Raw genomic sequence first — 72,089 nt, 5'->3', positions numbered from 1 at the left:
AAGATGAAAGAGTACCTTAAGTGTAAAGCTTGCATACACACAAGAGAAAAAAACAGTTTTAATGCACTTCATTAAATTGATGGTGTCCTTATCAATCGTGCATAAACTGTACATAGCAGAGGATGGTTTCGATCCATCGACCTCTGGGTTATGGGCCCAGCACGCTTCCGCTGCGCCACTCTGCTGACAGCTGTTATGGGGTGATTCAACACAACTGCTCTATCTTTGCTTTCTAAAAGTGCGCCCAAGATGAAAAGTCTAAACGGTAAACGCAGACGTCACTTTGAGCACTTGGTCTTTTATAGTACAAAACATCACCCGCTGCTCTACATGGGCGTGTCTTCAATATCGTTGAGAACCAAACCTTCTGCTTTCCGAGGCAACTGATTCTTTCGTCGTTAATTCCCAAATCTTCAATGAGAATCAGTGAAACGAAAATCAATCACATGTACACACTCGCGTCCTAACCTGAAAGAAAAATCTACACCCACTTTATAATACTGAAAATGATTCAGGAAGTACAGCAAAGTACTAAAACCAGCGAATGCATCTGCATACATAAAATGTCAATTTTTCAAAAGTAAAATCTTCAGCTTTGAAAGATTGTCATCCATATATTTTCGTTTTTCTCTTTTTTTACATAACACGCTTTCGAGAAACAAACTGTCTTTTAATTAAGGCTTCATTAGAAAATGTGTATCTTGGTTTGCTAAGTTAAAATCGGCACATCCCAGTGGGCAAAAGATGTAGAATATACGACTATTAAACGCTTACCTTAGACGTGTAAATGTGCTCCGTAACTGGTCTAGAATGAAATTCTAATATACGTATATCGTTATACGTCAATTAGACATCTATGATTATATGTTTATTATACATAAATGGTTGGAGTTCTATTATACGGATAAATTTAGAAGACTATAATACATATATAGTTAAAGGTCTATTATACATCAAAGAAAGATTTTTATAGGTGTAGAAACTAGTAAAATAAAGCCAATGATTTATTTTAGAAATGTATTCTTAAAATATACAATTATTCACACCTGAAAAATATGTAGTTCAAATTATAGATTATATACAATATTGTAATCAACAAATGTCTAATCATCATAAAAAACACAACTAGTAAACTTCAGTTACAAATTCTAGTAACATGGCAATATATATATAGTAATGACAAACACAAACTAATTACATGAACACGCTAATATTTAACTCAAAACCACATTTCGATTCAAATATAAATTTTAAAATTTACAACTTCTTTATTTCCACAAAAATATTATTAATGTAGCACAAACGCTACTTTATAATAAAGACAGAAAGAAACTGTTTGTTTTGTGGCTCATGGTGATCCTCCTCTCGATACTAATGAAATGTTTAATATGATCTCTCGAGAAAAAAAGGAGTCAATTTCCGCCTGGAATGATTGATGCCCCATCAAACATTTTGTAATATCCCTGGTAGTTTATACAGTAGAATCCTGGTTCGTGGCTTAAATTCAAGGTAAACAAGACTAAGGAAACGAGTTGGAAACTTGATGTCGGAGTGGGATTTAAATCACCCGGAACATTTCACTACATTCGGCAGCATGTGCCAGAGAGCGATATCTGACATTCCTTCGATAGCTCAGTTGGTATAGCAGAAGAGTGTAGTAGAATCAGTGGCAACCCTTAGGTTGCTGGTTCGATTCTGGTGCGAAGGAAGGTGCTTTTCTGTACCTTAACCAAAGAGATAAAAAAGTGAATCTGTTTCATTCAGACATTGATCAAAAGCTCAATAAACGACGAAGCAGAAGCTCCTGTTCCGAATTCAGCCCACGTTTGATTGTTTTGTTTTGGCCAAGATCTGATCTTTGAATTAAGGGACTACAGTGCATGCGTTGTAATTCAAAAATTCATACAAATGTCAAGTTTTTTTGTAGATATAAAGGTGTTCTCTGTTTTCAAAGGATAGTTACTTAATTGGCATAATGATTTGGTATTGATTTTGTATCGTTGTATTATAAAGTTTGTGCTTTCTGTGTTTTTATCGTATTGTGAACTTATTTTTTAAACAAATGCTTACAAAAGCAAACACGGCACACATCTGTTTATACCAGCGGTGAATTGTACATTTTTATTAAGTACAAGCTACTGTGCACTTCTGGGAGTATAACAGGTTCGATATAAAGTGGCAAAAATATAAAAGGGGAAAATACCCCACACTGCGTGTAAACCCTCGTTGTGACTGTTTTAGATAAAAATGGCGTACTGTGCACGAAATGTTGCAGAAACACAATCTGATATTTTGATAATTATTATTTTAATAATTTGATCAAATTGAGGCCCAGGATCCAAATCTTCAGTTCTGATTTTTTTAAGTGATATCTTTCCTTCCTGTCGTGGAAGTCACAAGATGTGAGCAATTGTTTTTTTACGTTACGATCCAAAGAGCCTCAGACGCACTGTAACCAAACCAGGATGGATTGTGCTGGGAGCCGGACTGAGCTCATTCTCACTCCCTGTGCTAAAAACAGAATTAGCTTTTCCCCGAACACCGTCTACAGCTGCTGGATGGTGCTCTGCGTCCTACTGCTCCGGCAATTACTTTGACGAAAGACAGCTCACTCGGGCGCTTTTAACCTTCTCGCAGCTACGGGCGAGATTGACGCTCGCGATATGAAGGCGCTGGTACACATTCTCTAACTTTCACAATCGCGACAGTCTTCGCTTTTTTAAAAAAAAAGTAGATATAGCCCTGAAAAAAGCATTAGCTTTATCAGTTTTTACATTAATCTATTTTGAATCAAAGTTTGATATTTTTTTTATTTTTTATTGCATTTTACATAATAATAATAATTATTATTATTATTGCTTACACTTATATAGCGCTGTTCTGGATACTCCACTCAATGCGCTTTACAGGTAATGGGGACTCCCCTCCACCATTCTCCTGAATGATCGCAGAGAGTCAGGACCTCGGTTTTACGTCTCAGCCGAAGGACGGCACCTGTTTACAGTTTAGTGTTCCCGTCATTGTACTGGCGTATCAGGACCCGCATGGACCGCAGGGTGTGCGCCCAGCGACAGAAACCAGACGTGTGTCGGGCTCGGCTGCGAGCAGGACAATGACGTCACGGGGACAAAGTAGAGGAAATCAAAACGGTTCTATAAAAGACCTGTGTCAGCTGTTGGTTTGCAGTCTGGACTCTAAATCCTCCGATCCGATTTTAAATCTCTCTAATACCTGAGCTGCGGCTTCTTTCGAGTATTTATTCGTATACTTATTATGTGTAAGTGTATAGATGAAACCTTTCATATATTGTTCAGTTTAAATCAAAATGCTTTACTAATACAAGAGAGAAGTATAGTATGAAGGATGTGACAAATTTATGATTTCTTGAAACAAAACGGTTTTTATTTGCATTCGAAATGAAGCGGAATTTTAGCGCGACACACAAACCCTTTGTCTTTTTTAGAGTGATTTTTAAACAGACATAAATGTAGAAAACGTGTTTTTTTTAGTACTACAATTGCAGGGTCAGTGGTGTAATGAATAACGCGTCAGGCCTCGCGTCAGAAAATTATAGGTTGGACTGCCGTCTGGCTTGTTGAGTTTATACCACTTACATTCTTTTATATAAATGAACTGCACCTGAAAGCTATAGAAAACACTTTGGGTAAGTTGTCTGCAGTCTCATGCGAATTTCGACAACTTACCCAAAACACTGTACTGTCTGGAGATCAGCTCCAGCTCTGAACTCAATTGCAATGAAAAAAACATGTGTAACAAAACTGGAGAACAGCTGAACTTGTGCTCAGTTCGGTGATGAGGGTTCAGAACTGTCATTGCTGTAATTAGCACGAGCTGCACAGGCTCTGAATCAGACCATGTCAATTAGTCTGATCAGTGTAGGACACGTTAATGTAGAATTATTAATACGTTTATTAGTTAGTTCAGGTTTACCCACCTGAACTAATGTAGAATTATTACTTGGTCTGTCTCTTGTTTGTATATAAATGAATGTCTCTGACAACTTAATGTTAGTTTTACGATGTAGGTCAGGCGTTGACATATGCACGAGTATACGAAATGGCTCACTCCTGATTCAACTCATGTTCTATAGGAGATTGGCGATTCCTCCTGTTTCTCGTACAACCATATCAGAACAGAAGCCCGTGTCACCCAGCTGTGATTCAAGATCGACTCGCATCTTTATCCCTTTTTTGTTCGTGATCATTATATTCTTTAGTTATGATCAATATTGAACTTTTTCGAAATGAAATGACAATAATCAAACATGCAGGCAGATTTTTGAAAAGTATTCGGAATTGACAGGGTGCACCTTTGGAATAGTCGTCAGAAAATGTGAGAAAAGGAAAGTTATGTAAGCTCTCACACAAAGCATTGAAGATTGGAATCTTGAGTGTAAAAAAGCTACCCGTCTCCCAATGATAGGCAGGGATACACACCATGACACTAACTAGGAGCGCTTGTCAGCTGTTAGGAGGCATTTCCTCTTAACACTACTATTGTTTCGGGTTTCGGCTTTTACAACAGAATAACAAAACGGCTTCAATTACGTCGATTAGACTCAGCGAAACTTTAACACCTATGATATTACGAGTGCTTTGCACATGTCGAACTTCAAGAAGGAACTACTACAACAGTTGTGGACATAATTCAATACCACCGGCAAAGTCCAATGCCGGCAACGTCTGAGAAAATAATGTTCACTCATGGAATTTGGTCTTTGAATGGCTGGCGGGAAAATTCATTTATACTCCTGTTGCACCCTCAGCAGATTTGTTGGAGAACCTGACAAGAATTATTGGGATAGCACTGTATGTATTCTGGTTTATTAACTTTAATTTTAATATAAATGTAAACATGCATGCTGTATAATCTATTGTAATTTTAAAATATGTTAGCTGAGGATGCGAGGGGGGCTATTACACCTTGTGAAACACAGAAGGAACTGTAAAAAAGGCTGGTGAATAAAATTGGCGATCACAAGAAAACCACAATTTATGTGGTATTATCATCAATATCCTTCAAAATCGACGTTCAAATGAAGGATTTGAAGAAACTATGAAAAAAGCAACAGTAGTAGCAAAGGATTTTGATTTTTGTTCTTGCATCACCGTAGAGTTGCACCCCTACAAACAGCACAAAGGATGAATCCCACCTCCTTTGTTATTGCTACGTTTGTGCCGGTGAAAGTAGCGTTTGTGCTATTGAAAGCATTTCGGAAGATGAAGGTGCAGTCACTTCCACATGTCATGATATCATTAGATCGGACGACAAGAGCTGATGCCCCCCAGTCCAAGCCAGCAATGTGAGAAAGATGAGGATGGAGGACAGTAGTGTGGCCGAGTGGTCTAAGGTGCTGGATTTTAGGTTCCAGTCTCTCTTGGGGTGTGGGTTTGAATCCCACTGCTGCCAAATGTTAGTATTTTAAGACCTGCAATACGATCAGTAAAAGCGCTTTTTGTTAGGCTGCGGGAGGTGCTTAGAGATAGACTTTCTAAAAGACAGGCTGTCAGCTTAACATCAAGGCAGAAGAAATATTTTGTTTTCTCAACAGAAATTCTCTTTGGCATGTTCAGCTTTATGTAGGGAACAACGTCTGCCGAGATCACTTTTGAGGCAGTGCACATGATAGTGTTCCGGCAAGCACATTTAATATTGGCTGTGGCGGTGAGCTGCTTTTGTCTGTGAAACTTTTAATTCTTAGCGCCGAATCGTTGGCAGGGGAAAAGCTTATTAAACCTTTTAACAAAGCGCTCCATCAGAAATACTTTGTTCATGATCAAAAGAGATCAGAGGATTAACTTCATGAATTCACATAGCATAATTTACAGGAAAGATTTAAAAGGGGAATTGATTGTGCTTCCTGATGTTGTTCCTGTGGTTTCTTTGGATACAAAGGTGAATGTTCTTTGACGTTCTGCTAGTGTATCCACTGGGTGGGCTTTATCAATTAGCTCGGATAGGTCATCAGTGCTCCATCTCCGGAAAATAATAAGCACTGTCGTTTTTTCCTGTGCTGTCTTTTAAAACATAAAAGATCACGAGTTTATAGATTTCTCCAAATAACAACTATACATTTTAACCCAGCAGTTAGCATTCCTTCAATCCAATAGTTTTACTCTGGGTAAAAAGCAGCGCAATATACAGAGAGATGATATTCAAATATTTCAACGTTCTTATTGGATTACCTGTATGGAGATATCGCTCAGAATTCCTAATATGATTTTGAGTTCAGTTTTGCTTTACTACTTTCAGAGTCTTTTATTGACCTTGCTGAAGCAGAGAAGTGACATAATCACAAATGCGACCTACCTGTGCTGCTGTTTCTGGTTAATAATGATTATTGCGAGGAAAAAAAAAACAGCTCCTTGCATTAAGAGCAAGAGCAACCAACGCGCTCGCTTGTTGAGTTGGGTTTTATTCCGTGGTGCTCTTCCTCAGATGCAAAGTTATTTGGCGAGCAAGGACCTCTGAGAAGGAGCCTGAATCCATCAAGAACTCAGAAATTCTAATATCGCACTGCCGTCTTGTGTACAGAGATCTGCTTCTTCCTTTTTGAGTGTTTTGGTGTTTAAGAGCATGCTTCCTACCTCGAATGTTTGTTTCAGGAGATGTGTTACCAGATCACAGATCATCTTGAAAAGATTTGGGATGCACTGGCTCAGTTATTTGAAGGAACCTATACCACCAACGCACTTCTGAGAAGCACCTGCACATTTTCGCAATCCTCTCTCTCACCTACAAAGTTATGAAGACACAGACGACCAACAAAAACTGATTTGATTCACTCAAGGCTTCACTCTTCTGTTGTGATGTCGTTTTAATTAGTGTTAGCTGTGATGAGGTGTTGTTTCCGCCTCTTAAAGTTTAAGAGTCTGCTCCTTTCTTCCTGGTATAGAAATAACATGTTCCATCTTTGTTTACAAACACCACTGTAAATTATTTGTCCATCTCTAAAGCCTGTGTGTATTGACAAGGCAATTCAAAAGCACATATTAAATAAGAACACGATCCTTCTTGTTACCATTCACGTGGTTGGAGCGTTGTTTCGCCCTTTAACGTTCTTCTACAATATTTACAGACAGGGCTTTATCACTGGAGTTGTGTGCATCGGTCCATGAACATCAACTGTACTGGTGTTTTTCTATGCGTAATTTAATCGCAAGCACTTAAAAGATGCAAAAAGGTTTCAAGGAAAACATAATTGAAAGACAATCGAGTAAGGAGGTAGAAAAACGCACCCCCCCCCCCCCCCCCCCCGTTGAAGAATCAACCACCGTCGCCCATGTGACTGGATATAAAAATAAATTATTCATTTTGCCCAGTCTCTGGAAGCTTCGATGCGATTATTTTCCCTTCCTTATTTCTTCATTCCCATTAATTTACTTTGTAGTAGAAGAAACGCGAAAGTGGGAAACTGCAAGCATTCTTCGTGAAGGGTGGATTGTGTTCAGTAAACATATGAACATCTTTACGTCAGTTCCATCATCGGTAGGCTAGGGGATGTAGCTCAGTGGTAGAGCGCATCCTTCGCATGTACAGATGCAGCCATTCAAAATGTGTGAGGTATTTCGCGGCATACCCCGGTGGGCGTGTCACAGTATCACGCGGTATGACGCAGTTAACGTGGTGTCACGTGGTTAACTATCCGGCGTCGCCTTGTAAAACCACCAGGGGGAGCTTAACCTCTCATGTACAGCATTTGAGCCTTTAATTTTGAACTGTGTATTACAGCATGTTAATCATCAGTCATTAAAATGTTGGTATATTTTATGAAAGCAAGATTGCTCAGTTGGACAAAAGTACACAGCCTACCTTTATCATAAATATTTATGCATCAAAGCCTTTACTGAAGATATTACTAATAGTATTAATAATGGATGACTTTAGACAAGCTGTATACTCAAAGTATAATTTCTTTAGCACATTTGTACAAGCACTTGGAATCTGTCCAAGCCATACTTTGTCAGGCATTTTGTTTTACTTCAACGGGCATAAAAACTTCCTTGCTTTTAACAGGGCGTTTCATAATTTCTAACTACGAAAATGATTTAAAATGCGACACTTATCATTCAACTAGAGCTTAAAATATCACAAGGATCCTCAAGAGCACAGCAAAGAGTGTATTAAAAGACACTTGTATTTATCAACGCTTTCTTTTCCGTATACCAGATTTTATGGAACCACTTCAGAGGGGTGTCAGCCAGTCAGATTCCAGGATTCGGCACTTTAAAGGAAAAATACACACCGGTATTCCATTTCTCCCTAACGATTTTAAGCATCGAAGTATTTAACTAGCATGTGAAATAGCGTGTGAAAAAGTGGTAGTTTTAAGCTTTTCTGCTAATATAATATGGAATCGATATTGATTTAAATCGTGTTCTGATTTAAATCGCAAACGCGTGTTTAATTATATGTGTTTTTTAATCATAATCAGGCTAATGCAACATAAATTGATACAGTATCTTTGTCTTCTAAGCATCTTAATAAACTTTCAGCATAGCTTTCTACCCGTCAAGATTTATATTTCTTGGGATTTTGGGATCAAACGTGGAAGGATTAGATTATAATCGTTTTTATTTGTCAAATACGTGATTGTATTTCTGAATGTTATGTGACACCTACAGTAGTTCACTGCTTTAAATACATCGAATTAAGAAAGTTATGTGTAGCACTTTAGATCTTTTTTCTGAACCAGGGAAAATCTGATCATGTTTCTCTATAACAATAATAAAAAAAACTTTATTTTACATATCGCCTTTAAAAGTGGCATCTCAAAGCAATACAGTAGATCGAAAAACAGTTAAAAGGGACCAGATTAAATACCAGACAATCGCAAACGCATTTTCAATAAAATTATTTTATTCATTCAGCAGTTTGTGAGAGGAACATCCAGCAGGGAGAGACACACACACCGGTTTTCATTGACAAAATTGTTTTTTTTCAATTCCTTTTGTCTAACAGGAATGTTTTGTTTGTGGACAAACTGTTAGACAAGAGGAAAAGACCGCCTCCTCCTACGAAGCATTAATCGCGTATCTAAGGAAAATTGCAGTATACCTTTGTTCATGCACATCATTATACAGTACAGTATCTCAATTTGTATTTCGATAAAAAAAATCGTTTGCCCAGCCACTACTGTTGTTATTGTTTTTATCCTGTAAAGCGTTTTCTTTTTCTGCGTTTTCCATTTCCTTTTTCTGATCACTCGCTTTCTGGATACACATCTCACCTGTCCTGTTCTTTGTTTTCCTGGTTTGCTGATTATGCCTGCTGCGGTCCACTCCTACCCTCACACCTAAAGAATACTATTTTAAATTTCTTGGCGCAGTTCATTAACCCTTGTATGTGCTGTCCGCGCCCAAAATGCAATTAAAAAAAAGTAAAAAACCGCGCTCAAAATGCAATTTAGAGCTTAATAAGATACACTCCACAGGCAAAATTAAAGACAAAATTAAAGACGATTAAAATCTGTAATCTTTCCACTTGTACTGTGAGTCATCGGACAGTTTCTGCTTTGTGTAAGGATGGTGAGAAAGCTGTGTTCAATGTATTTAAGGGACTCAGAAGTAAAAGAAGATGCTTCATATTGCGTGACTAATTTTAAAAACCAAGTTATAAATGCAGACGCTCCCTCGGTGCCGCGCCGGGTGTAAATATCAAAGTATACATTCCCAACAAGAATTGTACCCATCTGTCAAACAAATAAAACACCTTGAATTGAATTGAGGGAGAGATGGGGGTAGTGGGACAGAGATACTGTAGACAGACTCAAGGCAAATAAGATACTTATGGGTACGCAGGCATTCACGACAGCAACATACGAAACGTTTGCACGTACTGTATAGTTAAGTTATTACTTGGTTTTCAAAGTGCAACGAAATACAATATTGTTGTTGCTGCTGTTCTGGTTGTTTTTATCCCGTAAAGCGTTTTGAGAAGCCACCTTTAAAGGCGATATATACTGTAAAACCACTGATTCTTATGGAATGTGCTCCGCAGGAGATTCAAATTTTTATTTATTTATTTTTTAATCGCGTATCTTAGGAAATCTCAGTATAACTTTGTTCATGAACAGTGGCATGTTACATTATCATTCGTTTTTTTAACAAGGCTCGCCAGCTAATGTGAATCGAAACCTGTCTTGCTAGCTTTTAAAGTCGTGCATGTGTAAACTGTACTAGAGGGCATGCAAGTTACTCTGCCCCTTTCAGCGGCAGGGAGTCCCTCTGCTGCAACACACAGCAGACAGAACGGGAGACTATTGCCTTTCATATCTGACACCAGTGAAGTAAAAGGGGTGTCTAAAGGGGTGATTTTAGACCACATTTTAGTTACTTTATTTTGTTTACTTTTAACATTTCTGTAATTTACAGTAGATGTCACAATAGAAGCCCGAAGCCTATTATACTCAGTCTAGCCTTGGATCCTCTGAGTCCCTTGACTCAGTTATTGCATATTAATTTCTTGAGATACGCGATTCCATATTATATTCCCTTTTAATCAAATTCTAAAAGTATGCTTGTTGACTCCGGTATCGCGTTACTTAAAGACTTCGATGCTTAAAATGTTTAGGGAGAAATGGAATACTGGTGTGTATGTTTTCTTTAAAGTACCGAGACCAGCCATATACTGAACGTTTAAGTTCCAAAATTAATATCGTTTATGGACTTCACACGCGTTGCAGTATGCTCCTATTCTTTTTATGCTCAGGCACTAAAATCTCCCTTCTGCTTTGTGTAAGGATGGTATCAAGAGCAATCTTAAGTGGTGAGAAAGCTGTGTTCAATGTATTTAAGGGACTCAAAAGTAAAAGAAGATGCTTCAAATTGCTTGACTAATTTTAAAAACCAAGTTATAAATGCAGACGCTCCCTCGGTGCCGCGCCGGGTGTAAATATCAAAGTATACATTCCCAACAAGAATTGTACCCATCTGTCATGCAAATAAAACACCTTGAATTGAATTGAGGGAGAGATGGGGGTAGTGGGACAGAGATACTGTAGACAGACTCAAGGCAAATAAGATACTTATGGGTACGCAGACATTCACGACAGCAACATACGAAACGTTTGCACGTACTGTATAGTTAAGTTATTACTTGGTTTTCAAAGTGCAACGAAATACAATATTGTTGTTGCTGCTGTTCTGGTTGTTTTTATCCCGTAAAGCGTTTTGAGAAGCCACCTTTAAAGGCGATATATACTGTAAAACCACTGATTCTTATGGAATGTGTTCCGCGGGAGATTCAAATTTTTATTTATTTATTTTTTAATCGCGTATCTTAGGAAATCTCAGTATAACTTTGTTCATGAACAGTGGCATGTTACATTATCATTCGTTTTTTTAACAAGGCTCGCCAGCTAATGTGAATCGAAACCTGTCTTGCTAGCTTTTAAAGTCGTGCATGTGTAAACTGTACTAGAGGGCATGCAAGTTACTCTGCCCCTTTCAGCGGCAGGGAGTCCCTCTGCTGCAACACACAGCAGACAGAACGGGAGACTATTGCCTTTCATATCTGACACCAGTGAAGTAAAAGGGGTGTCTAAAGGGGTGATTTTAGACCACATTTTAGTTACTTTATTTTGTTTACTTTTAACATTTCTGTAATTTACAGTAGATGTCACAATAGAAGCCCGAAGCCTATTATACTCAGTCTAGCCTTGGATCCTCTGAGTCCCTTGACTCAGTTATTGCATATTAATTTCTTGAGATACGCGATTCCATATTATATTCCCTTTTAATCAAATTCTAAAAGTATGCTTGTTGACTCCGGTATCGCGTTACTTAAAGACTTCGATGCTTAAAATGTTTAGGGAGAAATGGAATACTGGTGTGTATGTTTTCTTTAAAGTACCGAGACCAGCCATATACTGAACGTTTAAGTTCCAAAATTAATATCGTTTATGGACTTCACACGCGTTGCAGTATGCTCCTATTCTTTTTATGCTCAGGCACTAAAATCTCCCTTCTGCTTTGTGTAAGGATGGTATCAAGAGCAATCTTAAGTGGTGAGAAAGCTGTGTTCAATGTATTTAAGGGACTCAAAAGTAAAAGAAGATGCTTCATATTGCTTGACTAATTTTAAAAACCAAGTTATAAATGCAGACGCTCCCTCGGTGCGCTGCTCTGGTGCGCCGGCTGTTACACAGTGCCTGTCTGCCGTAAGCGTTACAATATACATACCCAACACTGCTTGTACCCATCTGTCATGCAAATAAAACACCTTGAATTGAATTGAATTGAGGGGAGAGGGGGGGAATACTAAAGCCAATACTGGCTCAATACCCTCAATGGGCTTTGACGTGCTAATGCGTTGGTTTAACAGTCCGGGTGTGGCAGGCTTCCAATGTCAACTCGACTCGATTGGAAGACAATGAACGTATTTTAGCCCTAAATGAATTAATAGCAAACATGGTTTACATAAAATACATTTTTCCAAGAAAGTTTATAATAATACGATCTATAGTTGAAATCTGAGCCTACTTTAAAAATAAAGGAAAAGCATTTTCAGAGAGTAATCATGCTGTGTTTATGTAGAAAAAGCGATTAGGTTTACGAGCAATCTAATTACCTATTCGCTTAAAACGCTATTAAAAATTTACTCTGTTGCACACACACACACAATAGAAGCAGGCACCGCTGTCAGAAGGGAAGATATGTTCAAAATATCGCAAATATCGATCATGTTGCGATATTTTGAAATATAAAAGTCAATTGATTGTCCATAATATCGCTATTCTATTTTTTCGAAGAAATGTTTGTTAAAAGAAAAGACCAGCACCAGCTGGATTCGAAAACACAACCTGTCAGCTGGTAGTCACGTCTACAAGACAGCTCACATGAACAGGCAGGCGAAACAGCCCTACACAGCCCTGTCGCAGCACACGAATACCATTATTAAATTCTTTAGATACGCGATTCCATATTATATTCCCTTTTAATCAAATTCTAAAAGTATGCTTGTTGACTCCGGTATCGCGTTAGTTAAAGACTTCGAAGCTTAAAATGTTTAGGGAGAAATGGAATACTGGTGTGTATTTTTTTCTTTAAAGTACCAAGACCAGCTATACACTGTATGTTTATGTTCCAAAATTAATATCGTTTATGACCTTCACACGCGTTACAGTATGCTCCTATTCTTTTTATGCTCAGCTACTAAGATTTCCCTTCAGTGGTAAAATTCAATACCTACAACGGGCACAGCAAAGACGTTTACTGTCTTTCTACGACAGACCAACGGACCACGAGTGCCCCTGTCGGTCAACCAATCACGTACTGCGGTGCCCCGCGTCATCTTGCGTCATACTGAGCGACGTCACCTGCGGTACGTGTCTGTAACGCGCACTTTGAATGGCTGCATCTGTATGAGGTCCCGGGTTTAATCCCCGGCATCTCCAGGTGTCTTATGTTACTGTGCTCACATCGCAATCTTCTGGTGAGTGAGAACTCTTTGCTCGTGTTCATAGAGAGCCAGGTTTACACAATTAATTTCAGTCACACACGAAGTGCTACAGTGTTGCTCTGCTGTTTTAAATGTACCTCCAAAGCATTTCGTTCTGTTAACTACCAAATGATTTGAACTAATTTAACGTCATATTCAGAAAATCCAGAGAAGGTCATCAGACTTTTAGTGGCTGTTGAAGAAAACACCTGTTGAATCTTACCAGGGATTTCTTGAGAGATCATTCAGCGAGCGAGTCCTCCCTCTGGACTCCAAATATTTTTAGTTAAACTGTTATTCACATACTCTAACGAAGAGAAACGTTAGTGTCTTCCGGTGTGTGAGCCCATTTCTCAAAAAAAAGTTATATAAATTTAATTGTTCTACTTTTTAGGCTTGCATAGTCTTATTAATATTTCAGTTAAATTTTAACTGTAGTTTTTTTCTGTAGTAACATCAGTTGATATTAATATTAGTCCTGATTTATATGTTTTTGTCATGGTTGATCTTAAGTAATTTTGTAATTAGTTTCAGTTTTGAAAAATCGCGCAGAGAAGCTACCAAACCTGGTAATGTTCATATAATGTGTAATGCAATAGCAGCATTTTGGGTTGAAAACAAAAAGTATATCTTGGTATGAATCCTAACACATCATAGGCAGTGTTCTAGGACTTCTCGCTTCAGATAAAGTTGTCAATACATCATAGATTTCTACTCAATCAATATCAGCAGTTTTATCGGTACCGAACGCTAGATATAGATCCTGGCAATACTTCGTGAGATCATTGTAAGAAAATCCAAAATACTACGGAAGGAATCAAATTTATACGTTTCTTTGGATCGAGAATATGATCATTATGAGACTCAAAACATGCCTGTCTTTTCTTTTTTCGAGGACAAATGGATTATTGAGGTGTAAAGATGGGTTCAAAACCAAAATCAGCTGCTATCGCTGCTGTTTCTTCAAATCCTTCAACTGATCATCGATATCGAGGAATAATATATAGTTTCTTCAAATCCTTCAACTAATCATCGACATAGAGAAATAATATTATACAACTTGTGGTTTTCTGTTAATTGCCAATTTGACTGTAATTACATCTTCGTTTACAGATGTCTTGCATGTATCACATGGTATAATAGTCGTCGTGCGTCCTCAGTTAAAATGTTTTAAAAAGTACGACAAAAGTACAACATTTATGGTTACATCCATATTAAAATGAAGGTAAATATACCAAGATATTAAAATACAATTGTACAGTTCTAACTTAATAATGCCTGTGAAGTTTTCCAACAAATCCGAACTGTAATTTTGAAATATTATAGCTGAGAATGAAAAGAGAGTACAAAGATCAAATTCAATGAGTGAAAATGCACCAGTAGTTCTCTAAACTGAGTTTCTTCCCTGAAATGACTCGCTAGCGAAGCACCAAGCAGCCTTGAACGGATCGCGGAAATCAAGTATACAGTACAGATGGATTCAGAGTGTGCTTTCCAACTTTTGTGCAACATTTTCCTTTGATAGGGCAGAGTTGTCTTCACAATCTGGGTTAAATAAAAAGGAGTGACGACAGTGTTAAACAGCTTTCCTTCTTGGGGAACAACGGTTGTGTTCCATATTTCTAATTATTTTGGTTTCAAGATCGCAATTTAGTGTGAAACATAAACGCCAGCTGGATAAGCTTTATTAATTTCCCTCACGGGATCAATAAAGTATCTATCTATAAATCTCTTACACGTCATTTACAATGGCCTTTCAACTAATAGCCCGTGCGGGGATCAAACTCTAGCTGTTTGTACAGTACGAGTTGCGTAAGGCTCTGTTACGCGCAGATGAGAAACTAACCTCTGCTTCTTCATTATACACACAGTGAGCTATATACGCGGGCTTACTGCCTCCTACGGGCTCTGTATTTGATTGCGGTACAAGACCGGCCGTGGAGTTAAAGTGAGACGGGTGTGTACATTAAAAGGCTCATAGCGTCCCTGGGAGGGCTCAACCCACCACCCTTTTGGTTAACAACCGAACCACAAAGACTCATGTACAGCTAACACTTCTCGGTCTCGGTGAAAGTGATACACTCCGTAAAATTTCCAGAGATTCATTTATTTTTAAATGAAAATCACCAACAGCGGCCGAGATCTACTGGAGTTTTTTCATTCTATACTGCGATTTCTGGAGGGTACCCTGTGGAAATACGAGTTTTGACGAGAAGGGATGGACATATAAGGTCAAAAGGCTTGGGGAATTGAACTTTAAGGTGAAGACTGCGGGTTCAGTAGCAGCAGAACCTGATCAGTATCAGTTGACTCCGATATACTTTGAAAATGAACTTGGGGATTTAGAGTCAGACGTGCTACCGTTGCACCATGGGGTACTTAATTTAAAAAAATAGGAAAAAAAATCAGTGTTCCTGGATCTGTAATTGAGAACAACACCTGCACAAGAGCTGCGCAGGAAGAATAAAATGTGGTCTGGGAAGAAGAGACTCTCTTCGGAAGAGCGGCGCTCTTAACGGATTTTTTTTTTGTCTCCTTTGGGGAATTCAAAGGCGCTGACAGATGTGAACTCGTGGCGCAACGGTAGCGCGTCTGATTCCAGATCAGAAAGCTGCGTGTCAGCTATTGGTTTTTCAGGTTCTGCTGGTCCTGAACACGGAATTCACACCATGCAGTTGAGTTCTATCTGTACACCACATAGATAATCTAAACAAAATAGAGCAGTACAGGACACGCAGTGTGGAGCTCACACAGCGAATAGCCTTGAACACAAGAGAAAAGGCACCGTTCACATCTGCTAAACATCACGTCCAACTTTAGAGACAGCTGCATCAGAGAATGGAATCCCGGAAGTTTCAGATAACTTCTTTTAATTCAGGTTCAATCAAACCTGAAAGTTAATGAGTTTCCGGACACTTTTGTTTTATTAAAAAAGTGTCTGAAGCCTGAAAATGTAATTTGAAAAAAAAAACGCTATTGTACATTTGCAGGTGCTTTTTGTAACGATTTGCTATTTCATGCTGGAAAACAAAGGAAACAGACCCAACGTTTGCTTTCAGGTGCGGTTCATTACATAATAGACATCTATTACTGAGGAGCTTGAATATAATTTACACGAGCCAGGTAGAAGTCGAACCTACAATCTTATGATCCGAAATCAGACGCGTTATTTATTAAACCGCTGACATTTCACATAACCTGAATTCCCCCATAGTGTGCTCAGCGCCGCTACTAGTAATGCACCGCTCCGTCTAAAATTTCAAAGTGAAAAACATGTGTTTTCTGATTTTTATGAGTTTTAAAATATAATCTCTTTAAATATGACAAGGGTTTTATGTTTCGCACTGAAATTCCGATTGATTGAGAATTCAGAGAAAGACTGTTTTCTTCCACAACACCGTATAATTATCACATCCACCAGACTCTCCAACCTCTCCAGACCTTGCTAGGTGAGCAATTGCTCCGATAAATTAGGTCACGTATCATGTTAAATCATTTCTTCTCAACACATTTCCTGGTGCACGTTTTCTCTATGAAAAAAAGTACATTTTTCCCTTTTCACGATTTTTCGTTTTTATCAAAGCGTACAGAAAGAAAAAAGAAGAAGAAATAGTGTCGCAAAAGAACTCTGTCGCCCTTGGGAGATGTCAAACGCATTGGACATGAAAAATGCCAGATTAAAGCCAGTTCTCTTCGTTTCTCAGTGTCGGGGCTGCTATGTAAAAGAGGCAATTTGCTCTGAGAGCAGGTTCAGCGCTTACTAAACGCAGATGTCTCAGAGCGGTGTGTCCAAGTGGCTGTAAAAGGTGACGGTTGTCCTGTCACCGTAGCTTGGTTGGTTAAAGCGCCTCTTTATGAAACAAAAAAACCAAATTCAAATCCCAGCCGTGTCTTTCTTCCTTTCTTGTAGTACAGAACGTACCATTTTGGGCACTCACAAAGGGCTTGTTTTCGTTAAATGCATGTGTTCATTTCCTTTCTGGAAAACTTATTTTTGATTAAATTCACACAGCTTGCGGAAAATGAAATCCAATTCTTGGTTATCACTGCAGAAGAAATATTACCGGCTGGCAAAATAAACGGTTAGAGATTTTTTTTTTTTTAATCGGGAATTTGTGATTCGAGAGAAAAACCTACATGTCAGTTTCTGTGGCGCAATCGGTTAGCGCGTTCGGCTGTTAACCAAAAAGTTGGTGGTTCGATTCCACCCAGGGACGAGTTTCTTTGGCGATGTAAATATTGTCTTCGTTCGATTGGATTTCTCAGCGAAACCATAGCCATTTTAATATTTGCAACAAATGCGAGTGTTTTACACGTGTCAGGATCACCAGGAAATGTCCAATAATGCCCAACATCGTAACTCCCCAGAAAACCATATTCACCCAAGAAAAATGATCGTCGAATCGTCATTTATACTCCAGTTGAATCCTCTGCTGAAATATATTAAAAATACAATGCAGGTTTGTTTGAGAACTTGACAAGCATTGTTACGATAGCACTGTGCAGTTGGATTTTGATATTTTGACATATTTACCTTAAATTTAAACATAAATACTATACAGTCTATTGTAATTTTAAAATATGTCAGCTGAGGATGTAAAGGGTTGAAAGGGAAAGGTCAGAGGGTATAGTAACAACAAGGTTAGGATTTGTGGAGGTGGTAGGGGTGTTGATGGTTTCTCTCTGTAGAGGATGATTGAATGTTTTATCCTTCTCTGAAGTGAGAAACTGGAAGAGTTGGGAGTTGAGAGATCTGATGAGGTTAGATATAAAAGGAAGTTGATGTGGAGCTGTTAGCAGTAAAAATTACTTAATGTCTTTGATGTTGTCATCAAAGATAAACTGTAGTCAGCAAAGATAAAAAGAAAATTATCTTTGCTTACTGCCCTGTCTTTCTCACACTTGAAGAAGGCTCCACAGCCGAAACGTTGTGATTCTTTTCTTCTCTTTTCAGCAGGAATAGTCCTTTACTTGTTCCTTTGCAGCCTACGCTTGCTGACACAGCTACTCACCTGATATTTAACATTCCTATAATCACAAATATGAATACCACTGTGGGTATTTTTTCCATAATTATTTATTCTGTCATTGAAGCATATTTTATATCATACCAAAGTGTCATAATCACTGAAATAATATTTTTTTTCATTTAGAAAATAAGAAAATGATAAATCACTATGAATTGCATTTAGCCTGTTCTGATCTAGATATTCTATATACTTTAACATGCCATGTTCACAACGTCACAACTCAGAAATGCAACAGTGAAGTGTTGTAATAACAAATGTACATACTGTTGGTGACATTGAGATGTTTTGGTAATGAGGAAGGAGGGACATGCAATGTTCACAGGATCAAATTTAAAAAACAATACAGTAAAATTTCTTGTACTTCGGGATTATGAGAGCCTGTTACATTGTGTCTCACACCTCAGTGTCACAATTTTGAGACGTTTTTATAACCAGGGGGAAAACACTTTAACCAAATCAGCCAAGGTGCTGTCAGTATTAACATCATGTCTGCGTCGGTGATTACAGCTGACTATCGCTGGAGGACACTTCACTGTGAACAAGTCAACCTCAACTGTTCTATGCTGCATTCTACCCTAGTGGTAAATATTGGTTTCCGTGCGTGTAATATTCCTTTTTTTGTCAAATATTTTCAAGCACAAAGTTTGCTGTTGAAAATAAGCCTTGTGGTTCTCAATGTTGTGATCCTTTTCCCCCAGTGTCACCCAAATTGATACATTGTGCTTTGGCAATTCTTCAGGCTATATTGTTTAGAGGAGCTCAGTTGAATTAGTTTGCGTAGATAAAGTATTTCTTTTCCCTTTAATCCTTTAAAACATATTACATTTTCAATACATTGTATCTTTCTTCCTACTAATTGTAGCGGCAATGCTTGTTAATAAGACAGAATTAAGTGTTGCTGTGCTTTCCCAAATAAGGCCCCATCTCTCTCTTCATCTCTGTGGTGCAGCCACAGAGAAACTATTCATGCAGGCTGATTTAAAGATGTTTTGTTTTGATAAGGGACAGCTCCCAAATGGGGATGCACTTAGCTAAGCCTGGCTATCATGATCAATGGTCATCCATTGGCGCCTATCTGTCTAGGGAGTGCCAGATGGACATCTGGACTGCATTCCTAAGTGTCAGGAGTAAGTGACTCATATCTCACCTTGATCAACCAATCAGGGACTGGTAGGGCCGAGTAACCCACGTGGGATTCTGATGCCCATGGAACTTTCAGCCAATGAATGAGCTGAAGTTCCTCCAGGTAAAAACAGGCAACACAGAGCTCCCAGAAGGAGAATTTCTAAGGAGAATTCCAGGGGTGCGAGACTATTCTAAAGAATTCCAGGGAAGGACAGCCCAGGAGCAGAAAGGCTCCCAAGGGCAGGACATTCTCGCAGCGCGCCTCCTGACCATCCTGAGACATTTTCAATACATTCTACTGAATCTTTCTTCCTACTAATTGTCATCATTTTTTTCTGGCTTGATCTTGTAATCAGAGATTTCAGAATATTCCTTAAAAACTAGTAAAAGAAGAGGGACAGATTCGTGCACACTAAAAAATATGAAAGGGTAGCAGGACACAGTAACCACCAAACATCTTATAGATTATGAATGTGCCTGAATTTTTTCAGTGATTTAGAGGGTTCTGCCATTTTAGATGTTATACTGTTCCTGTGTGATGTATCAAATGTGTTATTTAAATCTCCAGTCATTACTATATCAGTCTGAAGGCCTTGCAGTATAGATTGCAGTTCATCCAAAAATGCCAAGTTTCCCACTGGTGATACACACAAGGAAATTCATGTACATTTCCCCCCCAAATCAACCAATTTAAAATCAAATACCTCCCTCCTCATCTGCAGGTGGAGAGATTAATGTCAGAAGAAATACAGGTTTAAAAGTCAGGAGCATTGATAGTCCTATTTTAAAATTATGCTAAAATGCTCACAATATATTTAAAAAGTTCTGTAAAATGCAAAAATAATTAAAAAATATTAAAATAAGGTTAAAAGAAATGATACACAGTTATAAAGCTCAGGAATGATCAATTTGAAGTTACAATCCACTTACAATATGCCATTATTACAATTGGCCCAGTGGGCAAAAGATGTAGAATATACTTCTATTAAACACATACCTTAGACATATAAATGTGGTCCGTAATTCGTCTAGAAAGAAATTCTAATATATCGTTATATGTCAATTATACATCTAAGATTATATGTTCATTATACATAAATGGTTGGAGTTCTATTATACGGATAACTTTAGAGGACTATTGTACATATGTTTAAAGGTCTATTATACATCAAAGATAGATTTTATAGGCATAGAAACTAGTAAATCAAGCCAATGATTTGGTTTAGAAATTTATTCTGAAAATATAGAAATATTCACACCTGAAAAATATGTAGTTCAAATTACACATTATATACAATATTGTAATCAACATATGGCTAATTATAAAAAAACACAACTAGTAAACTTTAGCTATAAATTCTTGTAACATGGCAATATATATAGTAAAGACAAACACAAACTAATTACCTGAACATGCTAATATTTAACTCAAAAACACATTTCAATTCAAATGTAAATCTTGAAGCTTATAACTTCTATATTTCCAAGAAAATATTATTACAATGTGATGTTAAGACCAACTTTTGCTGTTTACCATTTGCAAAGACCTCTAGAATTGTCCTAACAGTTAAAACCAGCAACTTATCATTTCCAGTGTCCAGACTTCCAGGCCCCCTGCCTTGCATACGCAATCTTCAAACAAAGCATTGTGTGCTCCTTTATTTCTTTTTCTGTTGTTGTTGGGTGGGACTTCAGCACTGCAGCTAGGAGAAAATTTTATAATATTAGTACTCAAATAAATAATGATTATCTCTTCTATAAATATCTATAAACTAAATTTTGTGGATATTTTAACTTGATCAAAGTACAAATGTAACGTAAAAACATCTTAAAAATCAATAAGCAATACCTTGACAACACTGTGAACACACTCCCTCTGACATCACTGCCACCTACTCTCCAAAGTTGGTTTATTTGGAAATAATATTATATTTGAAATAATATTAGAAGCTTTTTTACTACTGGATCTTCATTAATCAACTAATCAGACATACACATTACCCATGACCACTCAATGGAACGAACACATTTTCACATATTAACTGCACTTTTCTGCAGTATTTGCTCAGTCTTAGAATACAAAGTGACCATATTTCAAATTTAAATTGTAGTAACATTTTAGAACATAGAACATTATGTAAAACACTTTATTTTGGCATTAAAAGATAAGTAATATTATACATTATAAACTAAAAATAAGAAAGTATGCCAGAGATGGATCCTATTAATCAGATGTAGGCTGTCAAATTTTGACCCATCTGTAACCTAGAATACTAGTGAATATTTTCTACACCACAGAGAGAATATACAGTAATATCATACCAGCAGCAAAGACTCGGTCGTGTGTACAGAACTCATCCATTGTGCTCAGCCTCTTGATGTGGAACTGGGAGTCCAACAGTTCTGTACACCTTCCCACACGCCTCAGTTCATCTCTGATCTCTATCAGGAGACCCAATACCCACTTCTGAAACTCTGAAATAATTCACATTTTGTATTAACATTTGAAAGGAATTGGATTCCTTGATCAGGATTTTCTTACACTATTGTTATATTAGCATTACTGTAGTGTTGCTAATGTGCTACATGCAATTTATAATCTTACAAATTTTAAGTTCCCACATTTGTAGTTGATTTTACGTGATCTTCACCTTCAAACTATTTTAGGTGCAATTTATTGCTTATTAAAGTACTATTTTTAATCAAAATAATATTCAGTAAGACCAGTAAGTAGTATAAAGCGACACCTTTCGTCAAACTTTTTGACAGGTACCATGCCCCCTTTTTCAGCCAATGGGAGGGCGTGGTTGGCGGATGTTCCGCCCCCTTTTCAACCAATGGTGTGTTGCTATGGTCGGATGTCCCACCCTCCACCGGAGCTAATGATTTATAAATAAGTGTATGAAAGCACGTATTAGCGACGAGGGTTGGAAGGCGATCATATCTGCCGTGGGGTTGAGCGCGCTCTATTATAACCCTAGGGAATCGGGGAGTTACGGCGACGTGGGAAGTCTGGCGAGAGCCACGAGTTCCCGGGGTGTGAGCGCCAGTCGCGGCCAGGTGTCAGACTGGTTGTCCGGCCAGCTGGCTTATACGCTGCACAAGCCGGCGCGCCTGAGCTTTAAGAGAAACAGGACGCTGGTACCCGAAATGGACTGGCAGTGGCAGGCCGACTTGGTGGACATGAGAGACTACAGTGAGTTCAATGATGGTTCCTGTTACATCTTATCACGTATGGACATGTTGTCTAAATATGCCTGGGCCATGCCACTGAAAAGTCTGGAGGGGGCGTGACAAGCGCTTTCCGAAATATACTTCAAGAGGGTCGTACTCCTAAAAAGCTACAAATGGACGAGGGAAAAGAATTTCTTAACAGGACCTTCCAAAATTTTCTCAAATGTGAGAATATTGAACATTTCGTTATGGCCAGCGATGTGAAGGTTAGTGTCATAGAGAGGTTTAACAGAACTATTAAAACTTGGATTTTTCCGCAGCACGTTTCATTTCATGCATGAGCTGATCGATGTTGCAGTAGTACCCTCCAGGTAAGGTACGTGTCCATATAGTCTCATTGCTGACAAACAGAAAATCTTCATCTTGATCAAACGTGTTTAGGGTATGCGGATAGTGCAGGCCAGGTCAATCGGCCAGGTCAATCGCCTTTGCTAGATACTCTGTGAAGTACATGCTGGTGTTCTTTGGAAACATTTTTGAGGATGAATTACTGGCCAGCATAACATTGAAGCCATTGGGTTCATTTTTCAGTACCTCTATATGTCTCTGACCTCGGAACCCTTTACCCAACTATTGAATTTATCGCTCCAGCTGCGCCACTTTACCAAAAGCTGTTTGTTTTTACCACGCCCCCTGGCTGCTAAAATCTTTTGGATGCGATAGACGCTCTCAGCAGTGGTGTTTATCTTCTGTAGCTCTCCCGCGTAGAAGGAGCCCTTAATGTCATCGCCTGCGTAGTCTTGCAGTTTGTAATAGGGTTTCAGAGCCGGGGTCCGCTCTTTGACAATGAAAATTTCATCTGTGAAGGTCTGTTCATACCCCTTCTCAAACACTCCCTTTATTTTGGACACCCGCACATGATCACCCACATTAAATGAAAACTTTGACGGTTTTCGCTTAAAGTGTTCGGCATAGACAGTTCTCCACATCTCGAGGGAGTTGTCAGTCGTAACAGAAGCCGGGTTTCGTTTAATAGTCGTGTGGTAACTATGATTATAAAAGTAAATAAGATCAGACAGATCGGCAATATATCGAAGTGTTTTTGTGTGTCAGGTACCTCCACATTTTTGTTTTAATAGTTCTGTTAAACCTCTCTATCACACTACTGCTCGGTGGGGGAAGGCGGGACATCCGCCCTATAACAACACACCAGTGGTTGAAAAGGGGGCGGGACATGGGGTTTTAAAGTTTTGACAGACGCTGCACACCACAGTGGGGCAGACTTGAGTTTTTCAAGTAGCTCTCGGTTACCAGCGTTGGCTAGCAAGGTGCCTGGTACATTGATTGTGAACATATCCCAACCCCTGTGAACACATCCCAACCTTTTAGCTTCTTACCGGCCGCAACTGATTGCTGTTGTGTGAGAGCTCTGACAAGATCAATCATGTGAGAGCCCTCAACGGGTGCCCCCTTGTACACACATTTTCCTTTTTAATTCCAGGCTATTAATGGTTTATTGCGTGCCATAGTCTTTAACAATATCTTGTTATTTCTCTGGAACCACTGAGACGCGCTACCTAAAATATACCCAAAGTCAGTGTCGGTCGATGACGGCTGTTGTGGTAACGCGTGTAATAGATCGGCGGGTGCATTTTCGGGTAGTACAACAGTTAAAGTCCCCTCTTCAGAAACCTCCTGGCGTACTAATGTCAAATACCGTTGGAACACCTGACTATACAATTTCACTTTTTCATATTCAGGCAGATGCGAGTTCTGAAAAATGTCTCTCATTTCGTCATCCAACCTGCGGGTTGTTATTTTTCTCACATCGCTTTCGTTGCCGGACCGGTCTCGGAGTCGATCGAGCTGTTTCTGAGGTACAAGGTACATTTTTTTTCAGTGTTGTCCATTATCGGTGTTGTAGAAGCTCCGTAATCAATGGTACTGCAATACTCAACAGTGTCCCGATAAAACTGCCGGACTGGTTCACCAAGAGTCTCTTTCCTTTAAGAGAAAGACCCTTTTGACTAAAAGTCTTTAAAAGCTTATGCGTTCTCTTCAGGGTCCCAAACTGCTTAGCAGGCTTAGCTATTGCCTGTACAAGATTATCTGAAGCCCCACAGAGAATAGCTTTCCGGTGACTGGGGCTGGCTTTTACCAGAAAATGTAAGTGTCAGGTTTCTCCGAACGCGTGAAGACATGACGACGGCCCGAACGTGTTTTTTCTACTGAGTCTATGGTTGCGAGATCACCGACTTTTAGATTCTTTAAATACATAAGCCGCAGGTTCATCTGGGGGGAAAAGACCTGTTCACAAGCGATAGTCATCTGGGGTGTCGGCATTTAAATCCACCAACAAATAACCGAAAGGTTTTTTAGTAGCGTCATCGAACGCTTTGCCGGCGTACATCTGCCGGGACAGGGTTGTAATCTGTAGTTTATCTCTAGGGTTTTTAAACAGCACCATGTACTTTGTATTTAACGCGATGGTTCTACTTTTCCGGCCTTGACAAAACACATTTTGGACGATATACATGATGCTGAGGTTTCGGTGGTGTACGTATTTGGTAAAAGCTTTTTCTATCTCATTATTTTCACACGCAGACTCCATTAAATCATCAACTATAATCAAATTTACTCTATCCGGTGGCAGTAGCTGGTCGTCGGAAAACAACGTCGGTAGCCCTTCTATAAACTGAATGTATGGAAATTTCACAAGCAACTCAGCGTATAGAGGTTGCCAGCAGCTGTAACACCAGACTATGTTTTCGGGTTTACGAGTCATAATGGTATCACCGTTCTCCAAGAGTTATTTTATAAAATAACTTTTACCGCAATTCGAGGGTCTGGACAAAATGCATGAAAAAGTGTGTTTTAACCCAACATCCATCGTGTTAATATCCGTAGGGCAACGATGTCAAATTTTCTTGCACCACCCGCTTGTCGTACACCACCTTCTGGGTTTTCATTAAGGTCCGGGTCTCACTGCGCCAATCCTTTTTAACACGCACGATCATCGGCTGTTGAATAGAAATGTGTTTAAATTCCCGGCACTCTGCATAAGGGTTAATGCCATAGTCAAAAACCAAGTCCCGCAAACTCTCAAAGTTAACTTTTTCACAATTGTTCACATTGAGTGTAATGCCTTTCACCTTTAAACAGGCTTTCCCACCAGACAGCTTGTACCCGTATGACTTGGGTCCTGTTGACACAAACTCGGTGATGTGTTGTCCAGCATCGATTTCGCTGGTCAGCTCACCCAAATAGTCACCCAGCCCCGGATTCAACTCACCCTCCCGGCTCACAAAGATAACGGAATCTGTGTCGTGGTACAGACAGCGGCCTTGCAAAGCATTTAGCAGGTTGTATAACTCCAAGCGGGCATAGGCTGATGTAAAGCTAGCGATGAAAATGTTAGTGTTTGAATGGCCCGTATAGTGGTGTTTAGTGTGTTTCCACGTAACACAGGCTGTGTCTTCATCGATAAACTCGCAGGCTGACACCTCATGATATGCCGTAAATAAGTACCTGAACAATTCATCGAGGTTTCTCACAATGGTGGTCTGTGGTAAATTGTCTCTTTGCCAATACTTGCCCCACAAACTGGCAATTTTTGAAAGCTGTCTTTTGGCCGCATTTTTTTAATGTTGCCGGGCTCCAGCCGGACACCCTCTTTTTCATAATATTCGCTGATATATCGGTGTTGTACCGGGGTAAAGTTAGCTCGAAGTTCGAAAACGATTTTGGCACGCCTGTAGCGCTTTCACGAAACCTCTTAGAGTTGCGAGAATGCTTGTTTTGTGTATAAAATACATTGTGGATGCTTTCTCAGCCTTTACTTTTTCGTTTTTATGACATTTTTTTGACCAAGCACGAATATTCTTTTGTCCATATCTCCGCAATGGAAGCACAGAACGCCGTCAAACCAAATGCATTTTAAAGACCACGACTTGTGGATATTTCCACACCCTTTACATCAAACTATCAGTGAGCTAATTATCTTTTTTTAAACCTCCGGTTTTTCATCGATGCGTAATTACGCACGAACTGGAACCCGGGGGACCGCTGTGTGCACACGTTCACAACGCGAGAAATACTGTTCAATACGGCTTCATGCGAAAAACCCGTATATGACCATAGGAAGCAGAACAGCGCAGTCTCCCATTACCCAGACTGTAAGCACGGGAATAAAGCTTTGTTTGATTTCTGAAACCCTTCCTTTACGCCCTATTTTCATTCAGGTAAGGGTCAACTATATTGAAAATACTACTGACAGCAGGAAGATTAAAATATTCTTTACTCAGCAGCTTATTAAAAACAGCTCCCATGATGTTCAAACCGATTTTTTACACAGAACACTGACACAGCTTTGCATTCTAAATCTCTTTCTCATGCTTTTATTTAATGTGGCACAATGCACTGGGATAGGGGTATTCTGTTCACAAACCAATAGCATTTAAACCACAGCACCCACAATGCTGCAAGTGTTTTGCACACTAAGCAGGTCCTCTGACTTTTCCCAGCTTTGTTTTGGGTTGTGGAACCTTTCTTTATATTTTTTAGGATTTTCTGAAGATAACACTACAGGTAATACACTGGGATAGGTGGGTCATCTTCATGGCTCAATAGCATTTCAAATACAGCACCCACACTGCTGAAACCAAGTGTTTTACACAACAGACAGGCCCCCGAACCTCGTACAACCTTGCTTTGGCTGTGGCCCCTTTCTTTAATTTTTTATGATTTTCTGAAGATTACACTACAGGTAATACACTGGGATAGGTGGGTCGTCTTCATGGCTCAATAGCATTTCAAATACAGCACCCACACTGCTGTACCCAAGTGTTTTACACACCAGACAGGCCCCCGAACCTCGTACAACCTTGCTGTGGCTGTGGCCCCTTTCTTTAATTTTTTATGATTTTCTGAAGATTACACTACAGCTAATACACTGGGATAGGTGGGTCGTCTTCATGGCTCAATAGCATTTCAAATACAGCACCCACACTGCTGTACCCAAGTGTTTTACACACCAGACAGGCCCCCTAACTTTATATAACCTTGCTGTGGCTGTGGCCCCTTTCTTTATTTTGTAATGATTTTCTGAAGATAACACTACAGGTAATATAGTGCCATAGGTGGGTCGACTTCATGGCTCAATAGCATTTCAAATACAACAGCTACACTGCTGAAACCAAGTGTTTTACACACCAGACAGGCCCCCTAACTTTATATAACCTTGCTGTGGCTGTGGCCCCTTTCTTTATTTTTTAATGATTTTCTGAAGATAACACTACAGGTAATATAGTGCCATAGGTGGGTCGACTTCATGGCTCAATAGCATTTCAAATACAACAGCCACACTGCTGAAACCAAGTGTTTTACACACCACACAGGTCCCTTAACCTTATACAACCTTTCTGTGGTTGTGGCCCCTTTATTTATTTTTTTAATAAGAATTTTAGTTTTTCAATATGGCACCATTAGACAGGCGGTACATGGGGATTGGGGGGTGCTATTCATGAGTCAATAGCTCTTCAAGCACAACAGCCACAGTGCTGCAACCAGGTGTTTTACACCAGACATTTCCCCTAACCTTATACAACCTCGCTTTGAGTTGTGGAACATTTCTTTATTTTTTAATGTTTTTTTTTTACTGTAATCAAGTGTTGTGCTCACTAGGCAGGCCTCCTGACCTTTCACAGTCATGCTTTGTTGTGTGCAACTTTAATTATCTTTTTAGGATTTTTTGAACATGGCAACTTCCACCGAGACGGGTGGGGGGTGTGGGGGTGCTCTTCAATAGCTTTTTCATCTATTCATCTTTATTTTTTTATGAGTTTTTCAATATGGCACCATTAGACAGGCGGTACATGGGGATAGGGGGTGCTCTTCACGAGTCAATAGCTCTTCAAGCACAACAGCCACAGTGCTGCAACCAGGTGTTTTACACACCAGACAGCTCCCCTAACCTTATACAACCTCGCTTTGAGTTATTTAACATTTCTTTCAAATCACTTGGGTTCATCAATCATTTGATCATTTTTCAGCGTTGAATAAACCTATTACTTGTTCCTTGGAGATTACCATCTGCTGATAAGATATGATCGCTATATTGACCATATACAATTTCTTGCATAAGGAATTCATATTTTGCATACACCGATCCCCCCGGAGTCCCAAGTGATTCTGGTTTTGGAAAGCTAAAGGACAATGAGCTTCACGATACCAGGGGGACAGTGGGTGGTCAAGTCTCCCCTAAACAATGGATCTTGTCAGATTATGATGTCAGTGCATTTAATAATGTTGTTGAACTCTCTTTAGCCCAAATACAGAGGAGCCCAGACCCAGAATGTTACACATACTGACAGAGAGTGATCTCATTATGTGTGTTTGGATTTTAACAACTATTTTTATTGTTTGCTAGAACCAAAACAATCTATGTTAGACATTTTCATCTTCAGCCAAAAATACAAACCTGTGTACGTAGTGTGGTGCAGGGTCTTGTCCCATCCTGCTCTTGGTCCAGGTTGGAGGGTTGCACCGATTCTGAGTCTTGTTAGCTAGTATGGATGGGTTTGGGGGTGTTGATACCAGAGTGGTCCAGGAGGGGGATGCAGGTGTCTCGGGGGCATTCTTGTTTTTCTATGAGTTCAGGTTGATTCTGTTGGTTCTGTCATGAATCTCCCTCACGCAGGCAAGCGCTCCCGCATTCCCTTGAGCTCTCCCCATACCAAACGTGCACATGTCAATCAGTCCTCTACTTAAACCCTCATCTGTCCCCCGGTCATTGCTCACGATTGAGATTCTCTCCCGGAGCTTACCTACTAACTACGCCTTTGCCTTACTATGACTTCTCCCCTGGACCTCGACCCTGCTTTTCCGACAACCGCTTTAGCCACTCGATTTTGTACCTTCGCCTTTTTTACGCTTTCTCGGATCCTGACCCCAGCCTGTCTCTTCGTTTACGCCTCTGCCTACCGACGCAACTTCTACGCTTTCCCGGACTCCGACCCCTGCCAGTCCCTCGACAACGCCTTCGCCTGTCGATTCTGTGCCTACGCCTGTACTACGCCTTCCCGGACTCGGGCCCCTGCCTGTTTACTCCGACTACGCCTGCGTCTCGCGCCAACCCTACCAAGGGCACCGCATTGGATCCCTATCCTCAGCAGTCACCCCCTGCGTGACAGGTTCTGAGTGTCTTGGTTACATCCGTTTGTGTGTATAGATGAAAAAGCTATTGAAGAGCACCCCCACACCCCCCACCCGTCTCAGTGGAAGTTGCCATGTTCAAAAAATCCTAAAAAGATAATTAAAGTTGCACACAACAAAGCATGACTGTGAAAGGTCAGGAGGCCTGCCTAGTGAGCACAACACTTGATTACAGTAAAAAAAAACATTAAAAAATAAAGAAATGTTCCACAACTCAAAGCGAGGTTGTATAAGGTTAGGGGAAATGTCTGGTGTAAAACACCTGGTTGCAGCACTGTGGCTGTTGTGCTTGAAGAGCTATTGACTCATGAATAGCACCCCCCAATCCCCATGTACCGCCTGTCTAATGGTGCCATATTGAAAAACTAAAATTCTTATTTAAAAAAATAAATAAAGGGGCCACAACCACAGAAAGGTTGTATAAGGTTAAGGGACCTGTGTGGTGTGTAAAACACTTGGTTTCAGCAGTGTGGCTGTTGTATTTGAAATGCTATTGAGCCATGAAGTCGACCCACCTATGGCACTATATTACCTGTAGTGTTATCTTCAGAAAATCATAAAAAATAAAGAAAGGGGCCACAGCCACAGCAAGGTTGTACGAGGTTCGGGGGCCTGTCTGGTGTGTAAAACACTTGGGTACAGCAGTGTGGCTGTTGTATTTGAAATGCTATTGAGCAATGAAGACGACCCACCTATCCCAGTGTATTAGCTGTAGTGTAATCTTCAGAAAATCATAAAAAATTAAAGAAAGGGGCCACAGCCACAGCAAGGTTGTACGAGGTTCGGGGGCCTGTCTGGTGTGTAAAACACTTGGGTACAGCAGTGTGGGTGCTGTATTTGAAATGCTATTGAGCCATGAAGACGACCCACCTATCCCAGTGTATTACTTGTAGTGTTATCTTCAGAAAATCCTAAAAAATATAAAGAAAGGTTCCACAACCCAAAACAAAGCTGGGAAAAGTCAGAGGACCTGCTTAGTGTGCAAAACACTTGCAGCATTGTGGGTGCTGTGGTTTAAATGCTATTGGTTTGTGAACAGAATACCCCTATCCCAGTGCATTGTGCCACATTAAATAAAAGCACGAGAAAAAGAGATTCAGAACACAAAGCTGTGTCAGTGTTCTGTGTAAAACGTCGGTTTGAACATCATGGGTGCTGTTTTTAATAAGCTGCTGAGAAAAGAATATTTCAATCTTCCTGCTGTCAGTAGTATTGTGAATATAGTTGACCCTTACCTGAATGAAAACAGGATGTAAAGGAAGGGTTTCACAAAATCAAACAAAGCTTTATTCCCGTGCTTACAGTCTGGGTAATGGGAGACTGCGCTGTTCTGCTTCCTATGGTCATATACGGGTTTTTCGCATGAAGCCGTATTGAACAGTATTTCTCGCGTTGTGAACGTGTGCACACAGCGGTCCCCCGGGTTCCAGTTCGTGCGTAATTACGCATCGATGAAAAACCGGAGGTTTAAAAAAAGATAATTAGCTCACTGATAGTTTGATGTAAAGGGTGTGGAAATATCCACAAGTCGTGGTCTTTAAAATGCTTTTGGTTTGAAGGCGTTCTGTGCTTCCATTGCGGAGATATGGACAAAAGAATATTCGTGCTTGGTCAAAAAAATGTCATAAAACCGAAAAAGTAAAGGCTGAGAAATCATCCACAATGTATTTTATACACAAAGCAAGTGTTTTTGTAACTCTAAGAGATTTCGTGAAAGCGCTACAGGCGTGCCAAAATCGTTTTCGAACTTCAAGCTAACTTTACCCCGGTAACTGAAGTGGGTAGCGGTAGCGCGAAGAGTATTTCAGCTCTCAGATTACCCATTTTGATAAGTGAATAATGCCCTGTGCACTCGTCGTCGGGGCTGAGGTTGAAAGCGAACAATGTGTAACCGCGTGCGTACTCCTCACGGTCCACCAGAAGTGGTTTGTCTTTCAGACGCTTCCCGGATGTTACCACCAGATTAAAATATTCACGGACGCAATGTCCATTCTGGAAGTCTGGTTGAAGCGGTTTAGTGGGGATTTGTTCATTTCGCGTAGAGAGCCAGAATGTTAATGTTGTAGTGTTTAAAATTGAAGGGGTTTTGTGTAAAACTGCCGCTGAATGCCGCGTTGTCCACAAACCCCAAAATTACCACTTTGGGTAACTGTCCGAGAAAGAGGTTTTCTTGGTTACACACATGGCTCCCTGCAGGCAGACTGAAGACTTTCATCTGTACGCGGTCTATGGGGTATTTAGCGTTGGCCATCAGGAGTGCTTCGGCGTGTCCCAGTCTGACCCCGGGTGACACTCTGACTCTTTTCACAAACAAAGATGCAGAGAATACGCTCAGTTTGTGTTCTCTGACGTTGTTCATTAAGCAGAAAGCATCTCTGTTGCGCGTGAGTTTTATTTTCAGGTCTACGCCATTCAGTAGTAGTTTGTCCTGAAAAAACAGGTCTGCGTGAATGTGACCCAGGAGCTCCAGTTTTCGGCTTTGCGTCGTGAATGATGCTCTTTTTCGGAACCCTTGATTGGGACCATCCAAAATTGTGGACTCGTGTTCCCTGGCTGTGTCTTTGGAAAAGAGCCCTGTTGAATACTGCATCTTCAGCGTCTCTTCACTGTAGTTCAGGACAGACTCTATAAAGGCTCTGTAAGAATAGCAGTTGTTACTCTGGCTGATCAATCGGTCTCCTACAGTGATGTCAACCTGGCTGAAGATGGCTGCGATGGGGTAATTCACCAGACTCACACGGGCTGCCGCATCAATGTCCCGACCTTCTGCTTCCATTATTTTACAGGTCAAATAGAGCAGGGTGTTGTTTAAATCTAAATAATCTTCTCCGTTGCCTGCGACGTAGAACTCCAGAGGTGCGTTTTCTGTTAGGGCCGTGAGGGGTGGAACTTCTATGTAAAAGCTTTTCTCGATGCTTGTTTGGGTAGGCGCTAATTGAAGTATGTCCAGCTCCGACTTGGCGCATTCTGCAGACCTGCCATGAACAAAAGCCATATTTAAAATGTCTCGTTTCGTGTCTCGTTGATTGCAGTGTGTCACGCCCTTCTTGGTCGACCTGAAACTTTTATGAGTTGACTGTCTGCGCTTAGCCGTTCTTTTATCAGGTTTCGGAGGCCCCCGACGGTGAGATGATGACGTCTGTCTTTTTCTCTTGACACCCCTGCGGATGTATGCTAGACCCGAACCTTCCTGCTGATGTGCTGCCACCTTAGACATGACCGCGCTTTTAATGTTGCTAACCACGTCTTTGGCGATGTTTTTAGCCGCCGATGCCATGTGCGGCTTAGCTATTTCAAACCTGCGTTTCAGAAAAGGCACGGCTTTTCTAAATAGCGCTCTGAAAATACCCCTGATACCCGCGCCGTACTGAACCGGTAGCCCTGAAAATCCTAGTAATCCATAACCAGCCTGTTGTTTGTAGTAGTGCGTATACAAAGAAGGATCCCCGTACTGTAGCTCTTGATGAACGTCATCCTTTCAGATGTTTGTCGCTTTCACAGGTCTGAAATGCAGCTTGATGATGACCTTTCCAAATGCAAATGACACGTGTTCGTTTTGATCTGTCTTTATTTCAATAGTGATGTTGTTAAAATGGTCGATGCTCACCGGCACGTAATGGGGTTTGTCGTACAATACTGTGACGAATTCACCATCCACGCCTCTGAAGGGCACTCAACACAAAAGCGGTGCGTAGACGTCACCTATTAACTGGTGTTCTATGATATCGGTGTATATATACATGGTGTTAAATCCGCCAGTCATATCGACGGGGTGCGGTGATTTTACACCCCCGACACCCGATTTGAAACCCAACATCCTCGCCAGGCAGTTATGCACCTGTATAACAAACCGTTTATCACTAACAATCCTTACCGACCGACTAATGGGGTTGTATTTAAGGCTTACAGCCGTTAACTTGGATTTTTCCGCAGCCCGTTTCATTTCATGCAAGAGCTGCTCGATGTTGCTGTAGTACCCTCTCGGTAAGGTACATGTCCAGATAGTCTTGAGCTCATCGCTGACAAACAGAAAAACTTCATCTTCATCAAACGTGTTTAGCGTGTGCGGATAGTGCAGCTCGACCAGCCCCACTTCCCAGCTCCCATCCAGGTCAATCGCCTTTGCCAGATGCTCTGTGTAGCACGCGTTCGTGTTCCTTGGAAAACCGGGGTAAAGTTAGCTCGAAGTTCGAAAACGATTTTGGCACGCCTGTAGCGCTTTCACGAAACCGTTGCGAGAATGCTTGTTTTGTGTATAAAATACATTGTGGATGCTTTCTCAGCCTTTACTTTTTCGTTTTTATGACATTTTTTTGACCAAGCACGAATATTCTTTTGTCCATATCTCCGCAATGGAAGCACAGAACGCCGTCAAACCAAATGCATTTTAAAGACCACGACTTGTGGATATTTCCACACCCTTTACATCAAACTATCAGTGAGCTAATTATCTTTTTTTAAACCTCCGGTTTTTCATCGATGCGTAATTACGCACGAACTGGAACCCGGGGGACCGCTGTGTGCACACGTTCACAACGCGAGAAATACTGTTCAATACGGCTTCATGCGAAAAACCCGTATATGACCATAGGAAGCAGAACAGCGCAGTCTCCCATTACCCAGACTGTAAGCACGGGAATAAAGCTTTGTTTGATTTCTGAAACCCATCCTTTACGCCCTGTTTTCATTCAGGTAAGGGTCAACTATATTGAAAATACTACTGACAGCAGGAAGATTAAAATATTCTTTACTCCGCAGCTTATTAAAAACAGCTCCAATGATGTTCAAACCGATTTTTTACACAGAACACTGACACAGCTTTGCATTCTGAATCTCTTTTTCTCATGCTTTTATTTAATATGGCACAATGCACTGGGATAGGGGTATTCTGTTCACAAACCAATAGCATTTAAACCACAGCACCCACAATGCTGCAAGTGTTTTGCACACTAAGCAGGTCCTCTGACTTTTCCCAGCTTTGTTTTGGGTTGTGGAACCTTTCTTTATATTTTTTAGGATTTTCTGAAGATTACACTACAGGTAATACACTGGGATAGGTGGGTCATCTTCATGGCTCAATAGCATTTCAAATACAGCAGCCACACTGCTGAAACCAAGTGTTTTACACACCAGACAGGCCCCCGAACCTCGTACAACCTTGCTGTGGCTGTGGCCCCTTTCTTTAATTTTTTATGATTTTCTGAAGATTACACTACAGCTAATACACTGGGATAGGTGGGTCGTCTTCATGGCTCAATAGCATTTCAAATACAGCACCCACACTGCTGTACCCAAGTGTTTTACGCACCAGACAGGCCCCCGAACCTCGTACATCCTTGCTGTGGCTGTGGCCCCTTTCTTTAATTTTTATGATTTTCTGAAGATTACACTACAGCTAATACACTGGGATAGGTGGGTCGTCTTCATGGCTCAATAGCATTTCAAATACAACAGCCACACTGCTGAAACCAAGTGTTTTACACACCAGACAGGCCCCCTAACTTTATATAACCTTGCTGTGGCTGTGGCCCCTTTCTTTATTTTGTAATGATTTTCTGAAGATAACACTACAGGTAATATAGTGCCATAGGTGGGTCGACTTCATGGCTCAATAGCATTTCAAATACAACAGCTACACTGCTGAAACCAAGTGTTTTACACACCAGACAGGCCCCCTAACTTTATATAACCTTGCTGTGGCTGTGGCCCCTTTCTTTATTTTTTTATGATTTTCTGAAGATAACACTACAGGTAATATAGTGCCATAGGTGGGTCGACTTCATGGCTCAATAGCATTTCAAATACAACAGCCACACTGCTGAAACCAAGTGTTTTACACACCACACAGGTCCCTTAACCTTATACAACCTTTCTGTGGTTGTGGCCCCTTTATTTATTTTTTTAATAAGAATTTTAGTTTTTCAATATGGCACCATTAGACAGGCGGTACATGGGGATTGGGGGGTGCTATTCATGAGTCAATAGCTCTTCAAGCACAACAGCCACAGTGCTGCAACCAGGTGTTTTACACCAGACATTTCCCCTAACCTTATACAACCTCGCTTTGAGTTGTGGAACATTTCTTTATTTTTTAATGTTTTTTTTTTACTGTAATCAAGTGTTGTGCTCACTAGGCAGGCCTCCTGACCTTTCACAGTCATGCTTTGTTGTGTGCAACTTTAATTATCTTTTTAGGATTTTTTGAACATGGCAACTTCCACCGAGACGGGTGGGGGGTGTGGGGGTGCTCTTCAATAGCTTTTTCATCTATTCATCTTTATTTTTTTATGAGTTTTTCAATATGGCACCATTAGACAGGCGGTACATGGGGATAGGGGGTGCTCTTCACGAGTCAATAGCTCTTCAAGCACAACAGCCACAGTGCTGCAACCAGGTGTTTTACACACCAGACAGCTCCCCTAACCTTATACAACCTCGCTTTGAGTTATTTAACATTTCTTTCAAATCACTTGGGTTCATCAATCATTTGATCATTTTTCAGCGTTGAATAAACCTATTACTTGTTCCTTGGAGATTACCATCTGCTGATAAGATATGATCGCTATATTGACCATATACAATTTCTTGCATAAGGAATTCATATTTTGCATACACCGATCCCCCCGGAGTCCCAAGTGATTCTGGTTTTGGAAAGCTAAAGGACAATGAGCTTCACGATACCAGGGGGACAGTGGGTGGTCAAGTCTCCCCTAAACAATGGATCTTGTCAGATTATGATGTCAGTGCATTTAATAATGTTGTTGAACTCTCTTTAGCCCAAATACAGAGGAGCCCAGACCCAGAATGTTACACATACTGACAGAGAGTGATCTCATTATGTGTGTTTGGATTTTAACAACTATTTTTATTGTTTGCTAGAACCAAAACAATCTATGTTAGACATTTTCATCTTCAGCCAAAAATACAAACCTGTGTACGTAGTGTGGTGCAGGGTCTTGTCCCATCCTGCTCTTGGTCCAGGTTGGAGGGTTGCACCGATTCTGAGTCTTGTTAGCTGGTATGGATGGGTTTGGGGGTGTTGATACCAGAGTGGTCCAGGAGGGGGATGCAGGTGTCTCGGGGGCATTCTTGTTTTTCTATGAGTTCAGGTTGATTCTGTTGGTTCTGTCATGAATCTCCCTCACGCAGGCAAGCGCTCCCGCATTCCCTTGAGCTCTCCCCATACCAAACGTGCACATGTCAATCAGTCCTCTACTTAAACCCTCATCTGTCCCCCGGTCATTGCTCACGATTGAGATTCTCTCCCGGAGCTTACCTACTAACTACGCCTTTGCCTTACTATGACTTCTCCCCTGGACCTCGACCCTGCTTTTCCGACAACCGCTTTAGCCACTCGATTTTGTACCTTCGCCTGTTTTACGCTTTCTCGGATCCTGACCCCAGCCTGTCTCTTCGTTTACGCCTCTGCCTACCGACGCAACTTCTACGCCTTCCCAGACTCCGACCCCTGCCAGTCCCTCGACTACGCCTTCGCCTGTCGATTCTGTGCCTACGCCTGTACTACGCCTTCCCGGACTCGGGCCCCTGCCTGTTTACTCCGACTACGCCTGCGTCTCGCGCCAACCCTACCAAGGGCACCGCATTGGATCCCTATCCTCAGCAGTCAGCCCCTGCGTGACAGGTTCTGAGTGTCTTGGTTACATCCGTTTGTGTGTATAGATGAAAAAGCTATTGAAGAGCACCCCCACACCCCCCACCCGTCTCAGTGGAAGTTGCCATGTTCAAAAAATCCTAAAAAGATAATTAAAGTTGCACACAACAAAGCATGACTGTGAAAGGTCAGGAGGCCTGCCTAGTGAGCACAACACTTGATTACAGTAAAAAAAAACATTAAAAAATAAAGAAATGTTCCACAACTCAAAGCGAGGTTGTATAAGGTTAGGGGAAATGTCTGGTGTAAAACACCTGGTTGCAGCACTGTGGCTGTTGTGCTTGAAGAGCTATTGACTCATGAATAGCACCCCCCAATCCCCATGTACCGCCTGTCTAATGGTGCCATATTGAAAAACTAAAATTCTTATTAAAAAAATAAATAAAGGGGCCACAACCACAGAAAGGTTGTATAAGGTTAAGGGACCTGTGTGGTGTGTAAAACACTTGGTTTCAGCAGTGTGGCTGTTGTATTTGAAATGCTATTGAGCCATGAAGTCGACCCACCTATGGCACTATATTACCTGTAGCGTTATCTTCAGAAAATCATAAAAAAATAAAGAAAGGGGCCACAGCCACAGCAAGGTTATATAAAGTTAGGGGGCCTGTCTGGTGTGTAAAACACTTGGTTTCAGCAGTGTGGCTGTTGTATTTGAAATGCTATTGAGCCATGAAGTCGACCCACCTATGGCACTATATTACCTGTAGTGTTATCTTCAGAAAATCATAAAAAATAAAGAAAGGGGCCTCAGCCACAGCAAGGTTGTACGAGGTTCGGGGGCCTGTCTGGTGTGTAAAACACTTGGTTTCAGCAGTGTGGCTGTTGTATTTGAAATGCTATTGAGCCATGAAGACGACCCACCTATCCCAGTGTATTAGCTGTAGTGTAATCTTCAGAAAATCATAAAAAATTAAAGAAAGGGGCCACAGCCACAGCAAGGTTGTACGAGGTTCGGGGGCCTGTCTGGTGTGTAAAACACTTGGGTACAGCAGTGTGGGTGCTGTATTTGAAATGCTATTGAGCCATGAAGACGACCCACCTATCCCAGTGTATTACTTGTAGTGTTATCTTCAGAAAATCCTAAAAAATATAAAGAAAGGTTCCACAACCCAAAACAAAGCTGGGAAAAGTCAGAGGACCTGCTTAGTGTGCAAAACACTTGCAGCATTGTGGGTGCTGTGGTTTAAATGCTATTGGTTTGTGAACAGAATACCCCTATCCCAGTGCATTGTGCCACATTAAATAAAAGCACGAGGAAAAGAGATTCAGAACACAAAGCTGTGTCAGTGTTCTGTGTAAAACGTCGGTTTGAACATCATGGGAGCTGTTTTTAATAAGCTGCTGAGAAAAGAATATTTCAATCTTCCTGCTGTCAGTAGTATTGTGAATATAGTTGACCCTTACCTGAATGAAAACAGGATGTAAAGGAAGGGTTTCACAAAATCAAACAAAGCTTTATTCCCGTGCTTACAGTCTGGGTAATGGGAGACTGCGCTGTTCTGCTTCCTATGGTCATATACGGGTTTTTCGCACGAAGCCGTATTGAACAGTATTTCTCGCGTTGTCAACGTGTGCACACAGCGGTCCCCCGGGTTCCAGTTCGTGCGTAATTACGCATCGATGAAAAACCGGAGGTTTAAAAAAAGATAATTAGCTCACTGATAGTTTGATGTAAAGGGTGTGGAAATATCCACAAGTCGTGGTCTTTAAAATGCTTTTGGTTTGAAGGCGTTCTGTGCTTCCATTGCGGAGATATGGACAAAAGAATATTCGTGCTTGGTCAAAAAAATGTCATAAAACCGAAAAAGTAAAGGCTGAGAAATCATCCACAATGTATTTTATACACAAAGCAAGTGTATTTGTAACTCTAAGAGTTTTCGTGAAAGCGCTACAGGCGTGCCAAAATCGTTTTCGAACTTCAAGCTAACTTTACCCCGGTCTTTGGAAACATCTTTGAGGATGAATTACTGGCCAGCCTAACATAGAAACCATTGGGGTTCATTTTTCACCACCTCTATATGTCTCGGACCTCGGAAGCCTTTACCCAACTATTGAATTTATCGCTCCAACCGCGCCACTTTACCAAAAGCTGTTTGTTTTTGCCACGAGCCCTGGCTGCTAAAATCTTTTGGATGCGGTAGACGTTCTCAACAGCGGGGTTTATCTTCTGTAGCTCTTCGGCATAGAAGGAGCCCTTAATGTTGTCGCCTGCGTAGTCCTGCAGTTTTTAATAGGGTCTCAGAGCCGAGCTCTGAAAATTTCATCTGTGAAGGAAGGTCTGTTCATATCCCTTCTCAAACACTCCCTTAATTTTGGACACCCGCACGCGATCACCCACATTAAATGAAAACTTTGACGGTTTTCTCTTAAAGTGTTCGTCATAGACCGTTCTCCACACCTCAAGGGAGATGTCAGACGTAACAGAAGCCGGGGTTCGATTAATAGTCGTGTGGTAACTATGGTTATAAGCGTAAATAAGATCTGATAGGACGTCGATATATCGAAAGGTGTTTTTGTGTCTCAGGTACCTCCACATTTTTGTTTTAATAGTTCTGTTAAACCTCTCGACCACGCTAGCCTTCACATCGCTGGCCGTAACGAAATGTTCAATATTCTCACGTTTGAGAAAATTTTGGAAGGTCCTGTTAAGAAATTATTTACCCTCGTCCGTTTGTAGCTTTTTAGGAGCACGCCCCTCTTGCAGTATATTTCGGAAGGCGCCTGTCAAGGCCCCTCCAGACTTGGTTTTCAGCGGCATGGCCCAAGCGTATTTAGACAGCATGTCTATACACGTTAAGATGTAACAGAAACCGTCGTTGAACTCGTGGTGTTTTCTCATGTCCACCAAGTCGACCTGCCACTGCCAGTCCGTTTCGGACACCAAACGTACGCGCTCCGGCTTGTGCAGCGTATAAGCAGCCCGAGCAAATGTAAAGTTTAGAGCAGTGCTCAATAAAATCTATCAGAAACCGAAAGCGCTTCTTATGCGGATCAGTATATTCCGATACCGCTGGTTCTGCAGAAGAAATAAGAAAAGCCAAACTCCTAACACTGTATTGCCATTAAGGCTACTTAGTTAAAAAAAATGTTATCGTCGTTATAAATTATCCACCTAGCTGTTTTATGTATCCGGCCACCTCTTTCCTTTCTACTTTGCAGTGAGCACAATTCTTTCAGTTTCTTCTCTTGTATTTTCCTTGCTATTTTACTGTCCCTTTCCCCCACGTGGAGATGGATCCACAACCAAAACCCTATTTTCTTGCAGCGGTAGTCTGTATGAGGAGCGGGAGGTATACAGCTCCAGTGGCGCAATTGGTCTGTGCGCGGTGCTTATACAGCAGTGCACAGCGAAGTCATGCTGAGGTTGTGGTTTTGAACCTCACCTGGAGCAGTATGGTCTGTGTCTTTAGCTACTGAAAGCAACTGACGAGTTTAGGTGCTGGAGATGAGGTTTAAATTAATTTGGAAGAAACAAATAAAGGTTTATTCTGTATCACACCCAAAGAAGGCTCCTCTGATGTAATGTGTTTCCTTCTCGTTTCAGCATGGAATAAGTAGTTGCAAGAAAATCAGCCGCCTGAATAGGGACCCTGAGATGAGAAGTTCAATATTCTACTGACTGGACTATTCCCGTCTACTCAGTTTCTTTCTGAAACAGTGTTTTTCAAGAAATACTTACAATTTGTGAAATTTGAAATACAATCTTGCTTAAAAATGCAGATTATTTTTTTCCCAAAAACTGTAAATGGAGAAAACCAACCTGTTGGAGTCTCTATGGTACAATTGCTTAGTGTGGTCAGGTCGGGACTAAAATTAAAGTAAGGTGCTGGTTCAAGCACAACCAGGCATGCCTTTCTCACTGATCCAACATGAACATGAGCTAGAGAAAAAGTGGCATGTAATGTTTAATACCTTATTGATAATTGGAGGGAATACATATGCTTTGCATATATCGAATTACAGCACGTAACAACTGAGTACCCGAGTCGATATCACCGGGCAATTATTTTCTTAGAAAGATATCACAGAGATATCTTCTTAGACGAGAGGAGCACGATGCAGTACCAAAAATTTGAAAAAGCTCTCACAGTTAGATTCTGTGTTTTTGTTGTTTCCCAGATATCTTTTTAATGTTCTTTTTCTTTATGTTTTCAAGTTTTTTGTTTGTTTTTATAGTTGTTCAACTACTACAGGGATTTACCTAGGTTCCCAGAATACTTCTCCTTTTGTGGTTGTTGTGTTTTCAGGATACAAATATTTTTTTTTTCTATTGATAGGACCCCACGCATTACTGTGGGACTAGTTAACTTTAGTTCTTGCATTCTACCTGAAATTACCTCAATAACTACAACTCTTTTTTTCTATATTTAACTACAGTTGCTTTCCAGACACCACAACTATTCATGATGAATCTTATGAATACACATCTTTATGAATAATAGTATTATTTATTAATAAGTAACTTTAATGTATATCTTTATTAGTAGCTGTATTAGAGGTAATGCATGTACAGCCTTTAATACGCGATAGTGAATTTGCAGGTATCTTGGGGAGGGAAGAGAACTGAAATTAAGGAAATACATATTTAAAGGGGGTGTAAGTCTTACATCCGTTCTGTCACATCTGGGTGTTAACTGAATAGATTTGTGGTATTATTTATTGTGTTTTAACTCTATACTCGTGTTTCTCAGGAAACAGCAGAAATATTGGGGATTTGTGGCTACAGAAAATAGTGTAAACTTTATAGGCAAATGTAAGGTTACGCTAAAGAAAAAAAAACTTAGTCACCTTTTTCAACGTGATTATTTAAGACAGTTGTTCGGAACAGTATGTCTTCTCATATCTGTGGCTGTGGTCCAACAATAACGGTGGTGAAACAGGCGGAATGAACTGGAGACTCATCCAGTCGATAGTAAGGTTGTGTAGGACCGCACACACTAGGTGACAGTGTTGAGTAGCGTGGTTTAAAAGCTTCACGAGCCAGGCAGGAATCGAACCTAAAAACTTCTGATCCGGAATCAGACACGGTATCTATTGCGCCACTGTCCCTACTATCCTCTTACTCAACTGCATTACAGTGAGCTCAGAGCCGCTACTAGTAATACATCGCCCCGGTCCACATGTTCTCAATTAGATTCACGTGTTTTGTACGTGTCTATAATTACTACGTCTTTCATTTTGTCTGGTTTAAAAAAATGTCTCTTTTGTCTCTTCAGACAAAGGGTTTATGTGTCTCCCTGAAATTCACACACGAGGGAAGTCACAAGAGGAAGGAAAGATATCGCGTTTAAAAAGAACCCAAAGTGGAGACGCCGGCGATTGAAATCGACGCTTCATAGAGTACGTGCACGCTACCACTGACCTAAACTCCCGATAGCGAGTCTTTTCCGCAGGTCTTTAATTGTGTTAGGAAGAGTGAACCGTCAACTGCACATTTTAAAGGTCAAAGCAAGACAATCAGACGTGAGGATAGATCAGAACAGGAGCCTCTGCTTCTCTGTTTGCTGAGCGTTCGGTGAACGTAAAAGTGAAAGACAAATTCGATATTTTCACATTTTAATTAAGGAACAAGAAAACACCATCCTTCGAGCCGGATTCAAAACAGCGACATAACAATCGCTCGCTGTTCTTTGAAAGTTTTACGCTGTAGTAACTGAGCTATGGAAAGGTCAACTCAGAACGCCCACGTTTTGTCATACGCGTAGCCCAGTGTAGTGTAGTGTTTCTGTCTATTTAAATCCCAGTTCGACATCAAAATACTCACTCCCATAGTCTCTTTTAGTAGAAGAAATAGACCTGGATTCTACTGTATATTCTACCAGAGATCTTACAAAACGTTTGAAGGGATATCAGTGCAGGCAGAAATTGACTCTTTTGCTAGTGGGATCAGGATCATAGAAAACCTTTCTTTTGGATTGAGAAGAGGATCACGGTGACACTCAAAACATCCCTGTCTTTGTTTCTTTCGAGGACTAATGGATTATTGAGGTGCAAACATCGGTTCAAATCAAAACTCCGCTACTGGAGTTGCTTCTTGGAGAGTTTCTTCAAATCTTTCAACTGAACGTCGATATCTTGGGATATTAATGATAATATCGTACAGATTGTGGTTTTCTTTTGATCGAAAATTTTATTAAAATATGAGCCTCTTTTACCTTTGTCTTGGATGTTTCCCAAGGTATAATACTTTCCCTTGCATCCTCAGATAAACATTCTAAATACCACAAAGTTACAATATATGGAATAGCATTTACTTTTACATATATTTTAAAATTTACTCTTATTTAAAGCTACATTTAGTGCTAGGTAAAGATAATGTTGCTAATACTGATATAGTACAAATGTAAGATTAATTGATAGCTTTATCTGGGGTAAAAAAAAAGTCCTAAAACGCCTCCTGTAACAGGTAAGGACTCATATCTAGATTCAACTCCAAACGTTGCTATTGCTTTGCGCATTATGTAAACACGACCTGTTTCAGCTTCTGGTGAGTGCAGTTTTTCCAAATTGAAATTAACAGGAACATTTTTCAAGATGCACCATGTCCCAAAACCGTTCATCAGGACTACTATTAATATCAGGTGAAAGCAGTACAAAACATAAGTGTAACCTAAATATTAAGACCAAGTAATAGGTTTATTCCATGCTGAAAAAAAGAAGAAAGAGAACACAACGTTTCGGCCGTGGAGCCTTCTTCAGGTGTCTTAAATATTAAGAGACTATTGTCTGTCAGCTACTGTTGTAAGCCATGTTCAGCCAACGCTAGAAATATTACTGCTCTACTACAGTAGCAAAAGTGCACAAACCCGACTAAGAAACGGATCACAAGTCAAAAGCTCGAGACGACGAGGATGGGATTCGAACCCACGTGTGCAGAGCACAATGGATTAGCAGTCTATCGCCTTAACCACTCGGCCACCTCGTCGAGAAAGTCAGCCCCTTCGGACATGAGTTGGCGCGCTCAAGATCATCTTTCTTCATTCTTGATGGTCATTTTCCTCTTCCACCTGCCATTTCACTATTTTGCTTGAGTAATGTCAATCCACCAGGCGTGTCCTGTGCTTCAGTGGCGAGTATAGAGGACACCCTGTTGTACACGGAAAGCACATCGATCTCCTTGGATATGAAAAGTGCCAGATAAAAGCCATTTCTCATCCTGTCTCTTAGTATCAAGGCTGCTAGTGCATGAAAAGGAGGCAACTTGCTCGGCGAGCAGGCTCAGCGCACACCGAACGCAGATGTCTCAGAGCGGTATGTCCACGCGGCTGTAAGCATAGTGCTCTGCCGGCGCCGTGGTTTAGCTGGTTAAAGCACCTGTTTAATAAAGAGGAAATTCTGCGTTCAAATTCTAGCGAAGCCTTTCTTCCTGTCTTGTTTTACAGAACAGATCATTTGGGACACTCACAGAGGGCTTGATTTGGTTTAATGCATGTATTCATTTCCTTTGTGGAACTTTTTTAAATCATATATCTTACGAAAGATGAAATGTGAGCGAATTTTGTGTTCACCAAAAGTATGTAAATGGCAAAAAGCGGCGGGTAAGCGTTTCTGTGGTGCATTTGGTTGGCGTGTTCGGCTCTTAACCCAAGGTTGGGTGTTTTGAGCCCACCCAGGGACGCACTTCCTCCCATAGTAAACATCATCACCACAGATATTTAATTTGTCCGCAAAACCTTAACTATTTTGATATTTGCAGTAGTAAACAATCGAGGGTTGGTCAGAGGTAAAGACTGCGATAGAGTCAACATTACCGGGAATTTCCAATAATTACAGACAAGGGCAACTTCCAAGCAGATAGTATTCACCCATGGAAATTTATGTTCTAATGTGTGGCGGGAGAATTCACTTATACTCCTGTTGCATCCTCAGCTAAAATAATTAAAAATACAGTGCAAAATTATCTGAGAACTTGACAAGCAAAAACGACAGATCGCCGGAGTTATATTTTAATATTTTCGTATATTTACCTTAATTTGAATTCTAAATGTTAACCTAGTGCTGTTCAATATAATGTAATTTTGTTGTACTTTTAAAATATTTTAGCTGAGGATGCGAGGGAGGATATTACACCTTGCCAAACATCTAAAATAACTGTAAAATAGGCTGGCATTTTAATAAAACAGGCGATCAAAAGAAAGCTACAGATAGTATGGTATTATGCACAATATCCCTCGATATTGAAAGTCAGATGAGGAATTTGAAGAAACTATCAAAGAAGCAACGGCAATAGCAGAGGATGTTGATTTTGAACCAATGTTTACACGTCAATAATCCAGCAGTCCTCGCTTGCCAGACTTCTTCAAGATATTCGGTGTTCTATACAGAAAATCGAAAATAAAGCGCACATGCGGCAAGAGGGGTGTTCCGAAGCAAAGACTGCGGTACAGGAGGAAAAAACTCCGCACGATGACTCGTGTCTAATATTCAGCCCCTGAAAAGCATCATATTCGTTGAATTGCTTGTGAGCGTGTGATTTCGCAATGCCTGTGTACGGGCTCATAATTCCGGAATATCAATGGTCAGACGCTTACGATGAGTGATTGTGTTTTGTATTATTTAGATAATTGAAAATAAAACATTTTCAAATTTACAGCTCGAATGAAATAAAAAAGTTCATTTGTCTCTTTTTTGTAACAACATTTCCATAACTATTCAGATACACCAGAATAGTACCTGGACGTGACAGGACTTTATTGGATTTTAAGAGATTTATTTTTGCGCATCTTCGCCTACGATCAGGAATACCTTCCTGTTTTCAGCGTGTTTATTGTTTCTGCCTGTGATCTCGGAAAGAAAGACCCAGTAAATGTTCACCGAGTTTGCTGTGGTTTGAGAGGAGTGTATGAAGGTAATAAAGGAGGGAGGACGCGCGCATTCCTCACGGGGAGCGCAGAGTAATGAGCCGCGCCTGCAGCTCGCTGAGTCTTTTCTCATATAACCGCTCAGCCTGGACACACAGCGCCCCCAGCCTGTGTTGGAGATTTGCAGTTCAGAAAACAGCTGTGTCGAGCAGAAACTGATCTTCCTGCTTTAGTTAAGGTTATTGGACGGTTACTGTGGGGGTATAGCGCTTGTATCTCTCTTCTCTGGCTAAACACTATCTACTGTAAAGTATAGAAATAGACAGAAGCTGAAATACAGCTACAAATACTTCAGTAAGGCCAGGCACATAGGAAAGTTTAATACACATGTTCTATGAATCACTTTGCCTAGATTTTTGAACTCTGTTCGAGCTCTGATATACTGTAATCGTCTCGGCTCCTGCCGCTGTCACTGGGAGAGTGACTGCATTCCGTAGGGCTACAGGTTGATTTCACAATGCCACATTTAGTGAAATACAGGAGAAACCGCAAGGAAAACAATGTTTTAATAAATCTTCTTCCGTTTTTTTTTATTGCGGTCTTTCACATTTGAATGCATACCTTGCAGTAAATCTTTCCAGATTACAGGCAGCCCAAACAGTTCTTAAGGCAGAATTCGAAGCCTATTTGACTTTCTGCTGATCACATTGAAGAGTTCACGAAGCATTTCCCTGCCTATCATGTGCCCGCAAACTGGTTTCTCCATTTTTCCGTGTTAGCGAGCACAACAGTCGGGAAACATGTAAGATAGTAGCTGTAAGGAGTGGGATATGAACCCACCCGTCTATTCAGAGGACCGGGACACCCAAGCAAGGAAAGACAAGAGCTCTTGAGTTTGGCGCCTTAGACCACTGGGCCATCCTGACGAGCTAGATAAAACGGTCTGTTAAAAGCACCAGTAAAGTAAATGCTTTGCAGGAGACGCGCCAAGTTCCCTGTTGGAGCCTAAACGGTTCGCGGAAATCAAATTTTCGGATCGATTCAGAGTGTGCTTTACAGCCTTTGTGTAATATTTTGATCTGCTAGGGTGCAGTCGTCTTCACAATCTGGATTATCTCATAAAGAGCGACGTCAGTGTAAAACAGCTATCATTTTTAAGAACAGACGTTGTTTTGTATTATTCTAATTGGTTTATTTTCCTGATTGCAATGTATTGTGAAGCATAAAAGCCAGCTGCATAAATCTCTAATTCGCGTCTTTGATGAAGGCGTTTCAAATAGCAGCCAGTGCAGGATTTTTGCTTTTAGAGCATGTATTACATTGTAAATAGTCTTAAATAAGCTTAAATTCGCACACTGTTATTTAGACAGCGCCAACCAGTCTGACCTCCTACAACTTTCGGTGCCGGCTGACTAGGTCTTACAGCAGCTGCAGCCAGAGTAGCCGTAATGGCAACACAGTGCTTGGAGTTCAGCTATTCTTCTGCAGAACCAGCGGTATCGGAATATATTGATCCGCATAAGAAGCGCGTTCGGTTTCTGATCGTTTTTATTGAGCGCTGCTCTAAACTTTACATTTGCTCGTACTAGTTTTCCCTATGAACAAAACACATTTCCCTAATTACATGATTTCACTTTTTTCTTTTCAACAAGTAGAAATAAATAAAATATAATTCCATATAAAAGCCCCAGGCAGGATGGTTGGTGGTCTAAGGCGTTGCATTCAGGTTGCAGTTTCTCCTTGAGGCGTTTGTTCAAATTCCACTTCTGACAAAGAAGTTAGAGTAGAAACGATAAAATCCCTAGGTAGAAAACATCTCTCATTTCACGTGTTTAATGTTAATTGTCTCAGTGGTTGCCTCGGTGATTGATGGATCTTCTCTCTTGCAGGGTGACGGCAAACGTCTTCAGAGAGGGAGTCTCACACGCACGGCTTTTCTACATCAAGAGCGGAGACAACAGAAACAGACTTCAAACTGAAATGAATTACTTCTTGAGCGTTTATGACCGTCTATAAAAAGCTGAGAGCAGGTGAAAACGTCTTTTGAAATGAGGAAATGTCTGCTGACAGTAAACAGAGCTCACGCTGAGCTCCGGACAAGTGCTCCTCGTTAGTACAGTGCTGAGTACACCCGCTTGTTGCGCGGGAGACCGGGGTACGTTTCTGTGACAGGGCGCTGGTTTAATTTTTTAACAACCTGACTTCACTTAAAAAGTGTGTACTGTGTTCTAAGTTTCGGACTAGTTAGTGTGGTAGAATATGGAGATCATCCCCAGCTCTGAGCTCAAATGCAACAACATGTCATGCTGAACAAAGTCAGAGCCCAGCTGAACTCAGTGTAGTGCTCAGGACTCGGGAGCATTGTTGAGTTCTAATTAGTACGAACTGCAGGGGTTCTGAATCAGAACATTTCAATTTATCTGATCAGTAAATTAAAATGCAGGACACTGTAAAATAGGATTATTACTGTGTCTCTGTCTCGTTTGTCCCTCACAGTTTAAAAGATACCAGAAAGGACACACAACTACTAATGTGATACTTATTGGAAATAGTCCCAAAACAAGCACGTCTGGCAGCTGGTAGACTCCTGTAATTTTGCAGTGACAGAACACTTAGAAGATTTGCAATCTATTTAAATATGAATTTACTAAATTTCAGTTCTCTTCACTCCCCGGCATAACTGAACTCTCACTGTCGCATACTAAAGGCTTATATGCATTAGCTGTGATAAAGCTTCTAATAAACACATAATGAAACTTAGTTTTGTTCCTCATGATCCTCTTCTCGATCCAAATGAAATGTTTAATATGATCCCCCGAGAAAAAAGAGTCCATTTCTGCCTGGAATGATTGATGCCTCATCAAACATTTTGTAATATCCCCGGAAGTTTATACAGTAGAATCCTGGTTCGTCGGTTAAATTCAAGGTAAAAAAGACTAAGGAAACGAGTGGGAAACGATGTCGATCTGTGATTTAAATCATCCGGAACATTGCACAACATTGAGCAGTATGTGACAGAGAGCAGCACCTGACATCCCTTCGATAGCTCAGCTGGTAGAGTGAAGGACTGTAGTGGGAACAGCTGGGAATCCTTAAATTGCTAGTTTGACTCCGGCTCGAAGGAAGGTACTTTAATCAAATAGTTAAAATAGCGAATCTGTTTTATTCAGACATTGATCAAAAGCTCAATAAATGAAGCAGAGGCTCCTGTTCTGAATTCAGCTCACGTCTGATTGTCTTGTTTTGGCCAAGATCTGATCTTTCAATTAAGGGACTACTCTGTCTGCTTTGTAATTCAAAAATACATACAAATGTCAAGTTTTTTGTAGATATAAAGGTTTTCTCTGTTTTCAAAGGATAGCTACTTAATTGGCTTCATGATTTGGTATTGATTTTGTATCGTTGTATTATTAAGTTTGTGCTTTCTGTGTTTTTATCGTATTGTGAACTTATTTTTTAAACAAATGCTTACAAAGGCAGACAAGGCACACATCTGTTTATACCAGCGGTGAATTGTACATTTTTATTAAGTACAATCTACTGTGCACTTTTGGGAGTATAACAGGTTCGATATAAAGTGGCAAAAATATAAAAGGGAAAAATACCCCAGACTGCGTGTAAAGGCCTCGTTGTGACTGTTTTATTTTTAGATAAAGATGGCGTACTGTGCACAAAATGTTGCAGAAACACAATCTGATATTTTAATAACTATTATTTTAATAATTTGACAAGTATGAGGCCCCGGATCCAAATCTTCAGTCCTGATATTTTTAAAAATGATATCTTCCCTTCCTCTCATGGAAGTCACACGATGTGAACAATTGTTTTTTTTTCACGTTGCGATCCAAAGAGCCTCAGACGCACAGTCAACAGTAACCAAACCAGGATGGATTCTGCTGGGAGCCGGACTGAGCTCATTCTCACTCCCTGTGCTGAAAACAGAATTATCTCTTCCCCGAACATCGTCTACAGCTGCTAGATATTGCTCTGCGTCCTACTGCTCCAGCAATTCCTTTGACCAAAGACAGATCACTTGTGCGCTTTTAACCTTCTTGCAGCTACAGGCGAGACTGAAGCTGGAGATGTGAAGGCACCCGCTGGTGCATGTTCTCCAAATTTCACAATCGCGACAGACTTCTCTTTTTTTAAAAAAGTAGATATAGCCCTGAAAAAAGCATTAGCTTTATCAGTTTTTACATTAATCAAACATGATATTTTTATTACATTTGTTTAAACATATATAGCGCTTTTCTGGACACTCCACTCAAAGCGCTTTAGAGGTAATGGGGACTCCCCTAGTGCGCCAGAACACTCACCACACATCAGCTATTAGTGGGGAGGAGAGCAGAGTGATGAAGCCAGTTCAGAGATGGGGATTATTAGGAGGCCATGACTGGTAAGGGTCAATGGGAAATTTGGCCAGGATGCCGGGGTTACACCCCTACTCTTTCGAGAGACGACCTGGGATTTTTAATGACCACAGAGTCAGGACCTCGGTTTTACGTCTCAGCCAAAGGACGGCACCTGTTTACAGTCCAGTGTCCCCGTCATAATACTGGGGCATTAGAACCCACACAGACCCGCCCAGCGACAGAAACCAGACGGTACCGTGTGTCGGGCTCGGCTGCGAGCAGGACAATGACGTTACGGGGACAAAGTAGAGAAAATCAAAACGGTTCTATAAAAGACCTGTGTCAGCTGTCAGTTCACAGTCTGGACTCTAAATCCACTGATCCAATTTCAAATATCGCTAACACCTGAGCTGCGGCTTCTTTCGAGTAGTTATTCAGGAGAACATTATGTTAATCATATAGATGAAACGTTTAATATATTCAGGTGGGTAGCTACGTCAGCATTCGAATCTGCAAAGGAACAAGTAATACTGTAGGTTTATTCCATGCTGAAAATAGAAGAGAGAAAACAAACCTGAAGAAGGTTTCACAGCTGAAACGTTATGTTTTCTCTCTTCTCTTTTCAGCATGGAATAAACCTATTCCCAGTGGGCGGTGATTCGTCGAATATACGTATATTCACAGCGAAAATACGGCTATACGTATATATACGTCGTTGCGACGTATAATCAACGTCGAATTGCAACCGTAAAATTGACGACATTAATAAACGCATATATAACGTCGAAAACACATCTAACACAGTGCCTGGGGCTTTTTACTGTATATATCGTGTGTGCCGCAACTAGGAGTATACGGCACTCTGCATAGTGTACGAAGTAAATTTATTTTATTATTTTATTAATAAATATAATAAATTAATTAATTACTGCGAAAATAATTTACTTCGTACACTGTGCAGAGTGCCGTATACTCCTAGTTTTAAAACTGACAAAAATGTAGAAAACACGTTTCTCACTTAGAATTTAAGATGGGGGTGGGGTATTACTAGTAGCGGCGCTGAACTCACCATGGTGCAATTCATTTACGTGACGGGCTAGTGGTTTAATGGATAACGCGTCTGATTTCGTTTTATAAGATTGTCGATTCGACTTCTCCCGGGGTTTTGTGATTTAAATCAGGCTTTTTGTGCAGTGTGCCTTTTCTCTTGTCGTGTTCAAGATGATTCGCTGCATAAGCTCCTGACTGGGTGTTTTGTACTGCTCTGTTATTTCATTCAGATTACTTAAGTGGTGTACAGATAAAACCCAACTGCGTGGTGTAATTTCCGGGTTCGGCAAACACATGCAACACAGCACCTGCAAACACATCAGCTGATCTCGACGTGAGTTGAACACGCAACTTTCTGAGCTGGAGTCAGACACGCTACCGTTGCACCACTAGGTCACTCGCCGCAAGTGCTTTTAATTCCCCCAAAGAAAAAAATCAGCTTCCCTGAAAAAGATTTTTTTCATTCTCTCCTGTGAGGAGCGCCGCTCTTCCAACGAGGGTCTCTTCTTCCCAGACCACAGATTATTCTTCCCGCCAGTCTCTCTCACAGAGAGCAGACACACCGTCTCCACTAATGTGTTTACTACATCTATATATCTGACCCCCTACAGCCCCGATATACAGCCCGGATATTCGATATTCCCCAATAAAGAACCAAAAATATTCCTGGATAGGATATTTACCACCAGCCTCGTGAACATCTCATCTTGACCTCTTCAAGGAGGAGCACAATTAACACAGAATCCTCTCTCCATTTAGCAAATAACACAAAACACTGTTTACCTGTCAAGACAGAAAACCAGGCTGCTCCAGGTGAGGGTTAAACTCACAACCTCGGCATGACCACTGATGATGTCATTTTACATGGCCTGAACCAGGAAAGAGTTTGGAAGTTATGTCAAGAAGTTATGGTGTTGTTTTAATACTTGCCTACTCTTTTAATTTTTCGGTCAAATCTTTTATTTGGGAATACTTTCAATTGATGTTAATCCTTGTCCCGATGCACGATTCTGGGCCATGGTGCATCTTGAATAATGTTCTTATAGGCTTCAGTTTGGAAAAGTGGGCTCTTCAGAAGCTACCGAAACCGCTAATGGTTACATAACACTTAATGCAAAAGCAACGGTCGGGTTTGAAAAAGAATATTACTTGCTATGAATACAAACACTGTTACAGGAGGGGTGTTAGGGCTATTTTAGCTTAGATCATCCATTCATCTTACATTTCTTCTCCATCTATATCAACAGCGAAATCGCTACTGAGCGCTAAAGGCAGGTCCTGGCAATACAATCTTCTTAAGAAAACATTTTTTCAAACTATTTCTACTACCATACGTCAAGTAAAAGATACCGATTGCACGCAACTAATAAAATCTCTTTTCCAGGGACGTTGTAGCTAGATGCAAATTACAATCGAAAATGTATCAGCTTTAAAATTTTCTTTTGGATCCACAGGATGATCAGCATGAACCATCAAAGAGCCTGTAGCTGCAAGAAGGTTAAAAGCGCACAAGTGATCTGTCTTTGGTCAAAGGAATTGCTGGAGCAGTAGGACGCAGAGCAATATCTAGCAGCTGTAGACGATGTTCGGGGAAGAGAAAATTCTGTTTTCAGCACAGGGAGTGAGAATGAGCTCAGTCCGGCTCCCAGCAGAATCCATTCTGGTTTGGTTACTGTCAGACTGTGCGTCTGAGGCTCTTTGGATCGCAACATGAAAAAAAAGAACAAAAAACAATTGTTCACATCTTGTGATTTCCACGAGAGGAAGAGAAGATATCACAAAAAAAAAATCAGAACTGAAGATTTGGATCCGGGACCTCATACTTGTCAAATGATTAAAATAATAATTATGAAAATATCAGATTGTGTTTCTGCAACATATCGTGCACAGTACGCCATTTTTTTCTAAAAATACAGTAGATTGTACTTAATAAAAATGTACAATTCATCGCTGGTATAAACAGATGTGTGCTGTGTTTGCCTTTGTAAGCATTTGTTTAAAAAAGAAGTTCACAATATGATAAAAAACACAGAAACAACAAACTTAATAATATAACGATACAAAATCAATACCAAATCATAAAGCCAATTAAGTACCTATCCTTTGAAAACAGTGACATTTGTATATACTTTTGAATTACAAATCGGACAGAGTAGTCTCTTAATTCAAAGATCAGATCTTGGCCAAAACAAGACAATTAGATGTTAGCTGAATTCGGAACAAGAGCCTTTGCTTCATCGTTTATTGAGCTTTTGATCAACGTCTGAGTGAAAAAGATTCGCTATTTTAACTCTTTGATTAAAGTTCACAAAAGCACCTTCCTTCGAGCTGGAGTGAAAACAGCGACTTAAGGATTCCTAACTGTTTCTAATATAGTCCGCCACGCTACCAACTGAGCTATCGAAGGGATCTAAAATACTCCTCTCTGGCACATATTGCCCAATGTAGTGAAATATTCCGGGTGATTAAATTCCAGTTCGACATCAAGTTTCCAACTCGTTTCCTTAGTCTTGTTTACCTTGAATTTAAGCCACAAACCAGGATTCTACTGTATAAACTTCCGGGGATGTTACAAAATGTTTGATGGCATCAATCATTACAGGCGGAAATTCACTCCTTTTTTTCTCGAGGCATCATATTAAACATTTCATTTGGATCGAGAAAAGGATCACCATGAGAGACAGAACAAACTGTTTGATTCCGTCTTTATTGGGAGCTGTATCACAGCTAATGGATGTAAAGCCTTCAGTATGCGATAGTGAGTTCAGAGTTCAGTTATGCCAGGGAGTGGGAGTGAAGAGAACTGAACTGAAATTGAGTAAATTCATATTTAAATAGAGTGTAAATCATCAAAGTGTTCTGTCACTTAAAACTTATTACAACACTACCAGGAGTGGGGATCGAACCCACGTGGACTTTCGTCCATTGGATCTTAAGTCCAACGCCTTAACCACTCGGCCATCCTGGTCTACAGCAATATGCTGCTCAGTTGTTTAACATTTAAATATGATTCAACAATTAAAACAAAAAAAATTAAACCAGCGCCCTGTCACAGAAACGTACCCCGGTCTCCCGCGCAACAAGCAGGGGTACTCAGCACTGTACTAACGAGGAGCGCTTGTCCGCAGCTCAGCGTGAGCTCTGATTGCTGTCAGCAGACATTTCCTCATTTCAAAAGACGTTTTCGCCTGCTCTCAGTAATTAATGTCGGTTTGAAGTCTGTTCCTGTTGTCTCCACTCTTGACGAAGAGCAGCCTTACGTAGGAGACTCCCTCTCTCAAGAAGTTTGCCATCACCCTGCAAGAGAGAAGAGCCATCAACCACCAAGACACTTAACATTAAACACATGAAATGTGAGATGTTTTCTACTTAGGGATGTTATCGTTTCCACTCTAACTTCTTTGTCAGAAGTGGGATTTGAACAAACATCTCAAGGAGAAACTACAACCTGAACGCAACGCCTTGGACCACCAGCCATCTTGCCTGTGGTTCTTAAATGGAATGATATGTTTTATTTATTTCTACTTGATGATAAGGGAAAAAAAGTTAAATGTAATTAGGGAAATGTCTTTTTTCATGGGGAAAACAAGTCTAAGCAAATGTAAAGTTTAGAGCAGCACTCAATAAAAACTATCTGAAACCGGTAGCGCTTCTTATGCGGATCAGTATATTCCGATACCAGTAGTTCTGCAGAAGAATTAAGAAAAGCTGAACTCCAAGCACTGTGTTGCCATTACTGCTACTGTGGCTGTAGCTGCTATAAGATCTACTCAGCGGGCACAGAATGTTGTATGAGGTCGGACTGGTTTGCGATGTCTAAATAACAGTATGCGAATTTAAGCTTATTTAAATAAGAGTATTTAGAATATAATACATGCTCCAAAAGCGTTAATCCTTCAGTGGCTGCTATTTGAAACGCCTTCATAAATGACACGTAATAGAAATTTATGCAGCTAGATTTTATGCTTCACCATACATTGCAGTCATGAAAATAAATCAATTTTCTTTAACACCTCTGGAAAAAGTTCTTCTGTGGAGCAGGTTTCAGACCTCTGCGTACAGCGCCCTTGATGTCATTTTATTTTTACAGCAGCAAGCATCCTGAAAGTTTTTTTTTATATTTTTTTATTTGAACAACAAAAATACATATAATACAAAAAAGAGCACATATGACGTATCAACAACATCGTCAGGGGCACGTGCTATAATCCAATTACACTTTCTGAAAAATCTACTGTCCAGGCAAATGTACATGCTGATCTACAGAGTTCTTTTCTGCACTGAGCTGCTCATTTGAAATCCAGAAGGCAACACAGACGTGCTCCTATACCAAGAGTCTTATCTGGACCACCTGGGTAAAAAAACAGGAAACCTAAGCACTAATCTATACTGACAGCTTTTGAAAAGGAGCTCTGTAATATGCACAAATACAAAGACAAGGTATACATACTCCATAGGTTTAAAATTCAGGAATATGAATGGTCAATTGTTTACAATTGGAGTTTTTATGTTTCGTATGATTTAGCGACTTTTTTACAACATGTAAAAAAAAAACAGCACACCTAAATGACAAAGCCTTGGAGCTACAGAGAAAAACAAATTGCGTTTAAAGTAATTTTAAAGGCTCGAGATAACATTGCACTATAAACGCAAATGTTTGTTTTCTTTGTCGCACTTACGTTTTGTTTCATGCAGTTTATTTCTGACACAAGACATAACAAGCTTGTGTATTTATGACAAAAAAGCAGGGCAACAATTTTCATTGACCTTGAAACTAAAATTGTTAAAAAGTAAGTTAAATGCACATAAAGTAAATATATTTTCTCATATAATGGTGTGTTTTTTTTTGTCTAAGAATCCTTCATGAATGGTTTAACAGACACTTTGCATGATTAAAACAAATATTTACGAATTTTAACGTTTTATACAATAAAGTTTTATTGTGAACATGAGCCCTGTTTATCGATATCACCAATACAGTTCTGGATTTTATTCTGCCTTCCTACTGTATGCACAGATGAATTTTCTTTCACACAACAGCTCGCATGTGTGGTAGGGTATTAAAAGAATGATGTTGGCTTTTAATTGATAAACCATTTGCGTTTATACAAAATCACAATACGTTGTCGCAGACATTGGGACATTCTCTGTTTAAACACCTGTCGTTTTCTCTTATATTGGCTCCTGTGCTTCGGTCCATTTGAGAGAGGAGAAGACACTGAAAAAGTCTTGTGAAAGTGGATTTTGCACCTGCGCCAATGCTGTAGTGGTATCATACAGACGCTCATACAAATCCATCACACGCTGAAAGCTCCGGAAGGCAACATAAAATATTGCTCTGTCTGTTGGTGGATTAGGTATGCACGCTTTTTTAATGTAAAATGCAATGTAAAAAGATCAAATTTGATTCAAAATCGATTAATGTAAAAACCGATAAAGCTCATGTTTTTAATCTAGTTTTATCTATATCTAGTTTTTCAAAGGTCTTTAAAAAAAAATGTTTATCGCGATTGTGAAAGTTAGAGAAGGTGTACCAGCGGGTGCCTTCATATCGCCAGCGTCAGTCTCGCCTGTAGCTGCGAGAAGGTTAAAAGCGCACAAGTGATCTGTCTTTCGTCAAAATAATTGCTGGAGCAGCAGGACGCAGAGTACCATCCAGCAGCTGTAGATGGTATTCGGGGAAGAGCTGATTCTGTTTTTAGCACAGAGAATGAGCTCAGTCCGGCTCCCAGCAGAATCCATTCTGGTTTGGTTACTGTCAGACTGGGCGTCTGAGGCTCTTTGGATCGCAACGTGAAAAAAAAAAACAAAAAACAATTGCTCACATCGTGTGATTTCCACCAGAGGAAGGGAAGATATCACTTTAAAAAAAAAAAAACAGAACTGAATATTTGGGTCCGGGGCCTCATACTTATCAAATTATTAAAATAATAATTATTAAAATATCAGATTGTGTTTCTGCAACATCTCGTGCACAGTACGCCGTATTTAACAATAAAACAACAGTCACAACGAGGGCTTTACACGCAGTCCGGGGTATTTTCCCCTTTTATATTTTTCCCACTTTATATCGAACCTGTTATACTCCCAAAAGTGCAGAGTAGCTTGTAAATATAAATGTACAATTCACCGCTGGTATAAACAGATGTGTGCCTTGTTTGCCTTTGTAAGCATTTGTTTCAAAAATAAGTCCACAATACGTTAAAAACACAAAAAACACAAACTTAATAATATAACGATACAAAATCAATACCAAATCATAAAGGCAATTAAGTACATATCCCTTCCTTTGAAAACAGAGAACACCTTTATATCTACAAAAAAAAAAAAAACGTGACATTTGTATATACTTTTGAATTACAAAGCCGACAGAGTAGTTCCTTAATTCAAAGATCAGATTTTGGCCAAAACAAGACATTCAGACGGGAGTTTAATTCGGAACAAGAGCCTCTGCTTCGTGGTTTATTGAGCTTTTGATCAACGTCTGAGTGAAAAAGATTCGCTATTTTAACTCTTTGATTAAAGTTCACAAAAGCACCTTCCTTCGAGCTGGAGTCGAACCAGCGACCTAAGGATGCCTCACCATTTCCACTACAGTCCTCCGCTCTACCACCTGAGCTATCGAAGGGAAGGTGGGAATACTGTTTATCTTGAATTTAAGCCACGAATCAGGTTTCTGCAGTATGAACTTCCAGGGATATTACAAAATGCTTGATGGGGCATCAATCGTTCCAGGCGGATATTGACACCTTTTTTTCTCGAGGGATCATATTAAACATTTCATTAGTATCGAGAGGAGGATCACCATGAGACACAGAACAGTTTCATTCTGTCTTTATTAGAAAGTAGTGTTTGTGCTACATTAATAATATTTTCGTGGAAATATAGAAGTTGTAATTTTTAAAACTCATATTTGAATCGAAATGTGGTTTTGAGTTAAATATTAGCATGTTAATGTAATTAGTTTGTGTTTGTCATCACTATATATTGTAACGCAACGGGGGCTCAAGCGGGCGCCCTTGCCGCATTAGGTCGGCCCCATCCCGACTGAGGCTTGAACCCGGGACTTCTGCGTCTCTCTGCAGCGACCCAGCCCGGTGAGCTAAAGAGAGATCTCTTTTCAGCCCAGTAGCTGTAGTCCTGCTATCACAGGGAAGGGCGGTGACGTCACCTGCTCTGGTACGCCGGCTCTTACACAGTACCTGTCGGCCGTAAGCGTTACAATATATTCCCATGTTACTATAATTTGTAGCTGAAGTTTACTAGTTTGAACTACATATTTTTCAGGTGTGAATAATTGTATATTTTCAGAATAAATTTCTAAACCAAATCATTGGCTTGATTTACTAGTTTCTACACCTGTAAGACCTATCTTTGATGTATAATAGACCTTTAACTACATAGGTATAACAGTCCTCTAAATGTATCCGTATAATAGAACTCCAACCATTATGTATAATGGACATACTGTATAATCAGAGATGTCTAATTGACGTATAATGATATACGTATATTAGAATTTCATTCTAGACCCATTACGGACCACATTTATATGTCTAAGGTATGCGTTTAATCAACGTACTGTATATTCTACAGTACATCTTCTGCCCACTGGGGAGACACTACAACAGGTAACACCCCGTGTGAAAAATCATGAGCATCTGTAAAAGCTCTCTACCTGTCCGCTCTTAACAGAGACGTGACGAGGGTCTAAAGGGACATTTTGAGCCGTAGAAACATTTTATCATTCTGTACTTTCCTGTGCAGTCAGGCCAATTCCACTTCAACTGCGCCTGACAACGGAGGTCGTTTTGAAAACAACGAGAGTAAAGGGACACTGCATATCTGCAGAACATCACGTCCGAGTTTCAGGACAGTAACATCAGAGATTGGAAGCTAGGGAGTTTCAGGTCTGTTATAGGTTCATGAAAGTCATACCTTTGCAATAAATATTTCAGAATCCCAGTCAAATCCAGTACAATTGCTGCACAGATCTGCATTCTACAATAAGAAAACTGTCCGTTTAATCAAACACGCCGCATAAAGCATTTTTAAAACAGGAGATATTGTTTTGGAATGCATCTTTCTATAAAAATAAAATGATTTGAAGGGCGCTATAAGCAGAGGTGTGAAAGCCTGCTCTACAAAAGAACTATATCCAGAGGTGCCAAATAAGTCGAGGTTTCACCTCGTGAGAGAAAGCATCTCACAAAACGAAGTTGCAGTCGCTTCCATGCGTCATAACACCACTAGGTCAAACAACAAGAGCTGAAGAGCCGCTGTCGAAAGTAACGCGGCCGAGCTCTCTAAGGAGCTGGATTAAAGCTCCAGTCTCTTCATGAGCATCTGTTGGAGTCACACCGCTGCTATGTATCTCCTTGTTAAAAATCTTTCAAGGCATGGTGGCCAAGTGGTAAGGTGTTGGTTTTATAAACCCAAGTTTGTGGGTTCAAGCCCCACCTGTGTCTGCTTCATTTGTCACCACTCCCCTTTAGTTTCAAAGTCTTAAAAAAACTTGCAATGTAGGAGTCTCTATAGTAAGAAGAACATAACTGTCGCCAGTAATTAGGGTTCTTGCATATTCTGCCCTGTTTTTTATTCTACAAAGCCTGTCTCTCTTCACACCCATCTTCCAAATGATCGCCTCAGCATTGGGAAGGAACGTGCATTTGGTATAGACCCACTCCACAGTCTGATCACAAACAGATCGAGTGAGCTGTCAGTCTAGGTTGGAAGTAAGGTTCGAAAGCACTTAAAATCTGACTTAGGAACGAGAAGACTGTGTTTTTTTTCTTTAAACAAGTAAACGATAAAATTATATAAGTAGTGGGACAAAACATTGTCTGCCTGCAAGACTATGTCATGCTAAACGCCACAAATTGTTTTCGTCCAGTCGTGTCAATCGTCCTAAAGTTACGGAAAATCGGATGCAACTGGTGCATTCAGCATACATTTCTTCAGGATAGTCGTATGGTTTCAAATAATGAATTCATAGGTTCGTGTCTTTTAAGCTTTGTGTTCCGCTCTCCAAATAGAGGCTTGGGTTCAAATCCCACTCCCGACATTTTTACCCTGTCTTACACTGTTCCAGTCCTCTTGTGCTCGCTGGCAATCACAATAGGAGGCAAACGGAGAAAATGCTTAGCAAGAACATAATGGACAGGAAAAAGCTTAGTGAATGCTTGAATGTGATTAGCAGAAGTAAGGTATGCATTCAAATGTTGAAGCCCAAATTATAAAAGCAGCAGAAGAAAGGTGCAGCACAATGCAATTTGTGAGAATTTGTGGGTTTTTATGCTGCTTGGACTTCTTTCAAGCCTACGAAGGGAGTCACCCCTTTTCATTTTCATTTTCAAACTTCAGAACCGAATAACAAAAAGGTTTCATGTAAGACAGCATTCCGTTGGAAATACCGGTTCCACAATGTATTTGGCGAACCTGAATGAAATATTTTAGTGCCTGCTCAAATGCGAGGAATTAAAAAAAAACCTGGAAAATCAACTCTTGCAGTAAATGTCATAAATTTAAAGCGTGTAGTCTGCATGGACAGAGCAACCCAGCAGTCTGTAAAAACGAAGCCACAAGTCCTCTTTTATCTCGGGCAGTGCATTCCAATAAGATGGCTCTGCAGAAGACATGAGAAATGCCGAACTCGTTGTTGCCATTATTGCTACTCCTGCTACTGTAGTTTTAAGCTCTAATCAGCGGGCATGTACAGTTGTACAGGGGCTAGACTACTTTGCGCCGTCCAAATTCCATTATGTGAATTTAAGGTTTTATTAATAACAGCATTAACTATACAATGCATGCTCAAAAACCGCTACACATTAGCTTAAAAAGCAGCCGTGTTTTAACAAAGTGTGGTATTCGAACAGTAAACGCTGAAGTATTTAATACTTACTTGTGAGCAGATCTTCCTCAAAATGGAAAGAAAGCTGAATCAGGCAAAGGTCATAAGGCACCGTTTCACTGTACACTATCACGTCCTGCTTGCACTGTCCAACTAAAAGCTTAGAGGGTTCAGAAAGGACACAAAAAACCCTTGAATCCTCAATCTTGAACTTAAGGGTCACCAGGTCTCCTCTATTACAACAGTAATATTACTAGCGTTGATTCAACATAGTATAGTAGGCTGAGACTTTGAATGCAATGGGATGGTGGCCAAGAGCTAAGTTGTTGGTCTTTTAAACCTACTGTGCCTTCCTTATTCACCGCCATGTTATTTTATCTAGCTCATCAAGTAACTTGCAAAACGTCTCTACTTGTTACTCTGTCTCAAAATTGTAGTGCAAAGTTATCTGTTAAAGCCTTAACAGAATGCAGAAATCAAATATATGGGATTTGTTAAGAACTTTATTGTCTTTTCACAAATTAATACAGAATAATACAAAGAAGACATTTTATAGTCTTATATTGAAACCATGAAACCTATGCACACATTCACAAGAGATTACAATAGAAAAATGCATTTGCTCCAGAAAATTAGATCACATATGACATTAAATAATTTCTTAAAATCACACTAAATTGCGATCTTGAAACCAAAATTAGAAATATTGAAAACAACCTTTGTTCCCCAGGAAGAAAAGCTGTTTTACACTGATGGGACCCGGTTTTAGGTAATCAAGATTGGGAAGACAACTGCGCCCTAGCAAAGGAAAATGTTACACAAACTTTGGAAAGCACACTCTGAATCCATCCGTATATTTGATTTCCAAGATCCGTTCAAGGCAACTTGGCTCGTCACAAGCAAATCATTTCAGGGAAGAAATTCAGTTTAGTCAACTACTGGTGCATTCAGCACAGCTTTTGCTCTCGCTTGTCAGGATGGCTGAGTGGTCTAAGGTGCCAAACTCAAGGATGTGTGTCTTTCAAGCTGGCTTGGGTGTTCTGGTCTCCAAATGGAGGGGTGGGCTCAAATCCCACTCCTGACAGCTTCCATTTTTACCTCTCTTGAATTGTTCCAGTGCTAGCTGACAGTGAATGACTGTAAAAGCAGCAGAAGTAAGCAAGCAACTCAGTGCAATTTGTGAGTATTCTGCACTGTTAAAATCCATGGGTTTTCATACTTTTTGGAACTCGTAGCTCAAGAAGTGACTCCTGTTTCATTTTCTATTCACCAACTCGATTTGCATTCTGCCCCTCACACCTCACAACAGAATAACAAACGGCTTCATGAGCCAAAGGATTCCCATGCAGATACAGTTTGCACTATGTATTAGGTAACCCAAATGAAATATTTTAGTGTTGTCTCAAATGTAATGAATTTCATGAAACCTCAGAATGGAACGCTTGCAGAAAATGGCAGCAATTCAAAGCTTGTAGGCAGCATGAACAGACCAAGGCAGCTCTAAGTTACAGCGATCTGAAGCCACAATTCCTTATTGCGCTCGGCAGTGCTTTCCGAGTCGATGGCTCTGCATAAGAAATGAGAAATGCTGGACTCCAAATACGATCTTGCCATTCCCAGTGAACAAAAGACGTATAGTATACGTCTATTAAATGCATACCTTAGACGTCTAAATGTGGTCCGCAATTCGTCTAGAATGAAATTCTAATATACGTCTATTGTTATACGTCAGTTATACGTCTATGATTAGTTGTTCATTATACATAAATGGTTGGAGTTCTATTATACGGATAAATTTAGAGGACTATTATACATATATGGTTGGAGTTCCGGATAACTTTAGAGGACTATTATACGTATATGGTTAGAGGTCTATTATACGGATAACTTTAGAGGTCTATTATACGTATATGGTTAGAGGTCTATTATACGTATATGGTTAGAGGTCTATTATACGTATATGGTTAGAGGTCTATTATACGGATAAATTTAGAGGTCTATTATAAAATATTTTTATTTCTTGTCCAGAGTGAACAGAAGGAATCTTCACATGGGCTTCTGTGTTCGGTGGGCACTGTGTGAGTACAGTCTCCCTCTTGGCCCCCCTTTCCTTCTGTACAGAAGGCTTAGGAGCCTTGACCTGTTTCCACACTTTGCCTTTCTGGTGATCCAACAAAGGTTCCACTCTGAGTCGCATGCCCTTTTCTTTTTCTATCCGTTTGAGGTTGCCGTGTGACATCAAACATCTTTCAACCTCAGTGTCAATCAGTGTCTCACTGTGTAAGACATCTCCCATGGCAGTCTTGAGGTAAAAGCTTCTTGCTTTTCCTCTCTGTTTTACTGCCTGCTCTGTGACTTCAGGGGTGGAGTCAGCACTCGCTTGGTTGTGGCTGACCTCATCCAGGCAGGAACCCTTCCGCTCAATCAGATAGACTGAGGGAGGGAGAGGGGGCGGGTCTCCGCCTCCTCCAGTGGAGAGTATCAGCTCATTCACGCTTCCGGCAGCCTTGGGGAGCGGTTGTCTCTGTCCTAATAAAACTTGTTCAAGCCTGGTCAGGCGGGCGGCTACTGAATCCTTCTGTTCAGCTTTATCTAGCCCTTTCCCTCCCCCGGTGTTCTCATGGCACTTAGGACGCTGGTTGCGGTCCTGTGTGCCTGCTTTGGAACGGGGCTTAGCCAGCTCAGGAGCCTGTGCTCCTTCGAGCAGGAGGGAGTTAACCCTGCTAGCTCTGACGGCGAATACAGTCGCTTTAACAGCTTTTTGCTCAGAGCGACTTTGGACATCATACTCCCAGGCTTTCTGCGCGAATCTCCTAATATCAGTCATTTTCATGGTCTGTGCATCTGTATGCATTAAGATCATCTTTCTGACTGACGGGTGGAGATTCGCAATGAATAAACCCTTGAAATGTGTGTTTTAGCAACCATCGTTAAACTAGTACGAAATCACAGTTTTACCACAGAAAACCACAAGATCAAGTATGCAATCAACCCGGTAGATCGCAAAACATCACAAAACACTCAAGCACTGCTTAAAGAGCAAGGGGAACTTTTTGTCTTTCGGCTTTCAGCACACTGTATTGTCGTGTATGAAACCCACAGCGTTTTATATGAATTATTCCGCTTGGTTGACTCATTTCAGTCTTGCCACGCCCACCCAGGGACGCCAAATTAAATTTAGTGTGCTCTCTGAAGGCACCAGTTCTGTAGGGTTTTGGCATTTACTGGGACAATTATTAATTGTAGCAGTAAATCACAAAATGATTCTTTTAATGGCTTTAGAATCCAACCATGCGATATAACTCAAACAACACACACACACAGGTACTAATACACGAGGATACATTTATTAATACATAGAATATGCATGTAAACCTAACAGATCTTATCGAGAGGGTTAACAGAATACAAAAGGTATATATTCAATCAGTTACAAAGAGTTACATATATCAAGAGGAAATACGTTCAGTATATCATTCAATTAGACCGTTTCGTAAATGAACTTGGTTATAACTTCTACATTGGATACTCAAAACAAGTACATAACTCTTAGGAATTAAATTGATATCAATTGGTTGGGATAACAATTGAATTCTCGAGCTGTAATGCATTGAAGTTGAATTCTCATCCAATCTCTGGGGATTCAGATCTCTTGCGGGCTCTCTGGCTCCGTGCCAGGCTGTGCTGTGCGGCTTGCGATGGTGCGCTGCTGACGCTCACTGACCGGCTAGTTAGTGTTGGCTTTAACTACCAAAGTTTGTGCACAGGAGAAAAGATGACTGTGGGTCCCAGCAAGTCAGGAAGAGGACCGGTTCGTTCCTGATGAAGCGCTAGTTCTGAATAGTGATTCAGCTGTCCACAGTTCCGACCTGTTCACGAGGCTTACTGCTGATGCTAACCTCGGGTGGATCCTCTGGTTACTTTCTGGCAACCTCCGCTCTAGACTCTTAGAACAAAGGAAAGTTCTGGCACTCGAACCCACTGGCCGTTCCGTGGTTGTCCGGGCTGAGTCTCAGGATGGTCAGGAGGCGCGCTGCGAGAATGTCCTTCCCTTGGGAGCCTTCTGCTCCTGGGCCGTCCTGCCCTGGAATTCTCCTTTGAATTGTCCGAAAAAGTTCACAGAATTCTCTCAGGCCCTCTGTGTTGCCTGTTGTTACCTGGAGGAACTTCAGCTCGTTCATTGGCTGAAAGTTCCATGGGCATCAGAGTCCCACGTGGGTTACTCGGCCCTACCAGACCCTGATTGGTTGATCAAGGTGAGATATGAGTCACTTACTCCTGACACTTAGGAATGCAGTCCAGATGTCCATCTAGCACTCCCTAGACAGATAGGCGCCAATGGTTGACCATTGATCATGATAGCCAGGCTTAGCTAAGTGCATCCCCCTTTGGGAGCTGTCCCTTATCAAAAGAAAATATCTTTAAATCAGCCTGCATGAATAGTTTCTCTGTGGCTGCACCACAGAGATGAACAGAGAGATGAGGCCTCATTTGGGAAAGCACCGCAACACTTAATTCTGTCTTATTAACAAGCATTGCCACTACACGGGTTTGCTTAAACCTTTGATAAAAAAAGTGATCTGATCTGAAACTACCCAGCTTACAATCTCTGAGGTAGTTGTCACTAAACTCGGACGTGATGTGGCACACATGTGCCGTGTGCCTTTACTTTTGTAAAAAACTGGTATCGGGAAAAGTTTCTTAATATTTCTTTTGATTAGCATGCAAGAAAATGTGATCATTACCTATGGAATTTCCCGCCAGCGTGGAGCTTGAATTCACAACCTTGAGATTCAGTGTTCAAGAGTCACAGAAGAGGTCGGCCTGGTCTTCAGTTTGCCAACGAAAAGCTCCGGCAGTGCTCCTCTGTAAAGCAGATTGTTCGGATCGGTTATGTGGGACGGCACTTCGATACTAAGATCGTTTGCAGCACACGCATGGTTTCCCCCCTTCACGCAAAAAACATAGACGAAGGAAGCTCTCTTGTCTTGGGCTGCTGACTCCCGGATTTAAAGTGCTCTGGGTGCCAGCTAAGTCTCTAACAAGCACACTATAAAGACAGGAATTACACTTTGCTCACGTCACGCATGGAATGGCGAGGCTACTTGTTCCAATATTATCTAGTCTCACCTCATATGGTGCCGATTCCTGGTTTTCATTTAAGAAAGAGCACTGCAAACACCGTAAACAGTGCAAGACGTGTGATGAAAGAAGTCTTTTCCCCACTTTGTCTAAAGCAGAACACAGCGGAGTCATGCCGAGGGTTGCGAGATCAAGATTTCAGTGGAGCACTGTCGTCTACGTCTTTAGCTACATGAGTTGGACATCCTCTTGTACACGGAAAGCAGATTGAGATCCTCTGACATGAAAAGTGCCAGATAAAAGCCATTTCTCATCCTTTCTCTTAGTGGTGGAGCTATCGCATGTAAATGAGGCTACTTGCAAGGCAAGCAGGCTCGGTGCACACCGAACGCAGATGTCTCAGAGCAGTTGAGACGTGTCCAAGTGGCTGTCAAAGGACGGCACTTTGCCGGTGCCGTGGCTTAGTTGGCTAAAGCGCCTGTCTAGTAAACAGGAGATCCTGGGTCCGATTCCCAGCGGTGCCTTTCTTCCTGTCTTACTGTACAGAATTTATCCTTACGGGTAAATCCCATGCCTTTTAATTCAGGTGAATGCAAGTGTTCGTTTCCTTTCTGGAACAACTTGTTTTGAAAGAAATCTATACAGCTTGCGAAAGATGAAACACAAATCTTGCTTATCAGTGAAGAAGCGGTACTCCCAGCAGGCCAGCTAATACCAGCAGTGTTTTTTTTTCACCCTAACCCAGAGAATGGAGAAAAGCGAGGCGCCTGTGGCTCTGCAGTGTAATCAGTTCGCGAGTTCGGCGGTTAGCTGAAAGAGTGGTAAATGCAGCTCGCCCCAGCCCGTCCTTATTCTTTTAAAGAGGATAAAAAATTAACTTCGCCGCCATTACTACCAGCTTTAAAAGACTGCCAAGGGCACGGAAAAAACACACTACAGATGACTTTTCTGGAACTGAAGCAGAGATTCCTTTACGAACCAACTGATAAAGCTCAGCCAGTGAATACTGTTAACAGAATGTGAAAGCACGATCAACTTTGTAACTGCAACCACAGGAAAAACATCAAGAAGCAGGCTCCATTCCCCATTTAAATCTGTCGTGCGAGGCATGCTTCTTGAACGCAGGAAGTAAATCCCACGATCGCTTTTGAACTTGGACAAAGTACTTCCAAAGGAGCGCTATGCGCAAAAATTTAACAAGCTCAACCCCCGCCAACGATTCGGTGTGAAGAAGCAGAACATTCAAGTTTCACAGACAGAAGCGGCACGCCAGCACAGCCAACATTAAAACGGAGGGCACACTACGATTTGCATTGACACAAAAGTGATCTGGGCAGACGTCGTTTCCTGCATAACGCAAAAAGTGGCAAAGCGCTTTTGGGTTGAGAGGACGCAAGAAGGTTTTTGTTTTGTGCCTTGATGTCAAGCTGAGAAAGTATCTTTAAACACTTTGCTTAGTTTCTCGAGAGACTGCCGAAAAGCAGCTCCCTCCCTTTCGCCTGAAGTCAGCTGAAATGGGGTCTCGACAGAAGCACCTGGCAGTGGTGGGATTCGAACCCACACCCCCGAAGAGACTGGAGCCTTAATCCAGCGCCTTAGACCACTCGGCCACGCTACCCGCTGGGCGCTGTCTCTTTGTCTCATTACTTGCTCGGAGGAGGTCGGGTGGGTTTTGCTCTTGTCGCCCGACTTAGTGGCGTTATGACCGTGGAACCGACTGCACCTGCTTTTTCTGAGATGCTTCCCCTCTCATGGCGAGATCTCGACTTCTTTAACACCTCTGGATAAAGATCTTCTGTGGAGCAGGTTTCAGACCTCTGCGTACAGCACCCTTGATGTCATTTTATTTTTACAGCAGCCGCATCCGGAAAGTTGTGTCTTTTACGTTTTATTTGAACAACAAAACTACATACAATACAAACAAGAGCACATATAACGTATCAAGAAATTATCAGGGGCACATGCTATAATACAATTACACTTTATGAAAAACGATTACACAAGGTAAATAAAGATAAGGTCCGCACAGCTTGTTCTTACATTTCGAAAGAGTCCGTAAATACCCCTTTATGTCTATTTTGAACTGTTCAAACGTAGGACTCTTCCCAGACCATTTCACTTTATACCACATTCCTAAACGAGGATGCATCTCCTGTTTTAGAACTATTTTGGCTGTGTGGCTTATACAACACACCCACAGTATTCTAATGGTGGACTGCAGATCTGTTCTATAGTTCAGTCGAATTCGAAGTATCCAGCAATCGTACTGGATTTGACTGGGATTCTGAAATGTCTCTTGCAAAAGTATTCGGGTTTGCTTGAACCTTTGATAAAAAAAGTGATCTGATCTGAAACTACCCAGCTTACAATCTCTGAGGTAGTTGTCACTAAACTCGGACGTGATGTGGCACACATGTGCCGTGTGCCTTTACTTTTGTAAAAAACTGGTATTGGGAAAATTAAAGTCGAAACCCAAAACAGTTACATACTTAAGAGTAAATGCCTCCTAATAGCTAGTAAGCGCTCCTAGTTAGTAAAGTTTTTTGTGTCCCTGCCTGTCACGCGGGAAACTGGGGTTTGATTACCGACGGGGAGACAGCTATTTTTTTTATGATCAGATTCCAATCTTTAATGCTGTGTGTGAGAGTTTACATAACTTTCCTTTTCTCACATTTTCTGACGACTATTCCAAAGGAGCGCCCTGTCAACTCCTAATACTTTTAAAAAAATCTGCCTGCATGTTTGATTATTTTTGTTTTATTTAGAAAAAGTTCAATATTGATCATAACTGAAGAAAATAATGATCAGAAACAAAAACAAAATGTTGAAGATGCAACTCGATCTTGAATCAGAGCTGGGTGACATGGGCTTTTGTTCTGATATGGTTGTACGAGAAACAGGAGGAATCTCTTCTCTCCTATGGAGCATGAGCTGAATCAGGAATGAGACATGTCATATATCAACGCATGACCTACATCGTAAAACTAAAACTAAATTAAAAACTAACATTAAGTTATCAGAGACATTCATTTATATACAAACAAGAGACAGACAAAGCAATAATTCTACATTAACTTGTCCTGCACTGATCAGACTAATTGAAATGGTCTGATTCAGAGCCTGTGCAGCTTGTGCTAATACAACAACGCCAGTATTGAACCCTCAGCACCATACTGACTACTGAGCACAAGTTCAGCTGCTCTCCAGCTTTGTTACGCACGTTTTTTTATTGCAAATGGAGCTGATCTCCAGACAGTACAGTGTTAATTAGTCAGCAGCCTCTACTAGTAATACATCGCCCCTGTCCAAAATCTCTAGGTAAAAAAAACACATTTTATACATTTGTCTGCTTAAAGATATAATCTCTTTAAAAAAGACAAAGGGTTTGTGTGTCAATTGTTTCGATTCATTTCGAACGCAAAGAAAAGTAGTTTTATTCCAAGAAATCACACATTTGTCGCATCCTCCATACTATACTTCTCTCTTGTAGTAGTAAAGCATTTTGATTTAAACTGAACAATATATTAAATGTTTCTTCTATACACTTACGATTAACATAGGCAGCCTTGAACGGATTGCGGAAATCAAATATACATCTGGATTCAGAGTGTGCTTTCCAACTTTTGTGTAACATTTTCCTTTGATAGGGCGGAGTTGTTTTTAAAATCTGGATTAAATAAAAAGGAGTGACGTCAGTGTAAAACAGCTTTCCTTCATGGGGAACAACAGTTGTGTTCCATATTTCTAATTATTTTGGTTTCAAGATAGCAATTTAGTATGAAACATAAAAGCCAGCTGGATAAATCTGTTACACGTCATTTACAATGGTCTTTCAACTAATAGCCCACGCAGGGATCAAACCCCAGCTGTTGGTACGAGTTGCGTAAGGCTCTGCAACATGCAGATGAGAAACTAACCTCCGCTTCTTCATTATATACACAGTGAGCTATATATGCGGGCTTACTGCCCCCTACGGGCTCTGTATTTGATTGCGGTACAAGACCGGCCATGGAGAAATGAAGTGAAGAGGGTGTGTTCATTAAAAGGCTCATTGCGTCCCTGGGAGGTCTCAAACCACCACCCTTTTGGTTAACAACCGAGCCATAAAGACTCATGTACAGCTTAACACTTCTCGGTCTCAGTGAAAGTGATACACTCGGTAAAATTTCTGGAGAATCATTTGTCAATTTCCCTACGGGATTAATAAAGTATTATCTATCTATCTTAAAGGAAAATCGCCAACAGTGGCCGACATCTATTGGAGTTATTTTCATTCTATACTGCAATTTCTGAAGGGTACCCTGTGAAAATACGAATTTTGACGAGAAGGGATGGACATATAAGGTCAGCAGGCTTGGGGAATTGGACCTTATGGTGAAGGCTGCGGGCTCAGCATCAGCAGAACCTGATCAGTATCGGTTGACTCCGATATACTTTGACAACTTAACTTCTGGATTTAGAGACATTTATCTTAGTGTCGGTATACTAAGATGTTTTGGTAACGAGGAAGGAGGGACAAAGCAAATTGGCAGAATGTGTGCTATTTTGTTGACTACAAGTCCTCACATGCCAGAGGGTCAATATTAAAAAAAAACGTAACAGTATAATCTCTTGTACTTCACAATTTAACAGTGTCTGTTACATTGTGTCTCACACCTCAGTGTCAGAATTGTGAGACGAGTTTGTAATCAGGAGGGAGGGCCATAGCAATTCAGCAGAAATTGCATTCACCTTTTCCCAATGCATTCTCACATTCCATTTTCTCACATGCCATGCTCAGAGGGTCATATTTTTAAAATGGTATCATTAAATGTCCTGAAGTTCAGGATTTTGACAGTCTGTTATATTGTGTCTCACACCTTGATGTCAGAAATATGAGACGATTTTAAAATCAGGAGGGAGGGCCCTAGCAATATAGCAAACATTGCATTTACCATTTGACAATGTATTCTCTCATGCCATGTTCAGAGGGTCGTATTTAAAAAACGGTACAGTACAATGTTCTGAAGTTCAGGATTTTGATAGTCTTTTCCATTGTGTCTCTCACATCTGTGTCAGAATTTTTAGACATTTTTATAACCAGGAGGTAGGTTCGATCACCCTCTGCTCATCCTCAGTTAACCATATAGTCTCATATGCCATGTTCTAAATGTCCCATTTAAAACTGCTATATTAAAATTTCTTGTAAAATGCAAGAGTTTGAGACTTTTTATGATCAGAAGGCAAGGTCGTGGAAAATATGCAGAAAGTGCCAGTGAATTTACGTTTTGCCTTTGTCTT

At 40.6% G+C, this 72,089-nt stretch overlaps 4 non-coding genes across 4 annotated transcripts; 1 reads left to right on the top strand and 3 right to left on the bottom strand.

Annotated features, from left to right (window-relative positions):
- Positions 1–44,517: 44,517 nt before the first annotated feature.
- trnas-gcu (transfer RNA serine (anticodon GCU)) lies at positions 44,518–44,599 on the bottom strand. The gene has a single exon. It is a non-coding gene; the product is annotated as a tRNA-Ser (tRNA).
- A 10,163-nt stretch (positions 44,600–54,762) lies between these two features.
- On the bottom strand, positions 54,763–54,845 carry trnal-uaa (transfer RNA leucine (anticodon UAA)). The gene has a single exon. It is a non-coding gene; the product is annotated as a tRNA-Leu (tRNA).
- Positions 54,846–58,417: 3,572 nt separating this feature from the next.
- On the bottom strand, positions 58,418–58,505 carry trnay-gua (transfer RNA tyrosine (anticodon GUA)). The gene is given in 2 exon segments: positions 58,418–58,453; positions 58,469–58,505. It is a non-coding gene; the product is annotated as a tRNA-Tyr (tRNA).
- A 1,768-nt stretch (positions 58,506–60,273) lies between these two features.
- On the top strand, positions 60,274–60,345 carry trnai-uau (transfer RNA isoleucine (anticodon UAU)). The gene has a single exon. It is a non-coding gene; the product is annotated as a tRNA-Ile (tRNA).
- Positions 60,346–72,089: the final 11,744 nt, after the last annotated feature.

The sequence above is a fragment of the Atractosteus spatula genome, chromosome 10 (assembly GCF_055471065.1).
Source record: "Atractosteus spatula isolate fAtrSpa1 chromosome 10, fAtrSpa1.hap1, whole genome shotgun sequence".
In the NCBI taxonomy this organism is placed as follows: domain Eukaryota; kingdom Metazoa; phylum Chordata; class Actinopteri; order Semionotiformes; family Lepisosteidae; genus Atractosteus; species Atractosteus spatula.
Note: the sequence above shows the minus strand (reverse complement) of the source record. Positions and strands in the feature narration are given on the sequence as shown.